Here is a 72,089-nt window from a genome sequence, read left to right as displayed (position 1 = left end):
AACTATGGGTTTTTTTGTAGTTTGCTGGCCATGTGTGTTCATGAGCATGAGCATGAGCATCAAGCTGTATTGTCATGATGTTTAGGGTGGCAGTTACAAAACTAAAAGTGAAAAGCTCTGCTAGCTTTCCCAAACATAAGCGGTTCATCCTCAGCTAATAGTATTTACTACTTTAGGAATTAACTAACATTAATAATCTCCACCAATTTCCTCCCAGCATGACTTTTCCTGTCGTGTTGTACTGGGGGAGATGGATCAAACAGTTCAGTACACCTGAAACTTCCATATTGAGTTTCTCCATGTAGCAGCAGAACTGAGCAGGAGCTCCAAATACAGAGCAGGCGTTTGTTTTCCTTTTGTGTTTATTTTAGAATGAATATTTGTTTCTGGTTAATGTTGACAGATCTACACAGCACATATTTTTCCAAAATGTGATCACCTCAAATCTCAAAATGTTTGGCTTGTTTGTCAAATTCTATATTTTCGAATTTTCAGCTGAATTTGTTGGTTGGTGAAGAGAAGTAAGACTGAAGCATGATGAAGCTGGGGTTAGCTGAACAAAATTAAGGAGTAGGGGAGGTGGTTATTTTGTCTCCTGTAAATGTCTGGCAGAAGCTACTTGATTTCATTCTTGTAGGTTACTAAGTCCAATACTTCAAGTGTTCTTCTGGATAACAGGTGAGACAGAAAAGCGTGGTCAGAGTTGAGAGAAGGACAGGAGAGAGGAACAGAGGCAAGAAGAATTGAAGCATTTTATTAAATGTAATTCAGTATCTACAACTATTAGAATACAGTATGTCTAAAGTCCTTCTCATGTCAGTGGACACGCCAAAAATCTTCTGCTGGCGCAAAATAAAAGTCAGCACCGCTGCTGGAGAAAATCCTAGAGGAAACTCTGCATTTAATACTACTTGACAATTTTATTGATAATTTCCTCTCTGCTCAAATCGCCAAAAGCTGTGGGCTCTTACCGCATCCGCCGACATGCTGTCTCCCTCCACCACTTGCTATCAATGACTATATATAAAGATGGACAACTCGTCTCCGCTTCTTCCCACTGTAAATATATGAAGCCAAAATATCCCAGGTACAACTGCTGCCATCATATGCCGGTGAAGTCATTTGGAGCCAGAGTCTGTGCAGTGGTAATTGGGAAGTGAAGCTGTAGTATCAAGTTCCTGCCCATACACCTGTCCAACCCAATTGTGGCAGCGGCATTGCCAAGACCACAACGACTGACACACAAAGCTCTCAATCATGATGTCACACACGTTGTATAGCATCAAATAACTAATGAGAACTACCTAAAATGATAGAAACCATCTTTGGGAAACACTTATATACAGTCTGTGCTCGGTATGCACACCATTTGCGACTTTTATAATTGATCAAACTGCATCAACTCGCAGAAATGGCGGTATTTTAGAGCCATCTCAATTGAGGCTTTCTGGGTCCAGCATTGCAGGTAGGGTAACAAATGCACTGCACAGCAACAACAACCACGTATGTGTTGAGCAAGTGGATCAGATGATTGATCACAGAGGCAACAACACCACCAGCTGAATTGCTGTCGCACTTTTTCATTTTAAAAGACAAGCGGCCAACTCTAACTTGACTGACCAATTTACTTTACTACTTGAAAAATCGAGCAACATTATAAAGGCAGGAGAGTTGCATCAGCTCACTAAGTAGCTAGTCAGTTTAACTTTGTTTTTCTGACTGTGCTAAACCCTTTCCTTTGCGGTTGTATTAACAAGTTATATTAAGGTGTTATGTTTGGGCCATATGTCTTAACACAGTCACCAGGGCTCAAGGGTAATGCCTTTTTACAACTTCCAGTTTCACTTCTATAAGGCTGCCAGTAGTATAGTGCATACCATAACGATATCGAAGCTAGATCTTATATGGACTTCTACTGAATCTATGCATGTCTTGGGGTGTGTCATGCCATGTTCGTTCATGATAATACGGGTATAAGTTGTGTTATGATGAAAAAACTCTCTTGATCATATTACAATGTTTACAGTATTGTGCCATATTTAGGAGTCATTGTAAAAAATGGAACAACTTCAGTCGTGTGGAAGTAGTTTGATAACATATATGAGAGAAAAACAGGAAAGGTGCTACAAACAACATACTGCCTGTAAGAAAAGCTGCATCAAGATGTGATTAGCAGTAACCTTCCTGTTTGGATTTTGAAATAATATTTTAATTAGCTTTTTGGCTACATAATTAAAATGTGAAATGCTTAATGGTAAATGATAGAAAGTTTGCACTGGCTTGTGCAAATCTAGTGACATCAATTAAAGTCCATTTATTTCAGACGGAAAAATCCCTCAGTGAAGTGTTTCATTAAGGCTTATGTATCAGATATTATTTTTAGCTGTGTTGCCCAGTTCTGCCATTTTGCTGTGTTGTGCTGGAAATGAGCCATGAACTTGACATGCACAGAGAAGTGTGGGCCTTGATGGGTTTTGCTCTTGTTGTCCTTCTATACAGAGGTGTCACCAAATACCTGCGATGTGGGAGCCTGTTCTTATTTCTACCCGTCACTTGCTTTTGTGTTCTTTTTACTCTCACAGTAGGCACCATTTGTGTGTGTGTGTGTGTGTGTGTGTGTGTGTGTGTGTGTGTGTGTGTGTGTGTGTGTGTGCTCACAGGCACAGAAACATTCTCCACACTTATCTGCTCATACTTAATGTTTTGGGGTATTATGAGTGTCCCAAACTCACATTATTCTCTGTTGATACCTCTGCTTTGCTTCTTGATCCTACATCTTCTGTAATATCTCTGTAATGCTGGTGCCCGGGAGCTAGATATAAGCCACTGCAGAGAAACACTGCATCTATGAGGGCTTATCATTCATAGCCTCGACATGGAAGAGTAACCCATCGCATGTCTGTGCTGTGATGAAACCACATGTGTAAAGTTAGTGTGCTATCAAATTATTCCATTAAGTGTCTGCCACTTCACCTGTCACTTATGATTTGTGGGGATTTTTACAGACACGCATGGGACTCACAGAGCACAATGGTCTCATACTGTACAGCACATTTCACACTGGTTTCATGTAGTTTAATAGGCATCTAACATCATAAATTTGCACATTTAGAGGTTTTTGTGGCTGCAGCCTTGCTTCCATGTACTGAAAGTGCACATCAAAACCTTTTATTGGGGTTTTTTAAAGCAATGAGAAAGCTTTGCTTTTATAACCTGAAAATTACCATGCAAATCCAACAGTTCATAACCAGAATGATGAGAAGATCTTTTTTGCATGTTTCTATGCAAGGTTTCAAGAGGTTAGGCTGCTAGAAAAACTGAGGGCAGAATTAAATTGTAAACTGTAGAAAAAATGTGTTTATTTAGAAAACTAATTTCAATCTTCAACAGAAATACGTACAGCCTGCTGCTTGTGCTCGGAGCCATATACTTACGTTTCTCTTGTCCATGATCGTCTCCCGAGGGATGTTTGGTTTGATGTGGGCCCTTGATGTGTGAAAGAGAACTACAGGCCATCAGCTAGTACATTGCAGTTGCCACCCACAAAACATCAGTTTGGGGCTGACAATAGGCTTGCTGGGAAAAAAACAACAAAAAAACAAACAAACAGAATTTTAGCATCAGTGCCTTAAGATCTGTAATGTCAGTTGCTGCCCTATATTGTATGTGCATTGGTTCTGTGAAAAAGACATCTGGCAATGCAGCTGACTTACAGTATAGAGGACAGAAAGAAAGTGGGAAATGCTGTGTCTGTTTTTAGTTGGGGTTTAGACTTAGCTGATCAGATTGACCAAGTCTGTTATGATGACAATAATCAAATTAAATTGGAATAAATCAGTGTCTTTGTGTTGAGGTAATCGGCATTAAATGCATCTTCAGAATTGAGATATTTTTACCAAATAATCACCAGAAATGTGAGGGATAGCCACATCATTACACATGTCCTCTTCTAATGTGTGACATTATGGTTTAGTCTGGTGGCGAGGTCATTATTCTGATTCATGAAGTTGAAATGAGAAATTATCTACATGATGCCTCCTTATTTTTCTACAATAATCTAAGGAAGGTTGCAGCTGGCTGAGGGTAGATCACCTGGGAGCTGAAAGTTTCTGGTGAGCTAAATCACCGTCCCTAATACCAGGCTGGACTACTTGCGGTTGTCTATATTGTATGTAATTTCCAGTTAAAGTCTGATTTCAAGAGCACAGCTGATATCTATGTGGTTTGTTTACATGAAGAAACAGAAGTGCATACTTACTGGATTCAGTGTGGACAGAGCTCCCATGTTGCATGATGCAATGCGATAGTCAGGCACTAGTTATCTGTTGGGACACAAAGTCATTATTTTCCTCTCAGTACTGGCTGCTGAGTCAGTGTGACACCTGGTAAAATTCTGTATACGGGTCTGGTCCAGTGTTTGGCTTAACATCAAAATGGTTCAAAACTTTTTAGACCGGCCCAATGCTATTGTCAATATGTCTAATACCCCAGTTGGTCCAAGCTGGCTTGCTGTCAAAACAGACCATATGGTGTATTTTAATCATGGCAGAAGAAAAATGTTTTCTTGATGTAGCATAAGAGTATGGGAGCTGTGAAGGACAGCAACAATGACATTTATTGCTGCTCTTTTTGACCGTGGCTGCCCTTTAATTGGTGTTGCATCATGCAGCTGCCAGTGCAGATGTTCTGTCTCCATTTGGGTCTGTTCAGGTTGACCGCATCCTGGATTGGCTCTATTTAGACTGAGTCTAAATAGATGTCTGAAGGTCCCTGTCTGGAGGACTCTCTTTTCTAAGGAAAAAAAAGAATATATCCACAGCAGGATTGAGTAGTCTGTAGCTTGAGAAGGTAGTTTAGTATATGGGTCTGTTTTGGATCAGGTCCAAAACTTAAAATCTATAACCTGTGTAGTCATTTCAGACTGGGGACACATCTGTCAAAACTACTTATGCAAATAAATCCTGGAAAATGGGGTTTTGGGACATGGAGGCAGGAAAGGTATTATCAGTTTTATAACATTCCTATTTAGGTCAAGTACTACATTAACAGATTTCTTATAGAGTTCCACCGTATATTACTGTGGCTCTCCCTCTCTTTGTATGCTCTGAGCCGTGGCATTATGTTTTCAGATTGTTTGTCCATCTGTCCCATTCTCATGAATGCGATATCTCAAGAACACCTTGAGGGAATTTCTTTGAATTTGGCACCAAGGTAAACTTGGAGTCAATGATAAACTGATTAGCATTTGGTGTCAAAGGTCAGGTTAAGCTCACTGACCTCAAGTCCGTCTCATTATTATGAATGTGATATCTCAGGAACGCTTTGAGGGAGATTCTTCAAGTGTGGCACAAACATCCACTTGGACTCAATGATGAACTGATTAGATTTTGGAAGTCAAAGATTGAGGTCACTGTGACCTTACAAAACATGTTTTTGGCCATAACTCAAGAATTAATTCAATAATTATGACAAAATTTCAAAGGTTAAAGGTCAACTTCACTGTGACATCATAAAAACTCTTTTCTGTTCATTTTAGAGTGGTGCAGGATTGAGTCCTAAAACCCAGAAATGAGCCGGCATTTTTGCACTCCTGGTTCCCTCGTCTCAAAGTCAATGGCTTTTTTGAATGGGTTTCTGGTTAGATGCCTGAAATAGGGTCTGTGGTTAACACAAGCTTATGAGACTTTCACGTTCTCTTCAACAACATGAACTGTGTTAGTAAATACCCTACTTTTATGTGGCAGTTGCTAACAAGTGGCTAAATGAAACGACACAACATCATCACGCTGAACATGGATTTACAGTCTAATTGTGGTGGCAACGTTGAAGTCATGTGACCGTGGTGTAGTTTTCTCATAGCCTACGTTAGCTTTTTACGTCTGGCAATTGCATTTATGCTTCAAAAATCACAAAATGTTTATTCCTGAAGATTATCTTACTGAACAAAACTTGTAAGGAGCAAACTTTTGTTTGTCACGAACCCTATTTTCTGCGATAATCCAAAAGCCAATAGAAAAATCCGATTGGCGTTTTGACGAGGCAACCAGAGCAGCACTGCATCGGCCTTCAAAACTCATCATCCCTGCAGCAGTCTATTCAGTGCTGTAATAAGGATCAGAAGGGGAGGCATTGGGTCGGACACTGAATTGGTGACACTAACCTTGTGTGTCCACCTTGAAGCTGTGGTGACTGCATAGGTCTTCTGTGTCTCTAGGTTAAAGATGTGTATGAGGCACCCATGTTTTAGGATTTGTAGCTTCTTTGCAGCAACATCGATATTTGAAGCATTGTCTACTGTCATGGCTGCATATGAGTCTGGACAGACATGGATGTAAACTGCACCTTAACTGGTTGGCAGAGGCATACAACAGCAAGATAGAAATTCTAGTTTTTCATTTCACTTTCTGCAGCTTGGTTTTTCTTTCTCTGTGATGTCTGGGACACAGACTGTAAACTCCTACACAGACTTGCCCACCTGTCATCACAACCAGGCTTTTGAAACATGTTTTTCCATAGCAGCTCCAATGTTTGACTTTCCAAGCAAGGATTAATTAATTTTGTCCCTTGAGACTGCTCCAGGCCTCCTCCCCACTCTCCTCCTGGCCACAGTGGAGCCTTCATGGGGCCTTTTGTTGTTCCGATGTTGGGTTTCTTTTTCCCACAGCAGCCTCGGGCACACACGTTAGAGACCTGTTTCCAGGGGAATGTGTGATAGTTTGTTGCAGTTGCCTCACAACATCCCTATCCCTGTCCTCACCTTGATGCATGGCACCCAATGGGCTTTTACCCTCCTTTTCAACTCACCAGGTGGTCTGCAGCACTGACATGTCTAACTCAGTGGAAATGACTCTTCAAGGCTTGCGAAGCCCTTAGAGATGAAGCCATTTTCTTTCATGAGAAATCCTCCTGTCAGTGTCACAGTCAGTCAGAGAGCAAAGGAGGTCGGAGGTTTGAAACACACGGAGCTGTCGCCTTCAAAGGAGAAAGTTGGAGAGTTCTTGAGGGTTCAACCAAAACTATACTGACCACCCAGACTTGAAAGGCAGGACCACATTGAGCTATGTAAAGATTACTTCCTCCCGTTTCAGCATTAAATTGTGAATTTCTTCAAGTACAAAATCACAGTGTTTATTTTGTTACATAGGTTTTCATCACCAATTTTGATCTTCACTGATGTTAGAGAATTAAAAGGAAAAAGAAATGTGAGGTGTTCTGTTCTTATTTTTAGATATTTGCTTTGCTGGTTATTGTCTGTCTTTTTCTTTCATCCTCTCTCTGTCTTCATCTATAAAAAAAAACCTACATAAGACGTACTTTACATAAGCAGTGTTTTGAAGTACTTGTATTTTACTTGGGTAATTTAATTTTTTGAGACCTGGAGAACAAACTTCTGCATTTATCCTTAACCTGGAGTTAATTTGGACAGTGGGTTTTACATTTGTAGCATACAATGAGCTTAAAAAAGCTGTTGAACTGTAATGTCTCATAGACAGAGTGGTTTCTGTTATTTAACCTACCTACCTTTACTCGGTACAAATGGGGTGAACAAACTAATATAAACAGCTCACAGTGTAACGCAATACAATTCAACAGCATCACAAACTATGCGTACACAGTTTAATCAACACTTCCAACCAGTTCCAACAAAAACTAAACATTATAACCTTCATGAGGGCAGGATTTACTGCAGCGCTGTTGTATTAGACTGCATTAGTTACAGCTGGGTGTACCGTATAAATTGGCAACTGAGTGTCACCCCCCCACTATCCATACTCAAATCATTCCTCATTCACTTCCCTGTTATCCAGGTGATAAGCATACATCGATCCTTCTCTCCCCTCCACATATTTATTCCTCCATCTCACCTCTCCTCTCCTTCAACTCTGCCACTTACTTCTGTCCATGCATCATTATTATTCAGAAACTGCCACGTTCACAAAACCATATAGTCACCCTATAAAGTAGAGGAAGTGCACTTATTGGAAAAAAGAGCAGCCCACAAGTATTCTGAAGAAATCCAAATAGTACAATTAACGTGATGGCCGCAGACTCGCTGCAAAGGCTCTCAAGTAAAGCCTAGGTGGGACCAGTCTTTCATTGTCTCTAACTGTATTGACCATCTGTCTGTGAATTGTGAATACTGCAGTCCCAGTGCACTGTTTGAGTACAAAGTAGCCTAGAGAATGTTGAACAGTTAGACCACCTGCAATACTGTATTGTTTTACAGGTTAAGCTGTTATCAAACAGGACTGCTCCAGCTGAAAGGAGAGAGCTATTTGTGTTGCTGGTAGCAGAGACTGTTAATGCACAATGATTCTGGTCGGAACCTCTGTTGACATTGAGTAGTTTTTACTTTTTCTCCCTATGGTGAATTCATTTTACTACAAAATGTAAAAGTAAATGAAGGACCGTGGCCTAGAAAGCTCTCCTAATTGGTATGTTTTTCTAAATGAACATATCGCTGAGCCCAGTGAGAGTCAAGACAGCTCTCTGCACCTTGGTGCTTTTAGCCAATTTCAGCTCATATTCTGGTTTGTTGGTCCACATATTATAAACACTGACATCTCTCACAAACCTCCGACCCCGCATGAGCATGCACACAAGCCAAATGTACACTTGACCTGCCCCAGCAAAAGAGTCGGTTGCTATATTGAATAATGTTGAACAAGCTGAAGACACACATATTTCCTTCTTTCACTGAGTATTGGAAGAAAGCTGTCGATGTGATGTTGCTGTTGCTGTGTCTGCTGGATTTAAAAGATGGAAGATGTTTACCAATGCTTTAACAATACACGCTTGATAAGCCAATATTATAAATTTGTCTTTGTGTCTCTTAGTGGCTGTTGTTATTGGTACATGCTTGTTTAAAAGATTGGCATGGTCCACACACCTGTTCTTCACATGATGTTTTCTCACCAGCCACAAAATCTTGTACCCTGCTAACACTTAATGCTCAGCACGGCCTCACTCAGTAGCCGGCTTGTATATGGGAGGATTTATGAGCTGAAATTAACATACACAAATTAGGATTTGTATATAAGAGGATATATGAGCGGAAATTAACGTATACAAATTAGGATTTCAGTGGTGGCAAATATAGAATGCACACATGCATGTAATTTCTCCTTCTCTGTCCCTTCCTACCTCTCTGTCTTCTTCTGTTACTTGTTTTTTGTCTCAGCCAGGCATGAGCTTGGAGGGGACCATGTGTTTGGTCGTGTGTGTATCTTTCTGTTCGAAACTAACCTCACAAACTACTGAACTAATCAGCCTAATATTTTGTGCTCGCACAAATGTCTGTGTGCACAAGGACCTCAGGTGGTTGCGATAATTCACAATTTTTGAAAAACCTGTTTTATTGACTGTTTAATTTCCTCCAGTAACTGCTGACTCCTCTCTCCTCTTAACCAGCTGGTAGGGGCAGCGAGTTTGGTCTTATTTTGAAGCTGAGCATCTGCAGTTTGTTTCCGTACCGAATATCTTATGATGCATAGAGTTAGGCACGATAGGAGATGAATAAATCACCTTTTTTTTTTTTTTTTGTTGAAAAATTTCTCTGCCATCTTGACTGGTAGGGAGCTGGGAGGAATAATTCCACCAACTGCAGCTCTTCATGGTCTCACTGCAACCGTCCTCTGCACTGTGTCATACCATTCAGGGAGTGCCTGCCAGATTTTGTAGACTTGCAGACTTTTTAAACTTGGTCATTTTCCCCTATTTGTACTTTTACTATAAATAAGAAAGCTGGCTATGTAGTGAAATTGTTTCTGTTTTGTCTGTTTTCATTGTGTTTTTTGTTGTTATTTCCAACTTTGTTGTGCTGTAGCCCACAAACCAAGTTAAAACCATTACAAGCCCCATTATGAGCAGCACTGATCAAAGATTTGTGGCTGTGTTTTAGTAATTAAAATGTGTTCCTCAAATTTACGTCAAAGGCGATCTATATTTCACATACAGTGAAACATCAATCTGCAATTTGCAACAAACTGTGGCTCCTTGCATGTTTTTTTATTAGGCTTTGAGGGCTCCTAAAACGTGCTGCGGTGCGTCTGTCTAGAGTCGCTGCGATAAGCTTGGTTGGCCGCCTGGCGGAGATCTGAGTGCACTTTTCTAGTTAACTTTGTGTTATCTTTTATACCCAGAGGAGTGTCTTTATCCATAGCTGTTATTCAGATGTTCCCCTAACACAGGCAAAAAAAATAACTGCTTGACTTTTAGAATATTCTTTCATACTGTTATCATACCTTTTTGGCCCATATAGGAAAGTGGTTTTGTTCTTGTATCATTGTGCGATAAGGGAAACAATCCATAATTGGCACCTTTTGTCCAATGGAGTTATTTTTACAGTGCGGCTTAATTAGTGCCATCTGCTGCGCAGGTGATTATAAAGAATACATCATAGTTGGATATTTAATTACAGTCCTATTATGTGGCAATATTGAATTAGTCATTATTCATGGTCTTTTCTCAGAAACTATCAAGAAGCTGGTTTTACAGTGAGCCCTCCTTTTGTCAAAGCTGCTTATGGAGGTGTAGTTTTAAAGCAACTTTGTGTTTAAGAAACATTGCACCTCAGTAGTGCGTGCAGGTGTTGAATGTGTGGGACAAATCCTGTTAATATTCTGTTAGTTGAATGTCTTTGATTGCCACCTCTGCAGTCTGCCAGCCGCATTTAAGTGAACCAGCTGGTCGCTTGCAAACAATCAATGAAAAGATGTGGCCGACAGAGTGCCACAAGGAACTAGCTAGCCACTTCATGAGGGAAGAAATCAGTGAACCTGGAAACTCTATCACCCTCTCTGTGAAAAGCCCATTATTCTTAGTACACAGCACAATAACTCCTTATTACCGTGCAGCATTCATATCTTCAAGTGCTCTCACAATAATAGTTTTGCAAATGTTGCCAATATTGTTTTCCATCTGCCATGGCTTGAAGTGTAATTTGGGGTGGATACACCACCAGACATTGCGTTTGCAGTATGCATGAATATTGGTATCATATTTAGCATGCTGTGCACATTTTCTGTACTGGTGAAAGAGTGTGTGGGCCCGATTCCTAGCCCTGTCTGCTCTCTTTGTAATTATCAATTAGACTTTATTTCCCAGGAGAACAATAACTCACTCCCACAGTGTGTGGTGGAAGACCCTGATCCAGCTGCTGTGAATGAACAAAGCATTATCTCAGTGCTATTGCTGCAGTGTGACACTCGCATTGAGAGGGAGCAATGGACTGCTCAAGTATTATATATCATGTTATATGCATGTAAAGTTTGCACACAGTATAATCCACACATAATAAGGTATTTAAACAGTTTTTTGTTACACCTGAACAACGTTTCCTGGAAAAACGTTGTACCCTGTACATTGTGTGAAGTCAAACTCAGTGCAGACCCATGATTGAAATGCTTGTACAACTACAATCAGACAGCTAAGGTTAATTAGATGACATATGATATATGGTGTGCCCTGACCTCTCTGTAGTTCCTCATCTTTTCTGCCATTATTCATACTTTTCACAGACCTGAGGCCCATTAAGATGACTGAGGCCCCCGCTCTGCTTTGAAGGGGTCCCTAAGGCACCCTGAACGAAGCTCAAACTCATCACTTTCTTTGGAGTGAAAAAAGTCTCGATACATTATCTCTGTCAACTACCAACAATGGGATTTGCTGTTTCAGAGTGTAGTGGACAGATACTTTTGAAAAATGATTCGGCTAACACAATAAAACAAACCTTCAGATCCACAGGGGTACCAGTCTGATTGATATACTCAAAGTTAGTAAATATGTCATTGTCTTTGTTGAAGGCTTTTGCCCTGCATCTGGTGATTCATAATGTTTTTGCAAAAATGCGAGTGTTTGCAGTATTTTCTCTTTTATCCTCTTAACTGTTTCTGGAGCCTTTTAACATTCCAGACTAGGATGAGGAATAACGAAAAAACACAAACAGTGGTGACGCTGCTTTAAAGTAATACTAATGCCAACATTTATTTGTTAAACAAGAACACCACAGTCACTTCCAAGATTTCTACTTGTCTCAAAACATGAATGGGGGGCTGGCAAAACTATAAACATCTTGATATTACCTCTGTGTACCAGCATAGAAGAATAATGAATGTAGTAGCTACAGTGATGTCAGCCTTTGGTTTGTGGACTCCCATTTTGAAACCTCGAGTTTGCCATTCTGGCCGCTGCCATCTTGGATTTTTGAAGCCAAAAGTGATCATTCTGGATGATAGGGTGGAGCTCTCTGCATAGCACCGTGGGCGGCACTGTGGTGCTGTGGTCAACATTGTCGCCTCGCAGCAAGAGTGAGGGTGGGGGGTTTGAACCCTTAGGTGGGGGAGCCCCTCTGTGCAGAGTTTGCGTGTTCTCCCTGTGTCAGCGTGGGTTTTCACCGGGTACTCCAGCTTCCTCCCACAGTCCAAAGACATGCAGGTTAATTGGTGGCTCTAAATTGTTCGTAGGTGTGAATGTGAGTGTGAATGGTTGTCTGTCTCTATATGTCAGCCCTGTGATAGTCTGGCGACCTGTCATGTGTGTACCCCGCCTCTCGCCCTATGTCAGCTGGGATAGGCTCCAGCCCCCCCAACAGGATAAGCGGTTATAGAAAACGAATCAATGACTCCTTGTACAGCTATAGAGACCAAAACTGTATGTTGTACCAGGCTGTAAAGATGTTTATTGCTGCTGTTAGGCCGGGTATTTTAACTTGGGTGTCTATGGGGATTGACTCGCTTTTGGTGCCAGCCTTAAGTGGCATTTAGAGGAACTGTGGTTTTTGGCACTTCCATATTGGCTTAATTTTTTTATTGGCTTACCAACCACCACATAAGCTGCTAATGTTTACCATTTTTAAAAACATCAAACGTTATTCTTTAATTTTTAGTCATATGTTTATTTGTGCTAGAGAAGTACTTGACAGTCAGCTATCCCTGTGGTCCTGAAGGTGCTGATTATGTGATTTAGTGTGTCTTTGAAGACCATGTCATACCTGCAGTCCCTCTGCACAGGTGTTCAGGTGCTGTGGATCCAACAAAAAATAACAAGTCACTTTGACTTGTAGGTAACTGTTGTCACCACTGTTACCACTGTTAACTCTCAGTGGCTCAGTCCTCTGTTCTCTCAGCTGGCAAACACTGCTGCTCAGTGAAAGCGGCAGCCGCCTCAGCTGCTGCCTCATTTTGTTGCATTTCTTCTGTGGTGGCTCATGTAAGCTCACTCTGACTTGACAATGTAATTCTCCAGTGACACGCTGAAAAGTCATTTTGGTTGATTAAAAAACGTTTCTCAACACCAATAGCCAGAGTTGTCAGTGGTTCCCTTTGGGTGGTGAAAAGGAAATGAGACGTATTTCAGCTGAATTGTCTCTTGATGTCAGAATATGTAATGGATGGCAGAGGTACAGTAAACCTGAGAACAGCAGTGCTTAAAAACACTGGGATGTGTTTTGAATGTGCTGACTTTCCAACTACTATCTGGAAATGAGGTTGAAAGCTGGAAAAGTGTCCCTTTAACATAGAAATACACTGTCTTTATAGGCACTTTGCAAAACACGAAGATAGGACCACTCTAACTCTGCAGTGATTAATCCTCAGTTGTGAATGAAGTCGTCCTGTTTCTGCTGTGTATTACTCTTTGATCCATGTCCGTTAGGTGCAACTCAACAGCTGCACTGAAGTGAATACATTTAAATAGAAAATCAAAGTTTGTCGACAGGAACCGGGCAGAGAGAGAGAGAGGGCAGGACACCTCACCTTCATCAGGGGCCTAATACCTGCAGATTTCTGCAGAGCCACTGTCTCTTTGATGATCAGGGAACATACTGAGCCTCTGTACAACCTACTTGTGGTAACCTGCGTGTTTGATGGATATCCTAGGGTACCATTTGTTCAATGAAGTTGCCTTCCAGGACTTGCACAAAAAAGCGTGCTTGTCACAAAGAGGTCAAAGAGAGGAAACCTTTCAGTCATGATAAAATGATCTAAAGCTAAACCAAGCGAGAGGCAAAGGTGCAGAGTCATTGAAATGAATTTCAGGCGCCATACAGACACCAAGCAGAGAGATGGATTTAATATGAGCCAGATGAGACTTATGGCAGCTGGAAGGATCAGGAGTGTTACCATATGTAAACTTCTCTCAGCTAATGTTTACAATTACAGTGGTAGCAAATTGGAGATTGGTGGCCGGTTTGCATATCAAACGATGCTGAGGAGGAACTCTGGCTTTGGTGCACTGGGATGTGTTTACTCAGCAAACAACAGTTTAATTGGGAAAATAATTTTCCAGCTGCTGTGGATTTGCAGGCAGTGTGTATGTGTGTGTGTGTAAATGTGTGTGTGTACATATACAGTATTCAATACCAGGCTCCTAAATAATTAAAACCAGCCAAGGGGAAATTAATGGACCTAGCTTGTTACTGGGCTCCATCATGATAAGACCACCAACCACACAGCCTCTTTAACAGACCTGTCAGGATTCACTGCATGTGACAGTTGCCATTCTGTGCCCTGATGCCTAATTGATCCTCATGGAGATTGCCTGCAGAGAGAGCTTCTTACAAAGTGCAGGAACTGGAGAAGTATTGACAAAATGTTGGGGAGACTCAGATGGAAGTACACATGCTATTGAGCAGGAAAGGCTTCCTTTGGGGCAATCTTGATTCTCGATCAATGTTATGGTATCAGATGGGATGAGTGGGATGCAGGCTGAAGCTTCCCAACTGCCTCATTTCACAAGATGGTGAAGGTCTGACATCTCGGCCCCATATTTAGATAGACACTGAGTAGTAAACTGTGTAGGTAAAAGCACTAATGGGTATAGGCTATTGAACAGTGCTTTTCAGTTACATACTTTACTGTCCTTGATGCTTATCTAGTTGAGTGTGTGTGTGTTTGTGTGTGTGAGAGACAGAAAGGGGGAGTTACTATGAAAGAAATTGGAAAAGAAATTGAGTACAAGAGTGCCTGAAAAGGGCAGAAAAAGTTACAGTATCTAACAGTATCTTCAGATTCAATATAGAGAGGCCCTCAAAGGGTCTGTCCCATTTTGTTTTTCAATACTTGCCCATACCACTCACACTGACTTGGATAGAAACGACGACATATACTTTCCTAAATCCGCTGTCCAGCGTAAAAGACTCACAGGTGCCTCCTCCCTACTTCCTCTTCCCTCCTCTTCTTTTCTCCCCTTGAGTGTCCCTGTGGTGGAGGAGTCATTAGGAAGTGAGCAGATGCACTTTGTCAAGGGGGCCACACAGTCCTGTGGCCTTCAGGCTGAGTCTGGCTGAGCCGGACCTGCACAGTGTTGTTCTGACAGGAAAGCAAGCGTAGAACAAAGCATGAAACGAGGTGAAAGGGAGGCAGACAGGGATAGAAAAGTGGAGGAAGAGAAATGGACATCAGTGGTAGGGGACATTGGTAATGAGAAAAAAAAATGCAAAGGACATAGAGGGATAGATTTGTGCGGTCCAAACTATTACTCTTGCGTGGTGCTTTTGTGATTTGCCTCATCTATAATTTCAGGAGAGCAGCCTGAGTTTGCATCCATTTAAAAAAGTAGTTACAGATAACCTTTGCCTCTGTTCAAAAGTAATTATCCTACTCGTGTTATCTTACATATTGTAATCCATTAGAGAAATTAAATTAAAACAAATGTGCCTCACTTTGCTGTTAAATTTTCAAAGATTAATTACATCCATGTTTTTGGGTAGACCTCTTGTATTTGTTAATTATATCACAGCAACATTTTGTCACACAGTGTAACAGATTACTGTTGTTACTTTACTACTTATGTTTATATTCTGTTTGTTCATTCGCAATTACTATCTACCACAGTGTGATATTACTTTGTCATATTTTATTTATGTTTATGTATCCCTGTTTTCTGCTTTATGCCTTAGATTCTCATTCTGCCTTTACTTGTTTGATTTTGTTTTTATACATATTTAATTAGCTTTGTTAAAGGAAGCCTGAGACCTAAGATTCGCAATGGCAAAAACTGCTTCTGCAATTGTTGTGCATTTGATAAATAAATAACTTGAACTTGATATTCACGTTAAATCGAAGCTGTAACATTTACTCTTTGTGAACTTTAAACTCAGGCTCGCTTTGTCTATAGATTGCAATGGAGGTGCTTGATATTTCCCTATTCTCGACGCCTAGAGAGCAAATTTTAAATATCAATACTTTTGGAGAAACCATAAATGCATTATAGAAACTGCATGAGGCAGTGCAGGAACACAGTTTGCAGCCTCAAAGGAAAGTTTTGACAGCACATACAGTAGAATGACTAGCTGCCTCTGTATCAGTGCCAGTTGTCAGAGCAATCAAGTACCCAGCTGGACTATCATTTGGTGCCACAGAGGTGGTTTCAAAAGTAATAGGATTTCTTGCCCTCCAGAAACAGACTAGTCCTTCTGTGTGTGTTTGACCAAGAGGAATGGAGAGGCAAAAGGACAGGAAGTCCAGGACAATGTGACGGTTTTTCCTGATTGAAAACAAACTCATTGTTTCCCCCCCAGTAGAAACACAGTTTTACTTCCCAAATCATTTTTAGGCCTTTTTTCTTTTCCGTTTCAACCTGACTTTGTCCTGCTGACATTCTTTGTTATATTGATAAGAAGGTTACAAAGGCAACATCAAGGGTAAAACAGGTGCTACTGAGGCTATCTATTTTATTTGCGCATGAGCACACAGCTTCCACTTCTTATAACTTAGGTATCCATTATAAAACAAGTATGCCCCCCCACACACACACAAAACCAAGTGCTCTTGTCTAACACAACAAATAAATTGCATGTTTATGCTTTAGGGAAATGCAATTTATTAACACCGTATTGCATAATTAAAGTCAGCCTAACTGACATCTATTGAAAAATTACAGCTCAATAGAAGGCTTGCTCTGCCACAAAGCATCAGTTGGGCATATAATAGAAACAAATATCACAGCGGGTGATGTAGTGGTGAATGTGACCTGCATGCTGAGAGTAAAATTGTGCCTTTTTAAGCACAGTGTTTGCCACCAGGGCTGCATCCTATAGGTACAAACCCTTGTGCAGTGTAGAACCATTTTCTGCAAAGTTTTATCTTAAGGTACCACATTAGAGATAATGGGGAAGAGTAACAAAGAGGCTTGAGTTATATGGTGGTATACAGTCATATACAGTATCTCAGAGCTGAATGAACTGCACTGCTATTTGTTTTCATAAATACACAAATTCCTTGTTGCAAAATTGTCTTGATAGACACAGTTGACTTTCTAACTTTTCCTGTAGCAGTGCTATAAGATGGGATTTAAAACCATTATACAAGAATGATATGACAGCAATGTTTCCCCAGAAAATTCTTTGGCAGACGTGGCAAGCTCTGCATGCATCCCCACCTGATTGTGTCTGCTTCAGCTTTTTGTCTTTTCTTAATGTAGGAAAAAATATTTTCTATTTTCTGACATTACATTTTGCTGCTAGAGTTAGTAACTAATCTATATGCGTCTCTCTTCAAACAATTAATGTAGTTACCAGTTCAGTCACTAGATGATGGCGTAAATAGTCACATCACTCTTTAATGCTTGAGTTTTGCAGGATTTCATTGTAATGAAATGAAAGGTGTCGTCATTTCCACAGCAGAAATGCTCTTTATCTTTAAAAAGCTGGTGCGCATCCAGTAAAAAATGCAGTGGGAGTCTCTGGATGATGTTGTTCATGAAGTTTTACAGTGAAGACTTTGTGAAGTCAGTACAGGTCAGCATTGCCTCCAGAAAGGTTCATGGATTGGTCATGTGTGTCACTGGATGTTTGAACAGGGGTGATTGACTGCTGGTGAAATGTAGCGGTATGTGTAAGGATCACATCAGTGTCCCCAGGGTGGTCAAACTCACTCTCTGTGAAGCAGCTCATTGATCCTGAACTTAGATCTAAAACTCAGAGTCAAACTGCTTCTGCTGTGCATCGACGGGAGCTAGTCGAGGTGGGCAGACACATGAGGACGTCCATTTGGAGGTATGCTGGGAGGTAAACCTGTGACATGCTGGGGTGGACTTTATTTAGCTGGCCATGGAGCTTCTTGGGATTCTAAGATAGAGGGAAGCTGTATATAGAGAAAAGGGGGCAAGCAGAGCAGCCCAAAGGTGTTTTGTCTCTTGCTTCATGGAGTGGAAACGTGTCCATCAAAAGCAGAAATGCTCTAAATAAGACTTTCAGCTTATTGGGGAGCCTCTACTTAGCTCACTTACATTTTACAGATCTCAGTTACTATGGAAGGCTCAGTCTGTTCTCAAAGTCTGTTCCCACTTGTTGAACTGTGAATTTCAGTAGCTCAGAGCTCTAGAACCAAACGATTTATGTATTCTCAGTGTTTCCCCCACGATTGTACAGGCCTGTCAGACCACCAGGCCGAAAAGAACTTTTTTATTAATGCCAAAAATAACGCCAAATATACATTCCAGTGTTTCGCCTATCTTCAATCAGCATCACCACACCATGTGAACTGCAGCAGGATGCTCAACTGGTGCACACCCTGGCCCATCCGCCAGGGCAATGCAGTCAAACCAGGGGAAACACTGGTGGTTTTGTATCTGGTGGCAGCTTTAACAATGCTCAGTAACAGTCTGACATGCACTTTGTCTCAGTCAACCTTATTTAGGTGGATGGAAATGTGTTTTATTAATAGGGCTGCAACTAGTGATTATTTTCATTATCAGTTATATCCTCTATTAATTAATTGGTTGTTTGGTCTATAAAATGTCAGATGCAAAGATATTTGGTTTACAGTCATAGAGGAAAGAAACCAGAAAATATTCACATTTAAGAAGCTGGAATCAGGATTTTGACTGTTTTTCTCCTAAAAAATTACTCAGACTGATTAATCATTTATCATTTATCAAATTAGCTGACAACTAATCGATCAATCATCGCAGCTCTAATTGTAAATGTTGAGTGTTTTTAATTAGCAGCATGTACAGTGTCGAAACAAATTGTGAATTATTTTAATAATTAGTTAAAAGGGAATTAATCAGCAGCAATTTCATGATTGATTATTTGAATAAGAAAAAATGCTGCTAACTGGTTCCAGTTTCTTAGATTTCAGCACTGACTGCTCATAAATCATTTTAGATTTAATATCCCTGGGTTTCAGACTTTTATAAGACAAAACAGGCAATTTTAAGGCACCAATGGGTCATCATGGGTATTTTCAGTATTATTTGACATTTTATAAATGATTAAGTCATGAATTTAAAAAATGATGGTAATATAATAATGGTAATAATTGCACTGTTTACCACCAGGTGCGATAAAATTTACCTCGACCTCGTATTACTTTGAACTGGATAAGTGACAAGAGATTAATGAACAGATAGATGGTGCAATAGTCTCACACCTAATTATAGACTTGTCATTATCTGCTGCGGCATGGTGGTGAACTGACAACAGTGCTGACCGTTGCTCTCTTCGGAGAGTTCTTCTCCATTTTCTGCTTGGATGCACAGCAGGTATAACGGGAGGCTTCAGGAGGTGAAGGGTGAAAGAGGAAAAGACACACAAACCATGGCTTTTTTTCCCCTCTCGATTCAAATTTCAATTAATCTATTTCATTTCTAGTATGTTCTGGTCTCACGTTGTACATTCATCCAGGTGTAAGTCCAGGTGACAGGCTCTCATCCTTGACGTCTCTTGAGATCAGGATGTCTGGGTAAAAATGATTTATAGTCACTTGGCCCTTCTATCACCACCATGACACATGAAATGCTGCAGAATCTTAAATGTGATTATCGTCCATCGAGGTTCCCCATGGCCACACCAATCCTGAATGGTCTCCATGGTGCTGCGATCGCACCAGCTCCTAGTAACTCACTCATGCCTCAGCAGGTTCATGCTCCATTAGGGAAGCCCGACCTGCAGGCATCACAAGCACCTTTGTGCCCGTGTCTTATTTTTCTGAGTGCACTCTACCACTGTCTTGGATTCACAGCCCACCTGTCCTTTGAAAAGCAATAATGAGTAAGTGGATTGTGAAATTTGATGACTGTTGCTCATGTAATCCCACATGTCCTACACTGAAATGAGTCTTCCCCTCCATACACCCTATTTCCACAGCTGGAGAGTCAATTTACATTCATTACAGTCAGTGGAATCTCCAGCCTGATATGTTTCATCGCAGTCATTTTAAAACAGGAGGCAGCAGGAGAAAGAGAATAGGCATTGTATTAGGAAATTCACTGGCTCTTATGTATGTTGCATGCTGATAAGCAATCCTCTTTTAGGCAAGATATTGGCATAAGCTAAATGAAGTTAAAAACCATATATTTCATGGGACTTGTCAAGTGTAGCTTGTGAGCTAATTTGCAAAGCATTTACCTATAATGCATCACACAGTACAGTATGTGTATGATAACAACAGCAACAACATTGTTACACAAGTCTGTAACACCTTACTACTTACAAGGCATTATGGCTCCATGTATAGCCTTGGGATGTCATGGAGACCGATACTTCGGTACCAAGTGGATACCAAAATTATGAAAACATGACTGTAGCCTACTCGTTTTCTTCAGAACTATAGGTACTGGGGACACATTTTTCCGGACATAACAAGGCAGCATATACACATATAAGTGCAGTTTAATGCCGAAGGAAAAAGAAGAATGGCTCCCAGCATGGAAGAACGACAACATGTGGAAGTCAGGGCAAGTGCAGCTGCAGTGATAGACTTGTCGAATAGAAAAGTGTTTTTCCTAAGGCAAGCGCATTTTGTAGTTTTTTTTTTTTTTTACAATGAGTGTATTTACAATATTATTCAAACCCAAGCAGCGTGACAAGCCCTGAGCATCTCCTCTGTGCTGCATGCTGAGTGCGGCATGTTTGGTGTTTAATTCTGGTTGCCGAGAGTTGGAAAATGCTTAATTTGGGATAAAACGCTAAACCCCACAAAGAACAACTGTCACACCTTACATGTCACTCATTCTTTAGAACTTAGTTTTTTGTGTTTTTGTATTTTACCCTTGAATTATACTGGGAAATTATACCAAAGAAAGATCAAGGTCTTGACTATTAACCTTGTAATGGGCCAACCTCCAAGGGATTTAATTTTTCCTTGAATAGCATACATAATGAATGTTAGAGGCAATATCTGATGGAGTCAATGTCTTACCGAGTTGACAAAAAGTTAGAAATTAATTTCACAGCAGTAGTAGTGAGCAGCCATTTTATTGTTTAAAGTTGCTAAGAGTCCTTATAAAGCTTATCAAAATACTATTTTTTTAACCATAATATGTATTTAGTTTGGATTAGGGAGGGCTACGGAGTTCACCTGTTATGGTTGAGACACACCCGATAGCAATATTATTTAATGAATATATAAAAAAGTAGAAATCTTACCAATACCGGAGCAGCATTTTTGCCTTTTTGGAAACTTATGAAGTAAGACAGGAGTCCTTGGGATATAGGTGGAAATTGGTTGGTTGATTGATTGATTGATTGGTTGGTTGGTTGGTTGGTTGGTTGACTGAGAAGTGCTGAACACCAACAACATGGGAGAAAAATATGTTACTATTCTGTAGGCTATATATAAATGTGCTATATATTTGTTTCCTCACCAACAGAATCTAATGAACCCACATAGAGTGGTGGGTCTGTAATAGAATTGTTCTGTTTTTAGAACAGGAGTGTATGTTTAAGTACATGGGATTTAATTGTGGACTTTGGTATCGTGACATGCCTAGCATAGCCAGTTGTTGTGTCTTTAGTTAGCTATAATTCAAGTGAAATAAAACATATTATAAATTATATAAAGACAAGCTTCAGACAGAGAAGTTCTTTACCTTCCTGTCTTGTTCGGTGGGAAGTTTGGAAATTTTCTTGAGTGGGTTGAGACCAGATTCAATCAAGAGGAAAACATTCAAGAAGAAAAGCACATTTGTCTCAATAATAAGTCTCTCTCTGTTTTCCAAATACCAGGCCCAGGAATACAAAAGCTATCCACTTCATCAAAACCTTTTGTACTTTGTATTCTAGAGCCCATTTCCAAGACCTCTTGAGGGTCACAGGTAATGAAATCTAGTAGGAGAATTATTTTATGCTCCACAGCATGATATGTTGTAGTTTTTGTAAGGACTGAAAGGAAACAATGGGATATAAATATAACTGAAGTTCCCTAAAAGGAGGTGAGGGGAACAACAATAGCTGGCCCTGTTCATGGCTCTTAAGAGGTTTTGGTAAAATACAGAGCAGAAATAAGGGGAATACTGTGTACTTGACATAAATATGTCCACAGGGGAGGGCAAGGCCTCCCATAACATACAAAGCACTTACTGATCCGACAGGCACAAGTGCAGAAACTGGGTCTGCAAAGTGCTTCTAGTCCCACAGGTTCATGCAGTGTGCTGACCCCTCTTCATCAAGCCCGGGTTACATTCACAACCTATTGATCATCCAGTTCCTTGATATATTTGGTCTTGAAATTTTCATTTGTTCAAGAAAAAAAAAGAGGAAGAAAACAGGTTTTGCGTGTTACCAACAATAAAACCACACACAGGTAAATAAACAAGCAGACAGTACGATGCATGCTGGGGCCTTTTAAGTGCATTGTGTATCCCTGAAGTGGTGTTCCCCTTCTTCAAATGGAAAGAAGAAGAAAAAATCAGACAGAGATGGCAGCGCTAGAAGGATGACTTGAAAATTTCCACATTAAAGTATTTATGAATGTAAAAACAGAAATTATATTAGATAGGAGTAACAAAAATCAACTTTGTAAAAAATGAAATTTACTTAACAATTTAAATATATAGCTCATCACTTGGTAGAGATCATAGAATATTACTTTGGATCTAATATGTTTATAGGAAGTTTCGCTACAGCGGAATATAAGATGTTTGTGATGACAAAACTATGGCTGCCCCCTAATAGTCAACCAAACATTAGTCCACCAGAAAGGTCATTAGTCGGCAAGATTTCATTGGTTGCTTAGAAACTCTTGTAGGAGCTGCGCCTTGTCAAAATAAACCAAAACCTACATGACTGGACCATGTGAGAATTTAATTTGAAAGGACAGTCACAGGAAGTGGCCACGCTCAGCAGTCAGACAGGAGTCATGTTAATTTCCAGGGCTGGTACCTGCGGTTATTCCACAGGCTAGTTAATATCGTGTCGGGCAGGAAATCCAAAGTGTGGGATCATTTTGAGAAGATATTATTCTTTCTCACACCTTCAACTCAAACAATTGTGTTGCCCCGCCCAAATGTGTAATCTAATAACTAAATTAATGTCATAAATATGCAGGCGACTAGTTGACCAATGGCCCTAAATGGTGACTATTGCCAACTAGGGAAATTCGTAGTCGGGGGCAGCCTAGACACAACACTTGTCCTCGCCTGAAAAAAAGACCGCAAAGTCTGTATTTCCCAGAAACAGTGACAGCCAATTGGTTGCACATACATTTACCCAAAAGAACAAAGTATGAGATTGTTCTTTTGCTGTTTTTGATCTCAGCATTGAATTAAAATACAGAAATTGCTTCTAAAATTTGGCAGTCTGGCAATAGGATGCCACCAAAGCATTTGAAAGTATGGCTATACTACATGCCACTCTATTCATACAGTGGTGAATGAAGTACTGTCTTTGTATCGGCATCACTTTAAGGATACTGGTATTGATTATGGTAATTTTTCTTTTTAACAATACCCAGCCCTGATAGTGGCTTTATTTTTGCTTACTGGCTTTTTGTTGAATTACCATGAACCTAAATGCACCAGTGTGGAAACAGAGGAAGCTCTACATTAGTGTCAATTAAAGCTGAGCAGCACAGAGCAATTTTGTTAAAGTGTTTTGTTTTTACACACTTTGTGAATGCTATTTTAGCCACTTTGATTTGATATCAATAGTTTCAGCAGGAAAAATAATTTCTGTGTTTTTCATTTTAGCTATATACACATGTGGCAGTAGTGTGAATGATTGCCCGCCAAGACAGAGCCATCAGTATGCACTGCAATGTGCAGAGCAAAAACTGTGGACGCAAGCCACATCTTTTATAGATGTGAGGCACTGGCTGCCAAATTGTCCCAGTGGTCCACTATTCCAGTTGTGTAAAGCTCTTCACCTAATATCACTGAACATTTCTTAACATGGGACAATGGATCTCCCAGGAGCACAGTAAAATTGTAAGCGTAGGTGTTCTCTCCGAAGCTAATTTAATTTCAGGTGCCGTACATTCACTTGTGGGGATTCTGCAACTCCGGCAAAAGGATGTTGGTGTCCTCAGGGGAAAAAGCTTTTGTGGTGGATCAACTCAGTACTGTTTCCCAAATCACAGAATTGTGGCAGTATGGTGCTTTGAAAGGGAAGGACGGTGCCTGATTTGATTGGTCATGACCGATACACGCCTCTGAAAAAGAAGTGGATAATATATTCTTTTTAATCCCACTGTGTTTCAAACTGTTCCACATCCTATGGCCATTAAAGTGCCAATAGTGTATTAATTTACCCTCTGCACCCACATCATGCATAAAAATATCCTGATTGAGGGATGTCTCATACATACTGTGGAGCTCCTCTGTCACTACCCTCATTTGAGGCGAGTCAGAGGTTTTTTTTCTGGTACCTTTTATCCCTGGCTGTATTGTTGTGCAATATATTGTCATATGCCAAACGTATCAAAAATATTTTACATCAGTGTTGCAACCTTGTGCTCAGTTGAGTTGAGGGCAAAGAGATGACTTTCTGTTGCTGCATGGAGACATAGTGCATAAATGGAGAATGTGCATGTTGGCAAGCACGTGTGAATTGTCTATGACAGTTTAACACTTGCAACTCCAGGGATGCTTCTCTGTATTGTAACTGCTTCTCTGGTTTTATACTGTACTGGTGCTTATTAGTGAGCCATCCTTAATGCTTGGTCGATGAGGCAGCAGGACAACAACACTGTCATGCACTCTGATTCTACTTTGTAGTGGGAACGCCTCATATTTGCGCTAGGCTACAAACACCAGCAGTGCAAATATGAGGCCCTAGGTGTGAATTCTGCGTAGAGCACTGCTGAGCGTCGAGAGTTAAAAAAAAAAAAGCTCAACTATGGGTAAAATCGTCACACTTGTCACTGTCTCTTAAACGCAGTGGAGGAGGGACAAATACCACAAAGACAAACGGTCACATCTTACATGTACAAGTGCTGAACAACAACAACATTGGAGGAGAAAGCTGTTTATGTACTGTAGGGCTGGGCGGTATACCGGTTTGTACCGAAAACCGGTATTTATTTTCGTTATGATATGAATTTTTCATATACCGCCATACCGGTGAATAGCCCAAACAACATCCGGAATGTGCGCGGTGGGAAAGTGTTTCAGCGGGGACCCATTTCACCACTGCACACCACAGGCACACTTGAGCAGGTGAGAGTGAAAGCATAGAAAAGTTTAGAGGCGAGAATGGCTACCGGAGAGAGTCCTGAAAGCAAAGCAACTGTACACAATGACCCAGAAGAACTCATACCAAAAAGAGCAGTGTTTCCCCTATATGCAACTAGCAGCGGTGCACCGCCGTTTACAATTCTCCTCTGCCCTCTGTATCGCACACGGCGGAGTTTCGCCCCGATGCGTACACACCCACACACAGACAAAGTGCACACACACAGGTGAGCACACTAGAGCACGGCTCGGACCACATTTTCCTGACCGAAGACGACCCGTCCCGAGTCCGAGACAGTTACAGCCGGGCTCCACCGGGCACGTCAGCGGCGCGACACGTCTGCAGCGCGAGTCCCGTAGCAGCTCGCCCCCCTGTTATTCAATTACAGCGGCTCCACCGGCAACAGGAGCGGCGCGACAACCCCNTGCAGCCTACATGCAGCCTCTTGGCTCAGCAAACGGTAAACAACCCCGCTGGCTTCTCTACGTGACGCTTCCGTACGCAGTCAGTGGAGCCCAAATGAATGGAGCGGAGCATGTGTTGTGTTCAGGCGTTGTCAGGTAAATAACAAATTCCGGCACTTGAATAGGCCATAGCACAACACAGCAACATGCCAAGTTGGCCAAACCTGAGCAAAATACAGTGAAATACCGTGAAACCGATATGATTTTTTCTTAAAACCGTGATATGAAAATTTTGTCATACCGCCCAGCCCTAATGTACTGTATATATATATTATGTTTCAACTCATTAATGCTTATGATAAGTCAGCAAGTTAATGTGATTGACTAACCGGCTGTTTCATTAGAGTGATATGACATAATGTGACTAAAGGTAACGTGTATAAAACTTGAATACATTACCTCGTCCGTGAACATGATTTCTGCCTCAGTCACATCAGATTTTCAGCAGCAATAAATGACCCCACATTACCTCATGACATCTGAAAAAGTCTGTCTCTTGATATTGTTTCAATTGAGAAATGGCAGAAATTTACTACTGTGGGTGTAAAACCACTTGTACACACAACACTGACCACAGTTAAAAAAATTCAATGGTGGGGGAAGGTCAAGGTCACTGTGACCTTGCAGCTGTCTCATTCTCATGAATGCAATATCTCAAGAAGGCCTTGAGGGAGTTTCTTCAAATTTGGTACAAACGTCCACTTGGACTCAACAATGAACTGATTAGAATTGGTGGTACACTATTAGTCAAAGTCAGTCTAAAGTAAAACCTTTATTCTCTGTGCACAGCTGCTCCCCAATGTTTATTTGTTTCATTTTTTTTAAAATGTAGTGTCCTTGTCTGTTCTTACCCTTGATGTAGTGTACGTTTGCTTCTTGTTTGATATTTTTGTTGTTTGAAAGAATATTATACAAGAAGTCAAGGAATAGGTTTTGTTCTTTGGTTGAAATGCCAGAAATAATGGAATAATCAATGTAATTATCAACAGATTCATTGTTTTTCAAAATAGTTCTTAGTATTAGCGCTAGATTCTAGATGACATTCATCTGCGAGAGAATAAGGGTGCAAGTCTGACACTGCTCAGCTCAACAAAAGCCAAATTTTTCCATTTTCAAATGAAAATTCTTGTTCTTTTGTTTGCTCTACACACTTTAATTGAATTGAATTGTAGAGTTTTCCCAATTTAAATCTATAAATAAATAAATGTAGTTATCTAGTAACCTAGACCAACTGCAGTCGCCTAGACTTGGGTTAGATTTGTGGTCTCCAACCTGGTCACAGAAAGCAAGAAATAATTTCATCAGGTTACTGGAAAGCTATAGGTGAAAGCACACCATACAGTATGCCGGAGAGTGAGTGACATATGAGGGAATGGGATGCAGGTGAGGAAGTGGATGAGGACGCTCAGGTACAGTGAATGGTGGGAAAGAAGGAACAGCAGAGCAGGGGCGAGTGGCTGGATCTTCAATGACAATATTAATATTAATTAATATGTTATAGACATAACATAAGAAACTGCAGAAAAGTTGTGACACCGTGATTTTTCTTTTTTCTTTTTTTTTTTTTGATACTTTAGAAGGCTCCAAAGTTAAAAGTTAAAAGGTATAAAGGTATAAAGTCATACAAATAATGGCTTTAAGCATTTTACATTCACCCAGAGACACACTCGTACACAAAAGCTGATGTGTGAAACCCTACTGCACATTTACAGCTAGCCTTCACAGACAAATGGCACACACACACACAAGCACACTGTCCCTCTAGCCATACTCTCCATCACTCAGAGTTATGGTAGCTACACTGTGCCTTCCGGAGCAGCCGCAGACTCATCCCCATAGACCTGTCGTACATGGTTCAGTGCCTCATTTTCAATTGTTCTTTAGACCTCATAAATCACCCTTGAATGTGTGTGTGTCTTTGTGCGTGTGTGTGTGTGTGTTTGTCAGCATGTTGTGATCTCTGCCAGCTGTTCACACATTAGCAGCGTAGAGTTGGAATACTTGACCCTCAAGCGTGCACCTGCCATGTTGCTCTTCATTTACACCTTTCAGCCAACTGTTGAAGGCTGAGTTATGTGAACCTTTTAAGAGGCTTGTTTTTTCTTGCGCACGTCTTTCCTTCATGGTGATTTCTTCTATCTCTTTGCTCTCTCATCTCCATTCATAAATTTCCAGGCTCATAAATTTTCAGCCCCTGCCATCTCTGCTTTCCCGCACTTTTGACACTCCTCATTTTCATGTCACTGTGTCTCACAAATCAGCCCTCGTCCTGCGTGATATTAACCAGCTGGCTGTTCTATCCTGATCTTTATGCTTCTTTCTGATTCTGCCATTCTGCTCTCATGTCAGGTGTTATGATATGTTGTGCTATACTGGTATCTGTAATTTCAATTATCTCTAGTTCTTAGATGATAAGCAGATCATGGGCAGGGATCCTGGAGAATATCATGTATGGGCACATTCTCCAAGTTGCACCATCTGTCAGTGCAAGAATATAAATCCAGCTCCTGGCCTAGATGCATCCTAGCTCAAAGATTTGGCTGGTGGTTTGTTCCATTATTTCTGGTCCTTGCTCCCTTTATATTTTCCATTTAATCTCTTCTTAAATATAACATATTCCACAGGCAGTAATTGTTCGACTTATTAAGCATAGGTGCTGCAAATTCTGCAGCAGTGTAGTAAATTTTAACTTTGTATCTAAACAGACAGGCCGCCGGTGATTCTCAACATATATCACATTTTCAAGCTAGTTCTTCTGCCATTTTCTTTGCTCAAAATCTCTCAGGTCTTCAGACTTATTGGGTGAATTCTGCATGAAACTGCTGTGTTTTTTCTTATTTCCAACTTTTAGTTGTAAAACGAAAGATAAAATAAAAACAAAACATCTCCTCTGGCCTCTGTTGACACTGTCACCCTAATTGAAGTCTAAACTCTGTCTCCGCTGGCCTCTAATAGCCCTGTAGACTTTAAAACAATCTAAGTACAGCCACTGTGTCTAGTATTTTCTCTAATGTAAGTCTATATCAAACCTCTAACTGCTTTATTTTTTCAAGCAATATTTAGTTGTTCTCTGTAAACTTTGATAACTTAAGCTAACCATGCTTTGACTATGAGCTCTCGGTGATGACTGGCCTATCCTATTGCTCGAGCAAGTGACTGATTAAGGTAAAATCTCAGGGACCTTCCCCCACAGAAAATGGGTATCAAGAGGGCAGTATCAGACGTAATAACGGAGTGGCCTGTAAGTGGCCGTTTAGTCTGAATATCAGCAGATGTTTCCGCCATGATCAACCTCTCTAGAATGTTGCGATGTTGTGATTGGTTAATATGAACAGTTAATACGCATTCAACCAATCCCTGTGATTTCTGTACAACCTTAAAAATTTGTCCAGTCCCTCAACTGGACACTTTCTTGACACTTTTTTCACCAGTCATCCTAGTTTCCAGAGAGTTGGCACCAGTCATAGCAGACTTCTGCATAACATCACAAAAATCACCTCCTTGTTTCTGGTTGTGAAGATGCAGAAACGTGCGACACAAATGTCTCACATGTTAAAGATCTTGCAAAGAACTTCCCTAATGATCTGCACAAAAGCGAGGGCTAACTGTTTTGCCTTGTGCAACATTGTGGTGGAACATAAACTGAAGTCTTTTATTGACGAACACTTTTCTGCTGCAAAACACACCCAGAGAATCGCTAAAACACGTCGACAAATGACAGGACAGATCACCATGAAGGACAGTGTTGCATCCACGTATATCACAAGTGCCAAAAATAATCAAGGTAAGTTAGTTTGAATATGCAGGTTTATTCTCACTGGAACAAGTTACCTTCCAGTTTTAATTAAATATAAAAAGTTGCAACTATTCTTTACAATCCTCACTTGCTCCTGCTATTTCATTTTAAAACACCTAAAATATACACCTAAAAATACTGCAACATGTATCAAAATCATTTAGAAAAGCTTTAGTGAAATATGGCATTTAAAGCCACAACCAGCCACAACAAGGGACGAGGGACTGAATAAGGTCACAAAACAAGGGGAGGAAAGGGAAAGCTATGATCTTTCACTTTCCCCACCAGGCTCTGCGAGTCAGGGAACAAACCAGCAACCCTCTAGTCATCAGCCCTTTTCTCATTCAGGTCACCACTGCGTCAGGATTGTTGGAAAGTAAAGAGGCCTAAACTAGTGATAAAATCTTTTCAAATATTCACTCTGAGTCTTCTCCAAAGATTATTGTCTTTTTCTCATTTTATTGATGTATATTATACAAGAGATTTATTTGGGAAAAGCACTTTATCATTTGAGAGCTGGCACATTTGGGATCTGTCTAATTGCATGTTCACTGTTAACTTTGAAACAGGAGCAAGAATTGCTGAAGCATCTCTTAGGATGAACATAAATATTTGAAGAGTTTCCTGGAAGAAGTCTGACATCACTGTGGTGTGACTAGGCAACTTGCATGTGGTATTTCCAATAAATAAAAGTATTGTCTTTCATTGTAATGCAAATGTACGGAGGGAATAAACTGCTGAATTCACTATTTTAACTGCAGTCACATTCTGACTGTGGGACTTTTCCTCTCACATAGTATCAAATAGAGCAAAAATATGGCAAAGCGTCTCACACACACTCACACAAAAACACAAATACAAACCTGTCCAGTCTGTAAAATTGCAATTGAGGACCTCTATGATCATTATAAAATAAAGCAAAAGGGATAACTTAACTGGTTCTAATTGGCATCAGAGGTTGTTTTTCTTTAGATTCATTTTCACTCCTGTAACTGAAAATGTTTTTTCATATTCTTTCAGCTTAACCGCATCTTAATGTGATGTGAAATCAAGACCAGGTCAAACGTATTATTTGATAGTCATTACATTTTCACACAATCAGAGCTGCACTGACACTTCGAAAAGGCTCGACTCTCTAAACGTGCTTGTTAAATAGAGAAACACAGACAAAGGATAAAAAAACATAATAAAACACAGGGACTGCAGAGTAGATATTTTTAAATAGAGGAGGCCACAAACCTTATATAAATGTGTCAAAACTATATGTGTATATTGGCTATTCAGCAACTAATACCCTTCTAAATCCCTCCAGCTACACTGTCATGTAAAAATCACATCATTTCAGGTCTCAGTGTGTTAGTGGGTCTTCCATCTGTGAATTATTTTAATCTGATTACAACATTTAGAACTCTATTATCATTTGAGCTAAACAAATTTATGCTTTTTTAGACACCAGGAGGCAAAATGTGTCATCTTCAAACTTGGCTTGAAAAAGATGAGTAGAGAGGGTGGCAGGCTGCAGAGGTACACAGACTATACAAGGATAATCCCTCGCCTGTCTTTATATGGAAATGCTTCGCATTTGCTGCTGGACTGCACAATTCCTGTCAGAGGAAAAAGAAAAGCCGTGAAAATGATGCATGGTCAGGTGACTCGATTGCAGCTGGTCCTGTCTATCTTCAGGTTGGAGAGGGATAATAACAAGCGAGATTGCTGCCAGCAGGCACCGTTCCTCAGAGGGAATCTGTTCACTTTGTGGCAGCAACGACACTCACTAAGAATGTATGTTGTCTTCCTGCTGTGGCATGATGAGAAATAATGCAAATGCTTTTGGCAACTGTGTCCCGGGATGCTGCGTTTCAATAAGCTTAATAACTCTAGTCGCTAAGGATTCTCCCACCTATGGAGAGTGTGTAGGTTTCCATGTGGAGCAGAGAAGGGCATGGTGGGGCAATATCACGCTGGTTGTATTGAACAAATCTGCAGGGAAGGTCACAGACGGGGCAAGCTTAGGGAGCAGCATACTGTGGTGCTTCCCTAAGACCCTGATTTCCCAAGTCTTTGGCAACAAATCGCTCTAAGCAGGGCTGCTTTTTGCAGGTTGAGACTGAGAGCTAGGTGATTGATAGTCAGGTTGAAATCACATTTTTTAAGCGGTCAAAGTTGGCCATCAATCATTGTCTGTCCTGCAGGGAGCGCACTGGCTATACTGAAGACAGTCTTTCACTCACTCCCTCTTTCAGACACACTTTCCTCTTCATACTTAGTCTGTCCTGTGGTATAATGTCAACTCTTAAAAGGATACTTTGCTGAATTTTAAAGTATCTTTGTATCATAATAATACTGTAGTATGTGTAATGGAATAATCCCAAAAATTAAACCAGGGCCCAGATCTCCCTGCTCATCTCTCAGCTCAAATCTGCTGGAAGATGCATTTTGCATCAGCGGTGGGATTTTCACTGTCTCTGGAGTTGTTGCTCAAACTACAGATTGTTCTTACGCGTTTATGTGTGCCTGCCACCATGTACACAAAGAGTACAGAAGCAGATTGAGAGATTGTCTCTCTCTTAAATTCAGACCAACTCAGAACAAACTGTAAAACTGGGCAGTGCTGATCAAATATAAACCAAGAATCTGTTACTGTATTGACAATTTCTCACCTACAGTGTCTTCAGAATCATATTTTAGTGCACTGTTTGGCTGTTATATGAGAATTTGTGCACAGGAAGTGGGCACTGAACTGTTTCTTGTATTGTAAAAACAGATGCTGGAAAAACGGTAAAACTAAGCAGCGCTTTTCAAATATTTCTAGCTTACTAGCTTACTGTTTAACTGTCATTTGAAATAGTTTGATACCAGCTGGACACCATATTGTTTCCTGTGTCAAAACAGCCAAGGTTGCATTACGTCATCCACCAGCAGTACCGTTCATTGGTCCAGTGTGGCGCAGTACCTTCTGTTATTTGTAGGTTTGAGCAAAAAAGAAGCCACAGCCTTTTTTTCTGTTTTCTCTGGTCATGTAGCACCAATTACAAGTGTATTTTCTGCATAGACAGTCTGGTTTTATGAAAAGGCCATCTTTCCAGCGGTGAAATGCATCGTTAAATCTCTCAAATGTTTGACCATATCATACACACACTCACTTCTTATGATGTATTAGTAGAACATACTGCTTGATGTGGAGAGAACAAATAAAACTCTTGAAGCTCTAGAAAAACAGCTCTGATCTTGAGCATGTTATTTCAAACTTGAACCACACGCTGAAAATGCTGCATTTCCATTGGCAGAAAACACTGATGAACACAGGAAATAGAAAAATGATTTAGGGCCCCATACGTATATGTGAGGATCTCAAGATTTTTATTATGGCACTATACTTCCCTATTGATTAAATAACATTTATTTGAGCTACAGTATAACGTGCACTAAATCCTTGAGTGAAATTACTCAGAGCAATGTGTCCAACAAATAAAATCAATGCTCGGAGGGAGGGAGAACTGCTGGAGTTAATACTACAGTTTTTATTCTAATTTAAATTAGAAATACTGGAAACACATTGTGTTTATTAAACTCATTTGAAGCTGTAAACAACATTCACCTTTTTTTGAAACATGACTTTGATTTCATTTTTACGCAACAGACAAGATACCTAGTTGTGGTTCAAAGATACCAAGACATATTTCCATTCCAAATTGCTTTGCACTGGAAGCAACAGCCATCTGTGTAAAGGGAATAAAAATGTCTGCCCTGCATTGGAATCAATCTCCTTCAAAGGCAGGGGAGGATATTTCAGGAGCCCCCTGGCTGTCTGTTACAGCCCATAAACAGACCAACGTATAGTGTGTGTGACCATGCATTTTTGTGCTCCTGCAAGAGCGTATTTACAATATTTAACAAGGCTTTTAAATAATTAAAACAGGTAAATGGGAAACTTATGGCTCCTGCAGTTTACTGGATTCTATCTTGACAAGACAACAAACCCTGACAGCCTTCATTCTACTGTTTTTATTGTTTGCGTTCACGATAGGACTTGCAGAAATCCTGACATTTATTCAGAGAATGGGGTTGTGCACGTCAGCCCTGGTCTTGTCCAAATCAGAAGTGGCCTTCTGCATTTTTGATGAAAGCAGGCTTCTTATCAAACCTCTTCTCTTTCTCCACAACAACCACCGGCCGTCTCTCTTTGAGATGAGCAGATCTGAGTTGTGCTCTTCTACACCTGAAAATGCCAACTACATCCTGGTTGCCCTTCATCCAGTGGGATATTCTCTTCGCACTGCTCGAGCTGGGTTTCTTTCGGGACCTCTGGCTATCCGTTTATGGCCCCTATCAGCCTCACACACGTGCAAGTGCAATATTGACTTGCCCTGAGCCCTGATAACATCTCAATTTAATCCACAACCTCCTAGTCTGAGAGAGAGGTTTAGTAAATGAGGGAGAGAAAAAGTAGACGCTGACACATCTGCCCCATCTCACTGTTCTCCCTTTTATCTTTTAATCTTCCTATACTACATCAGTAGTCTCTAAACACGGTTGGTAATGGTGAATTCAGAATCAGGTGAGAGGAACCTAGAGCCAAGAAAAGCTATGGCTACGGTACAGAAGCAGATGTGTAAACTTGGATGGGGGACAAGTTTAGAGAGTGGTGAGGGTGACTTTGAGGTAAAGACATGTTGGAAAACCATTTGGGAGCTCAGAATCAGAATCAGAATCAGAATCAGAAATACTTTATTGATCCCCGAGGGGAAATTATTTATGTTANAGCTCGTCCATCTTATTTGCCAGTGACCTCACGTTGCCCATGACGAGAGAGGGGAGACACGGCTCAGGAAATGAAGGCATCATATTGATCATTTTATTTCAATTATTATTTTGTGATTGGACTGGAGATTATAATACAAAATACACAAATAATAACCTCTCTCTTGGTTGTCATTTGCTGCCAACGTTTGCCCTTTTCAGCTGTAACAGCAGCCACTCTGAATGGCAAAACACTTGCATAGTTTTAATGTCAACTTTCAGAAGTTGTCATATGCATTGCAGTAATCTTGAGAGTTTTGAAATGTTTAGGATTGTTTTGCTCCAAGGGCGTGCAGTCTCTGGCCTTGCCTGCACCTACATGTTATTAGGAGAAAATACTGTGATTTGCATCTAATTTCCATAGTGTTGATGTTAGGTGAGAAAATGCATGTCTAAAATGTCAAAGTCTCAGGAGCTAAGAAAAGCAGCCTTATACTTTAGCTCCTCGTGTAAGTGAAAAAACTCAACTTATGACGGTTTAATGTGACAGCTGTGACATTCCCACAGTGACACACCGTCAACACTCTTTGAACATGGTGTATGTGGTTTGATTTTTGTAATCTTGGAGATATAGTGCCAGTTCGTCCACATGATGCTGAATTTGGGTCACGCATCATAATACAGCATGTTAAAGGAAACCATCGGTGAGATGAATGTTGTCTTTGGAGTCTCTGTAATGTGGTTTTGGTTTGTTTGATGTAGTGGTTTTGATCTGTTGACTATTCCATCGACTGATGGGTTCGTTCTCTCTGGTGACGCTGGCATTCCTGCAGTGGCTGGAATCAAACTGAAACCATTTTCACCAACTTTGTAAGCACAGATATTTGGGTTAATTAAGGCCAGCAGTTATTCCCTCTGATGGATGAAATTAGCCAGTGTAAATATGGAAGTCTCGAAACACTAGTTTTAAATTGATTATCACAGTTTTGTAGTAATTAAACCCAGCCGACATCAATATAAATCAACAAACTTGTCACGTTAAACAGCTGAGAGTGGGACCCAAAAGCGAGACTCAGAGACCGGAACCAGTTAAAGGTGCTTTAATTGAATGTTGTGGCTGGATGGCGAGGCAGTGCAGTGAGGCAGGGCGAAGGCAGGGTGGAGAGACGAGGTGGTGGGGCACAACGGAGAGGCACGGTGAAGGACGGGGGCGGATCCAGCAGGCGCAGGCAGAATGCAGGTGAGCGAGGAGGATTCCTGATCACAGGAGAAACAAGGTAAGTCACAACGAAACAGCAACAGGAAACACTGGCAACAAGATCACTGAAGGAGTCGAGAGTCAAAACACAGTATACCGCGTGGGAAACTGGACGATCTGACGACGAGTGGCTGGAGAGACCGGGCTTTAACTGAGACTGATGAGAATGAGGAACAGGTACGTAGCTTGCACACCTGCTGGCTCGCTGGACCCGCCCCTAGGAGAGAGGGAGACACAGACACGGGGGAGGGGAGACACACTGGGAACACAGACTCATGACAAAACTTGCAATCCATAATTTTTTGCAGTAGATAATTTAATAAAAAATACTCTCTTTATGTAGGAAAATAGATATGCTCATGTCAAAGGTTGTAACCATCATGCACACATACTTCCATTTGTCCTTTATTTTGGCATAAATTCACTCACTAGATGGCAGAGTTAAAAATTGGAGGAGGTTGTAATATTGTACCTTTTAACGGTGGTAGTGTTGTAGACAGCGTTGGTCTGTGAGGCCAACTTGCGACCTGTGGATAGCGATTTCTTTCACTCTTGTACAGATTCATTCTGTTACGCCATTTTGAAAATGTCTTGGTCGAGTCTTACAGTCGTGTCTCCATTGAACTATGCTGCACTGCCCCCATGATTTCAGCAGGTACTGCTCCGTTTGGTCCATATTCCTGATGTTACGCTGCTATGCTAAACCTGGCTCGTAAAACGTCATCAACCAAGGCTAGCAAGCCCGTAACGTAGTGCCTCTCCTTACTTGTTGCGGTAGACGTGAGACAAGCGCCTGGACCTTCCTGGGTGAGTGTGACCTTTCCTATCTGGAGGGTGTGTGTGGTTGACTCATCGCCAGGCCACCACTCTTGTCCCTTGCGACCAGCTCGCTTGGACCGGAGGACTCTGCTGGACTTTTTCAGTCTCTTTAGTCTTCAGAATGTATTGCGTCTGGCGTCTCCCTCATGGCGTGCCCGTTCAGCTCAATGGCCTCTCCAGCTCTCCTTCCAGGTGTGGCCAATTGCGACTAATGTGTCTTTATCACCAACCCCCAAGTGTGACGTCAGTGCTGATCCTGCCTCCTACCACCTGCCTAAACCACACCCACAAGACATTCATTACACTACCAATAAAGCAATCATAACAGTAGGCTTTCAGAAAACGTGCTCAAATATGGGTAACATGAATGCAGAGTACGGACAAAAGGCTCTGTACGTGTCAGTATACATATGTGGCATCGAGCATAAATCAGCCATTAGCTGAAAACTGCACAGCTTAGTAAATGCTATTTTGGTGATTTGCAGGTGAAAATATGTCTCATGTCTTATAACGGCTGGATGTTTTTAATGAAGTGAAGTGTTTTAGATTATAACCATTATTGCAATTGAAATATGTTGGCTACATTTTTAGCATGAACGCTTCTTCAAGATACCCTGGACTCGTTTCTTGACAGCAGTTGTGAAAAAGTAAAGCAGTGTTATTGTGCTGGTTTAACAGTGAGATGCCACCGCAGTAATGGCGGCGTGTTTGCTTTCGCCTTCAACTCAAATTTGTCTGTTAGAAACCAATGCTATTTGTTGTCAGTGAAAAGTATCACCCTGAATCAAGGCCATGGCACGCTAAACTGACAGCACCAGCTCCTTTGTGAAAACAGATGCTATAATGAGCATTGATGATTGCCACATTTATAAGTCTGATGTATGCAGATTATGGTTAGGCTGTTTTGTGATATTTGTTCTGACCTTGTGCCTCGACTCCATTTGAATATAAATCCAAACAACTGGCATTATGCAATACAAGGATGAAAAACTCTGCTGCTGTTGGCAGCCCTGCAAAACAGGGAAAGCTGAGGACCTCTTTCCCATGCAGTCGTCTATGGAAGTTTTATGAATAATGCATTAAGCATGAGGATTGGGAGGTGGAGAGAGGATGCCAGTTTGAGCTTTAAACATAGAATATTTGACATCTGAGTGAACATGGACTGACTGTAGATCTCTGCTTTGACAAACACATCCTTCACTTGACTGTGCTTGTCGGCCTGGCAGGGAGCCAGCCATCTTAATTTCAACTTGCCAGTGTGGTGTGAAAATTTGTATTGTGTGTATATTTATCTACATAGTATAAATTGGTGCTTAGTTGGCACAATGACGACAATTTAAGTGTACTGCCAATATAAGTGAGGAGTAACCTTGATAAATGTGTTTTATTTATGGTGTCTTTGACAAGGGTGAGCTGCAGACACTGTGCTGAGAGTCACCAGCAGGAAGAGTCGAGTTGCTGGCTCTGGAAAGAAATAATTTGTCTCAGTATTTATAGACTGATTTATGTCAAAGTTACAGCTCTGCTTGACAACAGGCATCTTTAGTCTGCCATTCACACATTACGAAAGACTGAAAAAAAGATTATGTCGATACTTCTTCCTGTGCTTACATCTAACACCTGCAGAGCTCCACTGGATACGTGTGCACCCTCATGAGCAGAGTTTCCAATCGTATTTCAGCGAGCCGTACTGTACATCTCGACCGCTGTGCAGTTTTGACCATAGGCGCTGGAAGCCCTGCAGCTTCTCAGATTAGGAATTCGTCTCACTTGCCTGATAATTACATGCTGATTTTAACGGTCGTTTTTGAAGAGCCAGCCATTCTTAATGAAGCCTAAGCCAATGCCTTAAAGCTTTCAATTGGAGTTCAATCCCTCCTCACTTAAAACATTTGCTTCCTCAATTAAAATTCAGATCACTGATACTGTATGCTAAACTTTTAAATGTAGCTAACAAGTAGATTTTACGAGTGAACATATGTCGAGTGGGCTCCATCAGTGTGTCAGGAGAGAGTGCCATGACATTGTAAGATCCATTTCTAATCATATTGTTTTAATTACAGTTCATATATGGCTCTGATTTGTATAGAAGAACGGTTTAAACGATAACTATTACAACTTCTATAAAGCAGTATAGAACAGTAGGGCTCCAACTATCAGTGATTCTCACAATCAGGTATTCTGCTGATTATTTTGACAGTAATTAAATGATTAATAAGCATTGGGAGGTGGAGAATTAAATTTATGACAGAGAAACAAAGTAGGTTAGGTCTCTTTAAAAAAAATACACCATTTCTACTCCCTGTGTTAAAGTATTGCATGTGACCACTGTTTAAAAAACTCACTAACACACATTCACAGTATCATCTTCTCTGTTAATGCATTAAATTAGCAGTCAAAACATCTGGGGGGGGGCACCCTTTGGTGTAGCGGTATAAGATGACAAAAAAAGAAGTCCAAACAGATGTTTGTGTTGTCCAATGTTCATGTTCTGTGTGTTTACATTTGCGAAGATGAACAAAAATATCCTGCCACAGGCACTTGTCAAAACTCAAAACACCAGTGATGTAGCTAGAGCTGGAGACACTTTTGAGTTTTGAAAGAATCTGGATAATGAGTTGTGAAACCAAGAAAGTTGTGTGGCCTGTGTGTGTCAGCTCAGCAAATGTCATGCTCATGGGAGGACCAGTGTCGCAGAACACACTGATAAAATGGAGATGTGAAGGTAAAAATAAACTCCATTCACTGTACTGCAGCCAGCCTGTAGTCGTATTCTGTTAGGGTCTTTATGTTTAGACTAATGCTCATGGATGTTGATGTCGACTGATAGTGATGCATTGCATGCTGCTTGCATCTAATGAAAATACTTTTTGGTTTTATTGCAGTTTCTAAAAATACTCTACAAAGTGTTTTATAGCCAGTAAGAACTTAACAGCTAAATGCAGCAACAGTAAAAACAGCTGGGGAACGGAGACCTGTGAAAACCATCTCAGAACAGTTAAAGAAAAGGAACAATAAAACAATTGTGTTTAATAATAACACTTCAGAGGTGGCAATATAAAGCGTGTGCAAAAATAATAAAATAGTATACAACTAAATGAGTACACAAGTAAAATAAACAGTCAATAAAGAGGTTTATAAGTCTATAGAAGTAGGCTTGTCAATGTGAAAACCAGCGCCCTGTAAGAGAAGGTTGCACACTGGCAAACACATTCTAGTTTCTGCAGTTCTGTTATTTATTCCATTCAACTTTAATTAACCTGATGTTTGTTTCATGAGCTCCCGTCACATACCGGCTGGTCATCAGCCCCAAACAGGAAGTCAGAGCATCCAGTGAGCTTTATAATAGAGAGTACTCAGACTGTACCATGTTGAGTAGAGTTGGACCCGGTTCTACAAGGGCGTAAAAGCATGCATTGCATCCTGAGTTTAATATTTCACACTCTCAAGTTGAACATTGAATAATAAATAATGTAATAAATAAATCATAGTAATGTTTAAAAAAGATGTAATGAAATTGACGCTATTCGCCAAAAACTAATTAAATAACATATGTGTATTAGTTGTTTGTGCATCACTACACCGTGGCAGGCGTCATGCTGGACTGGAGCTTGAAAATACAGGTCAGTTGAAATTTAAATAATAAATAATATTATAAAGAAATCGTAATAATGTAATAAAATATTGTAATGAAATTGACACTATCCGCCAAAAAGTAATTAAATGACATATGAGTATTACTTGTTTGTGCGTGACTGTCATAATAGCATCGTGGCAGGCGTCATGCTGAAGTAGATCTTGAGGGTATCGGTGCCTTTTTGACTCAAAAAGCAATCTGTTGCTGAAATGGAATGACATGTTGTATTCACTTAGCACTGTGAACAACTTTTTCAACGTTAGTGGGATTTCATAGCCTCTCAAAATGAACATGAAAAACACTTAGTATTGTTCCCTCAGAGCATAATGTTTTGTTGCTAAATGATAAAAAACGAGCTGTAGTATCACCAGTTAAATCACCTGTTTTACGTACTGGTGGTGCCGTCTATGTGCTGGGTTTTTCCTTGGTTGTGGTTAGATATTAGATGAGCTCGCTGACAGCAACATTATTGTTAGTACCTTGGTGCAATATTTCATATATGCATATGAATATTACTTGTTTAAAAATTAGGTTTTGAATAACATATCAATAATGTGTGATATTATGACACTTGTTTCATAGCACCCAGAGGATAATGGCACTCAGCATACCGATACAACACCACTTTATCCTGTTAAAACAATATTCATAACTTGGATTAATTTTTGTGAAAAACACTTTTGATTCTTTTGATCGGTGGACCTTTATGGACTAAAAGAATATAGATAACTTAGTGGGGAATCGAGGAATGGACACATAATCTGACTCTATGACAGCTTCAGAAGAAGGGAGTCACCATTTGAATGACTGAATGACTTAGAGTCTTCTCTGGCGCTCATGATTTCAGTAAAATAAAATTAACTGAGCTAACAATGTGTAGCATCTCCATATTGATAATAGTTTAAATATTTATATTTATACGTGCGATCTTAACAGCTTACTAGTGTTAGCTCAAGTGGGTAGTCAACAGTCTGGTTTTATACATCCAAAGAACTTCTATTAACAATAACTCCTTGGCAACCAGACCAGGCGTTTAGTGGAGACATGCGTTTATTTGTCAAAATGTGTAGCTACATCAGGCTAGTAAAAGGGACTGGGCTTTTAATTGAAGTTTTCCAGTATGCTAAAAACAGCTGTCAAGAATGCGAACTAGTTTAAGTATAACAGCCAGACGGAAAGCTTGTATAATGTGATGTAATAACACAGTTGTGGTCATAGCAAATTAAACTGTGATCTCAGATGGATATGGCAAAATGTGTTATGTATGTGAATTCGTCCTTAAGCAATGTTTGATATCTGTCAAGCTGAATGGACTCTAAACAGTTTAACAGATTTCACTCTGGTCCAAAGACTGAAACAGAACTCTTCCCGTGAGAGAAAGGGCACTGGATACATCCTGGAATGTAACTGTAACGCATATGATGCTTTTGAGGAGCCATTGCAAATAAAGCAAACTGTTGCTGAAAAGGAACGACACGCTGTATTTCCTTAATACTGGGACCACACGTGGAATGTCTAACACTGTAGCTTCTTGCACCACCACTAATTTCAGATGCACCCAAAAGGCCAGTTCAGACCAAAGATTTGCGACAAGACAAAACTGTTTTAGAGCGTTGTTCTGCTGATGGTGTCACCTGCAACTCTGTGAAATTGCCAGCAGCTGGTTAATAAATAAATATAAAAAGCACAAACAAAATATAAAGCACATCATCTGTTTTAACAGCCAATCATCCCTGCTGAGCCCTCTGTTTCTGTCCTCACGGTGTGCAGGTGTCAGACGGTGGGTCGCTGCTGCTGCTCGCTGTGAGTGCTTATGCCCCCTCACACACACACATGCTCATTGACTGATTAATTGGCACTGGCTATTCATATTATTGTGGCGTATCTATTATGAACACAGTCCATCTGATGCTGGTTTTGTGTGTTTTTCACTGTTTCATCACGACTACAAATGCAGCTGTAGCCAGTATCTCACTATCAGGGAATAGTCCTGTTAAAGTGCCCTAAACAGCGTATATTATTAATATCTCTGGACAATTCTAATAATGAGTAAGACTGCTTTTATTGTCTTACACAGAAATGTTTTTCATAGCTTTACTTTGAGGATCCTCCTGTCAAAAATCAAAGGTTAGAAGCTGGAGTTGAGAGTTGGTTCACTTCAGGTGCAGACCTGCTGAAAGCTGGCTGAAAGGTTCATTTATTTATGTATTCATTTGTTGTTTTAGTTTTCACTTTCATATATATATATATATATATATATATATATAGATATATTTTTCACAACCTCAGCAACCTCACTTGTTTATCTGGCATAAACTACAGATAAAACATACACCAAGAGAAATTCACTTCATCCATGTGTCCTCCCTCCGCCGCTCGTCTAATCTTTTACAAGGCCCTTGAAAAAGACTTAAAAGATGATTCAACAGCTTTATAGTTGTTTTACAGCTGTGGGGCTCTGACCGCGAGTGCTGTTATTTTCATTTGATTTAAGTGAAAAATGCTGGTACATGAACATATGGGCTTGGATCAAAACAAGCTGCTGCTTTGCAGGTGATCAGTGAAATCTTGAAATAATTTATGAATTTTATAATAGCCAGATTTGAAGGATGAATTCTTTTGAGTTTTGTAAACCAATGTGAAGTCTTTATTTAGACCAACTATTGGCTTTGAAGCAGAGGAATTGGAAATTTGCTCCAGCTCTATTTATTTTTGTTTTGAATCAATGATTATGCTAAAGATGTAAATGATAACTCTGGGTGTCGCTCCATGACCCTAGTCAGACCAAGCATTGGTCTGAATGTCTTTATTGATGGGAAAATTTAGTGTAAATAGAGAAGAAGGTCTTTGATCAAAAATTAAAGGCAAAGCAATTTGACTGGATAGCAGGACATATATGTGGGATTGACTCATACTGTACATTGTCCATGTTCATCACAATGAAAGTACATGTCCCCCAGCGCAACATTGTGGCTCATTGATGTGCTTTTAATAGTTATTGGACATCAATGGTGGTGAGTTGCACAGAGGAATACGCTGCAGTATATCAGGCTAAGAGCACACAAGCATTAATGGGATCAATATATTGTTGGTTTGGTCTTTTCATGTGCTTTTTTTTCCTACAATAAGAAAAATGTAGACTGTCGACAGCCTTATCCTTTCCATATGCCAGTGTAATAAATTGAGACTATGTGACATTTTGAGTGTGAAATTAGCTGCGATTACATTAGATGGATGGATAAATAGATGGATGGATAGATTATCTGCTTTGTGATTTTTACTTGAAACTCTTTAGAAGTTCTTGGGCTCAATTCCCTGTGAACAGAACCCCCCCCTAGACACTTAGATAGACAGTTGAATTGTAAATGTTGCTTCAAACGGGGCCGTCTGGGGGAAATGATTTAGAACAGCAGAAGAATTGCTGCAACGTACAGGGCCTGTACTGTGTACTGAAGTGCCAGTGGTTGTTATAACAATAACTTGGTTTCTTAGAGAACCCTGTGTTGTACACTGAGTGGTTTCAATTCATCTCACTGCTGTGGGTTAACATTAACAGCCCCCTAAAACTCAGCGTTTTAAGTATTGTGAAGCACTAGGGCTTGTCATCCATGTATTCCAGTAGTTATGATTGTTATGGAGCTACTTGTTCTCCACTTGGACCTGAGGTTCCTTTAAAATGATTTGATGCCTTCGGGCAGCTATTCCCTCCCCCATCCGCTTTCATCTACTCGTCTCTTCCGCTAGGTTGGCAAGTAATGATAATAGACCAGCTCCAAAACCCACCACTGCTCACAGCATCTATTGTACAGGCTCAATAGTCATGCAGATATCATCTACATGCATTTGCAAACACACACGCTATCGTTGCCTCCAGGTATGAAAAAGCCGAGTCAATTACAGCAGGATTCGTACGTTGGAACATCAAGGAGGAAACCCTGGCTGGAGAGATTTCACATTAAAGCTGCTTTGTACCTTTTCAGCAGTAGATAAATGTCAACAGGCCTCCTGTGTAAATGTTATATGACTGTTGTTGCCCATGTTATCGTTCATGTTTTCTTCGCTGAAGGATCTCAGCTCACTTAACCAATACTCTTGTCAACACAGAGTGGAGTTAATCCTGAAACAACCTTATTGAAGCAGTTGTTTGTTTAAGGCCAGGAAACATGTACAAACTGCCAGTGATCATCTGTAAAATTGATTTTTATGTGGGAGAAATGTCCATAGCAAAAATAAAAATTGAAATGAACTTAGACATATCTTCGAGAGCAGGGTTCCCCTACCCTCCCAAGTGCTTCATCAATTATGAAGGTAGCTGGTGCAGTTTGAGGTACAGCATGCACTGAGGCAGCAAGAGCAAAAGGAGACAGCTTTCCCACCGCCCCACAACCCACTGCTCCCGTTATCTGAAGCCATGAAGGTTAACAACACCAAAACAATAGCACGAGCCATTATTATTCAATAAATGCGGTCTACTGTGACACCGATGTTGGCTGTGGTGTTTGTTTAACACTGTTAAAGGATATCATTGAGAATCAATTAGATGTGGTGTTAAGAGCAGCGAGCGAGAGAGCAGATGTCTGTTCGATTTTGTTCTCCCACATCGTTGTCTAGGTGCATTAGTAGTCAGCATGATTTGGATGTTTTATTAATTCAAGGACATGACCCAGGGATGTCAAAGTTATTAAGCCTCTACATTAAGATACATTTAACTTAACTTACAGCCAGTGGACCCGTTGATCTCCGTTGGTCAGATTATACCACACAGGGCAATGATTTTCTGTTTATTGGTTGTGATAAGGTACATTTAAGTTTTAAGACTTAAAGTTTAGCTTCATGAAAATCACGTTTGTCAGCTTAGACCTACAATATCTGATTTTTTCAATTTTACTTACCTGTTCCTTAACACCTACACAACGTTTCTCTTTCCGGACTGGACGACACTGTGCAAAGAGACAAATTTTGTTTTGTCTAGATACTGTGACAAGCTCAATAAGAGCTGCGAGCACACAAGTCTAAGTAAAGAGTTGTCCACACTAAGATAGCTATAACAAAAACGATGTGAACATCCACACTGATGAAAGATTCTGTAAACAGTGGCGGCAAGCATGTGCTGCGCTCTCCAGCTGTGTCAGCAGCTCAAGAAAATGGATATTGATGACCTCTTACTGTTGTATGTTGCACAGAGGAACATTGGATGTCCTTCTCCTTGAGAACATCTTTATAAAGACTATTTGTTTTATCAAACGAGGTGCATTTTTCACAACCTCAGTGATGAAACTCTCTGCAGTGTCATCTTCCATGTTGAACGTGATGCTCAACTGGACACACACTACACTGAGCTGTGCCTTAAAGCAGCTGCACTACTCTTACAACAGCAGTCATCATTCTCAACCCAAATGTATTTTCTCCAAGATGCAATGTCATGTTTCCACGTGGATGTTGTTTATACTGACCGCCATGTCATCGATAAAGTAAACAAGCTCCTTCTGTCTGTTGTCGCACGGCACACTCTACTCACATTCCCAGGACTGTGAGTAGAGACAGACACAGGCAGAGCAAAGTCTTGAGCAGATGTAGTAACGTTGCTCATGAGGCAGTGTCTGGAAAATTATTTGAATGATTTTTTTCTGTATTTACTGGCCCACTAAATGTTGGCGCCTGCATCATTTTGGCATGTTTTAGTTTTACACTTACAGTACAGTGAATGAATAAAGAATGAACAGATTATTATTGAATCATACAGTATTATTTGATAACAGCAAATAGAGTTAAACTACATAAAATACATTTACAGATTTCATAAAAAACTAAAAACTTGTATCATCGTATTTTTAAGATTCTGGCAGTTTTATGGTACATCATGGGTTTTTTTTATCAATATTTTGAATGACTGGGCCTTTAGGTTTATAGCGCCTTATTCTACTGTCAGGACTAATTAAAATACCTATAAAAAATTTTAATGCCATCATATATGTACTGAAAGCTTTGATTACTATAGGGTTTACTTGGCCCCACAAAATCATACAATAATGAAGGAATCAGCCTGCATCAAACAGCTGGAGGATGTAAACAATTTTTATTTTGCAAACTCCATTGTAGTAAAAACAGAACTTAATGAATATGCCAAAAATATACACAGTGCTTCTTTTTCAAAACAAAACATTTCAAGATTATTGTGAAACAGTATCCAAAACCTTCAGCAGAAACACAAAGATATTAAAATGTTTTATATTTTGTGAAGTCCTTACAGTACAAGAAGCCACAATAAACGTAAATACTCAAAGTATTTAAGAATGCAAAGAAATATTTCTCAAATATTCTATTGTGTAGGAAGAAGCAAGCTAAACATTAATTCACATTAGGTGACATATCTTGAATCCAGTGTTTGAGTCATTGCTCTGAGCCCGTCTTGCTCGACTGTCTGTAGCAGGACCATGTCCTTGCATAGGTGGCTTGTTAGCATTCATAATGTTGCTCTGCTGCTTGGTTTTCCTGTCACACGCAGCGCCTCGAGCAAATGCTGCTTCAAGCGATGTCTGACCCTTTGGTTTCACCGTTCCACTGGAGCTACTGACGGCCTCGAATCGGACAACCGTAATCACGTATTTCAGTACATGTTTTCTGCTGAGGTGATGATGAATAAGTTGCTAGCATAACCATCACCAGCAACGGCAGTGGCCCCGAGTAACTGACGTTATGTCTGTTTTTTTTAAGCCAAAAAACCCTTCCAAACACCAGACACAGCTCCTCTCTTGTACAAGTTTTTCTGGCGCATCTGCAGTCTCTCTTTCTTCTTCCTCCACCTCTCTTGTCTGTTCTTCTAAATGCACTGTAGCTGTTAGCTGTTAACAGACTGTTATGGTAACTGGCTGTCTGTGTTCTATGGTGTTTTCCCTGTTCAAGAGAGCTAGTGTGGGCTATTAATTATTATGATCTTAAGTTATAACCATAAGTAAGAAGGGTATGCAGTTGATAGGGATCCTCTCTTCCATTTCATAGTGCTCTCATTTACTTACTTACTCACAGCAGCAACTTTTTCAATCACGAGATGGTATGATGGTATGAAGGATTCATATCACGTGGGAAATCAATATTGATTCATACCGCCCAGTACCATTAAGGTCCATTATTCACTCTCTTTTAGCTCTGTTTTTGATCTCCACTTACTCCTTAGGAGAATATTTTTAGCTGCGTAATGCTTCACCACTGTATTTCAGTGAGTTAACCAAAGCGGCGAAGTTGCAAGGCGGAAAGTCAAAACAGTGAGCTAAAAGAAGCAACATTTCCTCACAGAGCTGAGAGAACTACAGAGTCCAGTGATAATTGTCCGTGTGATTGTCATGTGATTTATGTTAATGTAAAAAATATTGATTGATTTGACTCTATATTCAACACTTAACTTGTCTGAAATGACACTAGCGTTCAGATTGAATGAAGAAAATCTATCGTAAAAAGTTGGACTACACCAAAAACCACAAGACAAACACATAATGTAGTGCTATTTCTTTTTTTTTGGAGTTGCAGAGTTTTCTTGCCATAGAGAGTCCCTACATCAACCCCCACCCGCTGTGCAAGCACTGCAGCACTTCCTCTGTTAGGTGGTATAGTCTGTCGCCTGTGTGAACCTCCTGATCAAAGCTTCAGCAGAATAAGGCTCAACACAGCGGGGCCAGATCCTCTCTCCACAGCTATAACAAGACTGAGAATTTGAGGAAATAACATTGCAGTCATGCTTATCCTCCAATAAGTAAACAGATTGTTATATAACATGAAAATAGATTTATGAACAAACACATGCTGTGCTGCATGCATATGCTTGAACGCTCAGTATCTGTGGTGTCAGTAGTGTTAAATGCACTGCTATAGGGTAAATTATTTGAACTACGCGTGGTTAAACCTCAAAGTGCATTTGTTAGAAGGTTGTTTTTTTTATCAGCGCATGTACAGATGTGCATTTTTTAACATGTTACGTGACATGAGTCACTTCACTTAAGTGTGTGTGAAAGCTTATTGGCTAATAGTGGTGAGTCGCTTGAACTCAGTCTCTTGACTTGCCTGATTCCATTGTAAATCTTTGATGATAGATCCTTTGTTAGAGCGTAATTATGTCTTGGGCATGTTGGGCCTGTTTAGGGAGTCCCACAGCTTTATATTGAATTCACTTTGAGGCAGCAGATTAAATTTAACACAAATAAAGACAACAGGAAGGGAAAACTCATTAAGAAAAGGCTCTAAATAGGCCTGATAAATGAGAACTATGCTGTATATCGCAGGCATACGTCTGTTGTGGTTGAGTCTGACAGCTTCATAAATCAATGTGACTAATTAAATCAAAGTTATAAGAGCTATGTCATTAAATTGAAATGAGACAAGCCCTTTGAGAAGCTGCCCTTATTTGAACTGCATGAGAGCCGAGGCTACGCCTGTCTAGTTGTTAAGATGTTTTGGAAAGCAACAATAATTGCACCGAGCGTGTTTTTTCATTTGCATCACCTCTTCATATTATCTCAAAATACTCACGAAGCATAAGATATCAGATATTTCTCTTCACAGTTTTGACCATGAGAAAAATATAATCCACACCACCATTCTGCAAGTCATAAAGTGATTGGGCTGTCTCAGTCTTGTCTTTTCAGAAAGCTTTTAACCCCGGTGATTAGCCTCTGTCAGCTCCCTCAAGTCTTTCTGTGACACCTCTTTGGGCTTTTTATCTCCCATTTGTTGCTTTTCATTCTGGATGCTGGGAGAAAAATCATCATTAGCTCCCCGCCTTATCTACTCTTTATTTTACCCCTGTGATGAGCCTTGTCGCTGGGATTTGGCTGATAATGATTGGTGCAGCAGTGTAAGCTTAATGGCTTCTCTTTATCTTCAAAGGCTTTGATTCCTCATTGTTGTTGCTTAGCAGACAATTAAGGGGTAAAGGCCTTATTGGTGATGGATTTCTGTGAGTGTTTTTTTAAGTATACTGCTGAGCTGTAGCCCTGATTTTAAAATACAGAGTGGCAGAACAAAGTATGACTTAAGGAACCTGCTTTATTTATGGTGCTGAATTGTTTTGCATGTTTTGTTTAATTTTAGATATTCATGGAAACTTACTTTTGGTATTACATTTACATTAATTATTACAGGGAACGTGAAGCTGGTTAAACACTTGGACAGTCTCCAACTGAACTGAGACCCTTCACATTACTGTCTCCTAGAAACAGCAAATATGTTTTCTGTTAACATAATAAGGACATTTTGCTAATTAACACAGCTGGCAAGTTGCAAAAATGTTGATACTGGATGTATCAGTAAATATTTACTGACAACGTATTTCAGTAGCTTTCTGCCAAAATAGACAATCTTGTAATGCAGTATCTAGTCTTAGTGACTACAGCGCTACTTTTTTATTAACATTTAACCAGACTTAACCAAAGTGCATTTGTTGCCTAAACCTAAATCGAGACTTCTTCTTGTTAAGTTTTTTAGCAAAATATAACAGAAATTCAGATCTTCGCCTTACCTGAACAAAAGTGCTTCTTACCAAATCCTAAGACAGTAGTTTGGATGCAAACAAAAGGTTCTGGTGTCGAGGTCCTACACTTTGTACACCAAGCATCCTCCTTGCGAGACCTATGTACATGAATGTAGTGTTTTGTCACCTGAAAGAAAAGCTGTCCCTGAACATCCAGGCAATCCAGGCAGCAATTGCATTGCCACAACAACATAAATTAGAAAGCAGTTAAGTAACATGCACTGTTTAAAAGCAATGCACCATAATATGTATGTAACCCACATAGTTGGGAAGGCAGTGATCACCTGACCAATGTGATGACAGGAATAAAGAAGGAAGTGGTATGAAGACTGAAAGTCCATGTTATTCAACGTAAAGAGGCAGGTTGGAGTGGTGGATGGGTCAAACAACTCAGGACTTTCCCCCCTGGAAACCTGTGTTCGGAACTGTGCGACTGAGTGTTTCTTTTCCTAAACCTAACCCATGTAACTTTACTTGCCTAAATCTCAAGATATCCAAACATGATTCTATTCCTGAATCTAACTGAAGTGACTATGCTAAGTATGTAACTTCACTTTACACATGTATTCTTGGGGTGCTAATTTGTTAGAAGAAGATATATATTTTTTCACTTTGTTGTCATATACTCTGTTGCCGTATCTGAAATACACAGGACCTATACATGCATTAAATGGAGAGATGTCAGAGCAGGGGGGCTGCCCATGGATGAGCGACTTGAGCAGTCGGGGGTTCGGAGCCTTGGTCAGGGGCACCTCAATGGGGCCCAGGAAGCGAACTAGCACTTCTCCAGCTTCTAGTCCTGGTTCGTACGGCAACCCTTCGGTTTCCAACTCAAGTCCCTATGGACTGAGCTGCTGCCACCTCCAAAACCTCCTGCGCCCAACTTCGGGCTCAACCCCACGACCCTGAGATTAAGAGTCTTGTATGAGGATATGTTGCATACAACTGTAATTTCTAGGAGACATGGTTGTACTGGCAAGCAAATCATAGAAATAAATAAACCTTTATATATGTTTAGAAATACACCTCAATAATACAAGCCAGCGAGTCTTTGTCACTGAGAACAACTTGACAAAAATGCATAGAAGCTTTCCTTAAATCTTCGACATCAGCCAGCTTTATCAGAACAGTTTATCACATGCTTGCACCTTAGATCTGCTCTCCTGCTGTTTGTAAGGAACCAGTGTATTACAGTATTCAAGTAACAAGAAAATCAGTTCTGGAAAGTTCAGACATATTTCACCTAAAATAGACCTGATGGGGCCATCGAAAATTGGTTGTTGGATCCGAGCAAAGTAAAAAAGGAAAAACATTTAGTTTCAGGCGATGCAAACAAGGATGATTGATTACATCATAATTACAATTATGTACCCATTCATTCCACATTAAATTTCAGTCTCTTTGCTGTGCAAGCGAAATGAGTCAAAGTGCCATCAATTCCTCCACACGTGGTCTCAAGTCAGGCACACAGACACAGCCACAAACAAAGCTACTTTCAGTTGAAAGTAAGAGAATCTCATGTGGTATGTTTCAAATAGCCATTTAACAAGGACGGCTTTTGCACTGAATAAATTGGCGGGTAGCAGCATGTCGGCATTTTAGTGTTTATTTGATTTACTTGTGACTTTTAATGAATGACCAGAGTATTAAAAATAGCTTGTGTGGAACAAAGTTGCTTAACTAATTATAGCTCTAATTAGGAAGTGTAGGCAGCTTAATTGGCACTCTATATGCTTGGCTGGAGCTTGTCATGTCCTGACAGATGCTAATGGACTTTGATATCCTTGATTTGTGGATACCACAGCACTTGCTTATATAAAGTGTGCCAGTACTGTACTATCTAACAAATTACAGTTTCTCAGATCACAGTGCAGCATTTTCTGAAGAACTTTCGATTTTACCAATGCCAAATAAAGCAACAGTAGAGACATGCTTCAAGCCTCTCTACCCGCTGTGGATGTTCTCAGTAATTTCAGAGGGAAAATAAATACCATTCACAATATATAAGCCACTGGGCCTCATTCAAGTACCACTTGTATGAAGAGATTTGTTCTTCAGTGGCATATATGAGAGATTTAAGAGGTTTTTGGCATTTATCTTTTTACTGTATTTATATTTAGGTACGAACGAAATTCACGAGTGCTCCAAACCTCTCATAGGAGACATAGTCTGTCTCTCTCCACAGGACAAAAACCACTTCAGAATTATAATCTGAAGGACTTTTGAGTTTTAATATAGAATCAAAATTAATTTATTAAATATTTTATCGTCGTATTTCATCACAGCAACTTATTTAGTTGCAGGAAAGTTCTTTCAATTGGACAGCTGCCTCTGGTTATTTTTGCTGGTCTCCATCCAGTATCGTCCTCTGTTGCGCTTGACAGTGTAACATCACTCGTTTAACTTGTTGTGTTATGTCTGCTGATTTCTGACAGCAGAGTGAAGCTCCACAGTGTGATATTCTTCTTTCTACTCCATGGTAACATTCTTGTGAATTAAACTTGCCTGCAAACAGAGCAGAACAGGTAGCCATATGTGGCAGTTTTAAAGGTGTTGATTAGTGCTGCACGATTTGATAAAAACGTGAGATTGCGATTTGAGTGGACAATATCGCGATTGCGATTACAATATAATACATAATTGATATCATTATTATACAGTTTGTTATGGAGTCCGTTATTTCCCCGTGACACTTACAAATGTTTGCGTAACTGTGCTTGGATGTTGTTTTATGAGGCTCTGGCCGCCTTCAGTTGTCCCTTTGTCTTTAACGTTACACGGCTCGGCTTTCTCTCGCATGCATCCTTTGTACTTTTGTCTGTGCTGTCTCAAGTGCTGATATAGATTGGTTGTGTTGCCGTGGGACGTGGCGACTTTAACTTTTAAACTTTTACACAGCACGTCTTTCTGTTCAATGTCGCCGTACCTGAATCCAAAGTATCGCCATGTAATAGGCATTGGGGTTTTTTCGCCACCAACTCAGCCTGTTCATGGTCGTGCTCATGCTCTTCTTCAGCGTGTGTGTTGGTCACTGCTGCACGCCAGCTGGTCACCTGACCACACGTGCTGCACACACCAGTATAGCTTGTGGGCGTAATGTCAACAAACTCCACACGCTTCAGGAGAAGTAGTCACGTTCACAGGCACACACGTTAACATTTATTTACATTAAATTGCAAATCGCAGCCTTTTATGCGGTTATATAATCGCACAGCCTGACAACGCGATTGCGATTAGATTAATCGTGCAGCACTAGTGTTGATTATACTAATGATTAAGTGTGACAAAATCGCACTTCCTCATCAATAGGGGCATTCATTAGGCTGAAACGGGACATGTTTCTGTAGTTAAAAGAGTTTGATGAATCCAACTTGGAACAATCATATGAGGAAACATAACACAAAAAAGTAAGACAAGTTTAAAATGCAGAAATGTTCTTGCGTGAGGCTTACAGAACTGTTCGTCCTGCCTTTGAACTGCCTTTGAGTGCTTCATCTTTCAGAGCTGTAAAAGAAGGGTTTACCTTTTTTGTCTTGCTGCTGTAGAGCTGTAGATGAGTCTGTCCAATGCCTTTGACTATAGCAGGTGTATCAAACTCATTTTAGTTCATTGGCTAATTACAGCCCAATTTGATCTCAAGTGGGCCGGACCAGTAAAACCATTGCATTGTAACCTGTAAATAAAAAAAGCCTTCAAATGTATCCTTCTCTTTTAGTATAAAGAAGTAACATGACAGGTAGCCCCCATCCTTAAAACATTCGCAGTTAATAAACAATCCATTTTCAAAACAAATGATGAACAGCCTCAGACAAAAAGAAAAATATGAGCAGTTTCCACAGTGTGTCTGTTTTTTTTTTTAGCAAACTCACCCTCAAAGTGTGGCTTTGATGCTGATGCTATTTTGTTAGCAATAAGGTAGCTAGCTTTCACAGCTGCAACGCTGATCTCTCAGCTTAACCTAAAACCAGATGAATTTATCTTCTCTGTCCTTGCTAGTTGTTGTATTTTTCGCCATAATGAGTTGACAGTGGTGCTAAATATAATATTTCTTCAGCTCTGAAAGGTGCTATGAGCACACTGAGCACACTGGCTTCCCATTTACCTCTGAGAAGAAATAGGAATGGCTCATTTGGACAAAAAGGTACGACAGTTGAAAAAGTGGAATTAATGACTTCTCTGCAATTTTTACACTTAGCAAAGTCATTGAGTGGGCTGGATTGGACTCTGTGTCTGGCCGATTCTGGCCCATGGGACATATGTTTGACACTCCTGTGGTGTGTCTCAAATCACAAATATTTCTGTTAGTACACTTCTATGTAGTATACTATCTGCACTATGTACTCATTGGCGTAGTGCGCTAATTTCGACAGGGTAGTGTTGTCTCAATTCAAACACGGCCGTTGTGCACTCACCGGAAATGATGACCGCAAATTAGCTAACTACTAACTAGTTAGCCAGAATACACTGACGAAAAGTTTCTTGAAATTAAAGAACGGAGGAGGAGAGAGAGAGAGGCACAACAGGTAGAGGACGACAGAGGAGGAATGGCTGCTGCAAGGCTTTAGCTCTGGAGATTGGTGGTGTAACGTTACTTGTGAATGCTGTACCCCAGTGCCCACAGAAGAGGAATACCTCTGTTGCAAGGAATGGGACCGGTTGCAGCCTTAGCTAAATGGTAAACAACAAACATGGCACCACACCGGTAAGGTAAGACAACACGTTTACATGTCGTTTTCTATATGTTCTCTGACATTTATCCTAACGATATGAGGCGGTCTTTGTGGAGAAAAAGCTTGTTTAGTGGACTAACTTTGCACTTGAAAGGATGCCCGTTCAATTACGTTTTAACAGGTCTGACGCTACGGCTGTATCTAGGCTAACGGCTAACATGCTAACTATTATTTCTATGTCACTAGTAACTTGAAACAAATTTAGGACGATAGGAGACGGGTTGAAATAAACCAAAATTTCCCTTTAACCCAATAAACATACTGATGGCTTATACCCGACAACAGTATAGTGGTGCTTAGTGTCAAAAAACACATGTATTTGTACAATGCAGCGACGTTCACGGTCGCACAGTCCTCGGATGCTATTTCCAGTTTGAAAAGTGGTCCCTCCCCTTCCACTACGTAGCCAAGATGGCGACCATTGAGAGTGAGAAGTGTCCATAGTTCCACACTCAACTTCTTGACCGTTTTGAGTGCACCATCCGGCACCATTTTTCCATACTTCTCAGTGTGAACGCACTTATGATCTCAAAATAGTAAGTGTAAGTACAGAAGTACGCGATTTGAGACACAGCACGGGTCTATAGCAAGATATCATGACACTAACTTGCTTACTGGGTATGATTCCTAGTAGTATTGATGATCCCTGATCTTTTGTCTAGTTACACTCATAATTTTCCTTCAACCGGCATATACAAGGTATGTCATAAACCTTACTGTAAAATGCTAAATTTACTCCTGTCTTTAACTCTAGCAGGGCCATCAGGCTAAAATTTCCACTGCTGATCAAGAAGTAGCTAAATATATTAGACGATTCCTAATTTATTTAGCAAATTGATTCTTCCTATAAACATTTAGCTTTTTAGACAATATGTGAGTCATCCTCTTTGATACACTTTAATAAATACAGGTTTATACACTTTTACATCTCCAGGACTTATTTTTAGAGTAAACACCCACACATTTAAGATTTGTAAAGGATAGTATTTAATAATACAATACTAATAGAGTAGGATGTGGGAGAGAGAAAGAGCTGACCTCAATCAGCCTTTGTCTTTTGCTGCACTGCACCTCACTACAGTTCTCCTGTTTGGGTTGTGATAGAGGTCTGGTAAGCCACAGCTAAGCTCCTTCATGGAACGAGGACCTCTTTCTCTGCTTGGCTGGGAAAAACCCTGTGGCCATCCTTCATTAAAAAAGCCGGTCAACAAATTGACAATGGGGTTTGCAGCTTGGACAATAAGCCCTACTGAGGGTATCGGCCCCACTGTGGCTCAGCCATGGAAAAAGATTTTGTTCTGAAATCCAGATTGACTCTGTCTCCCTTTATACTGCTGTGTAGCAAAGTATATGCAGGTGTCAGGTGAAGAAGGTGGTCGTCAATACTTTCCATCTGTGCATACAAAAAATAAGGCATAAAATTATCAAAAAAATCAATTATTAAGTCACTTTTTGATGGTGCAGTTGAATGAGAAGCTTGTTCTGCTCTATGCATCAGAGGCTACATCAGATCCCAGCTGTCTGATGTGTTTGGGTCGCCCCATGTGCTTGTACATGTGTGTGCACATGTGTGTTTTTAAGCCTGTTGTCCTATAGATACACAGATGAGATGTGCAGTCATTGTAAGATGAAATGTAATAAGACAGTAATGCTGCTACAAAAGACATAAACCGACACTTTTCAGTTTTGTGGGAATCGAATGACCTTAGTCAAATGTATGCATTAGATATTCACTCTTTAAAATTGATGCTTATGACAGGTGCTGAGACTAATGGTAGGGAAATCAATTATCCCTGCAGAAATAATCAATGCCAGTTTTGATTCATTATTTAGGCTGCTATATTGTAAAACATTTGACAGTTGCATGTTTGAAAGAAGCCCCTCTGTGTGGAGTTTGCATGTTCTCCCTGTTTCAGCGTGGGTTTTCTCCAGGTACTCCGGCTTCCTCCCACAGTCCAAAGACATGCAGGTTAATTGATGACTCTGAACTGGCTGTAGGTGTGAATGTGAGCATGACTGGTTGTCTGTCTCTATCTGTCAGCCCTGCAATAGTCTGGCAACCTGTCCAGAGTGTACCCCGCCTCTCACCCGATGTCTGGGATAGGCTCCAGCTCCCCCGCGACCCCTAACAGGATAAGCAGTTACGGAAAATTAATGAATGAATGAACGTTTTAAAGTGTAAAGTACTGTTGCTTTTTTCCATTTTGCATCCTTGTTTGTATGTTGTCTGAGTGTCGGTCATGCATGTAAGGAAATTAAAGAGATCACCATGGACTCCTTATCAGTTATTAGTTTATATATTTTGTAAGCTTCACATTTTTTTCCAGTTTAAATTTATTTATCAATCATTAAATTATCAGCCAATTAAAATAACTTAGTCGCAGGCCTACACTAGCTTCATAGTCCCTGTCTTTGAAAATGCAGCAGCATTGTGTGTGTGTGTGTGTGTGTGTGTGTGTGCGTGTGTGTGTGTGTGTGTGTGTGTAATAATTTCCTTCCAGCTGCATAATATAGCATATTGTTAATTTTCACATCTGTCTTTTGAAGATAAAAAAGCCTTTACATTTTACTTGTGACAAATGCAGTCTTTTCACTACATCACAGCTGACTAATTTGCTATTTATATTATAATTAAGTGCATAATAGTATAAATATACTTTCACAGTTCAATCTAGAATAGAGTACAAAAATAGCACCACTGATGGTTGTGTTTGTAACATTTTTTACTATATAACCTTATAAAAGTGATTTGTGACAGTCATAAATTATGAGACATTAAAACAGAAAATTGAATCAATGAAGTAAATCCAACATACTAATATATATCTATATAATCTGTATAATTTATATATATATAAATTAAAATTTTCGGACCTGATCCCTCTGGAGAGCTTTGTTAAAATTCTTAAAACTAAGGAACTCAAAAGCATTGAGCTTTGTCACTGTTTTTAAATCAGATGTTACACTTCTTTTAATCGATCCCTGATAATTTTATTTCTATTTATTGTACGATTGTTGTTTATTTGTATTACTGTTTGTACTATAAAATTCTGCTGCCTCTTGGCCAGGTCGCTTTTGAAAAAGAGATTCTATATCTCAATAAGCTTTACCTGGTTAAATAAAGGTTAAAATAAAAAAAATAAAAATAAAAAAATCATTATACATGTGGACATACTACTACATAGAGATCAACACTTGTCGCCTTTTGAGAAGACAGGACTATGATGACACTTTCTGACTACATGAGTGGGTATTGTTTCTTCTTGGTTTAAGGCTTTAGGCAAAATTGCTCTCGGTAAGTAATGTTGATGCCATTATCAGGAGTTTTCATGCACTAAAACCACCCTCTGAACGGCAAGAGGTTGTTTCAGCTGTCTAGCAGTCAGTACTCCATAAAGGTATGGATCTCATATTTGCTGGAGATGTCCTCAGCCGATCCCAAGGCTCAGTATTGGGGCAGTATCAGCTAAAATAATACAGATGAAAATCCACTGTTTGCTGTATTCTGGTGTGTTTTGTCCACCTCAGATTGCCAGTGTTGCAGCGCTGCTCTCCTTTACCACAGCTACAGTGCAACAATTCCCTGTATATGCTTTTGGCGGTTGAACTGACAAACGTAGCCAGCAGCTGGTCATATCAGTTGTCACTAATTGAGGTTAATTCCTTAAGTAACTTGAAGGCAGTCCAACATTAAGATGTTGTCAGATGTCTGTACTGTGTAATATGATACATATTGCATCAACATATGGTAAAAGTAAGTAAAGTATCAGACTCAGTGACCCGGATCGGGATCAGGGGCAAAATCCTTTATCAGGACATCCCTAATATTTTACTTACAATTAGGAGAAATATATACATATACATATACATATAATATATATATGTGGTTGTGCTGCTGCCGTGGTCCTGCCAGATGCCTCCTGCTGCTGCTGCCATCATTAGTCATTAGTCATACTTCTACTGTTATTATACACATATGACTATTGTNGTTTTTTTTTCCCCGTTAAAGGGTTCTTTTGGGGAGTTTTTCCTTATCCGCTGAGAGGGTCATAAGGACAGAGGGATGTTGTATGCTGTAGAGCCCTGTGAGGCAAATTGTGATTTGTGATATTTGGCTTTATAAATAAAATTGATTGATTGATTGATATAACACATAATAAAGCTCTCAAGAAAAATCAATTTGCTTAAATGACAGTAATAATTATAATAGGAAACAAATATTGCATCGCTGTACACTGCTCTGTCAGATGCCTCACAGTGACTGTTCATAAGCCTTAGTTCGATTGTAATAAAAGCGGTGTATCTTTTTATTATTTGATAACATTAGTAAAGAAAAAGCCTGTGCTCGGTGAAATGACTGATGGTTAAAATTATATTCTCAACTGCAGTCAGGCCATCCAAAGATGATATAAACCAGAATGAGATTAACATACTTGCAGATGGATTTTAAAACTTAAAGGGGCCTGGAGGGAATCATAAATAGCCATGGACTGAATGGGCTTGGTGATTTTCTGCTTTATCGTGAGGTGGCAGTTTAACAAACTTCTCAGTGCTCCACTGTAATTCAAAGTACCATAAGGTCAGAGCATAAAGTAAGACACTCAACAAGGTCTTACCGAAAAGCAAGAAAAGAAATCAAATCAACTCCAATAGACACACACAATACTTGACAGACCACATCCACTAAATATTTTGGTTGGTTGGTTGGACTTTAAAAGTCCAGTCAAAGTTATGGTCAACCTACGAATTTGGGAAAGTGGGATTTTAGATCAAAATGAAGGTGAATAATCTGACCAAGAGAGTTACCTTAAGTTTTACAGTCCCCAAATAAATACAAAAAATAAGTGATTTTTATATTTGGTACCTGTTATGTTATATATGATATGTATGCGGTATCTCAGTGTCTCTTGGAGCTTTAGCGGGGGGCGCACACACTACAACCTCGGGACTCACTTTGACTGGAAGGTTGGCTACATGCTGCTACTCAAGGGCTCTCCTCTGGGCCTGCACCCTCCTCATGCGATGCTTGTTTTTCTTTTTCCTGCTGGGCATTTTGGTGTGTGTGGTGATGGAAATGGTGATGGTAATTTCCTCAAATTTGGTGCAAACGTTCACTTGAACTGATGACATTTTGGTGGTCGAGGGTCAAGGTCAGTGTGGCCTTGTCTTATTCTCATGACTGCAATATTTCAGGATCGCCTGGAGGGAATTTCTTCAAATTTGGCGCAAACAACCTCTTGGACTCAGCAATGAACTGATTAGATTTGTTGGTCAAAGGTCATTATGGCATCACAAAACGTTTTTGGTGCCATAAGTGAGCCCTAAGTGCTATATCGTAGGCAACTGGACTTGCTTGAGTTTCTTGAAGACGTTTATCCAAGAGGCTTCTTCAGTTCCAACAGACTGTTACAGAGTCGCAGGCTTTAACCCCGTGTGGGTGTTCAAGTCCAACTGCCTATGATGTAGCATTAGGATTATCATGACCTGGATGACTTAGAATCTTCACCAACATATAAAACGATGAAGTGATGAAATTTTATGTCCACAAGGTCAGCCTCACTGTGACATCATAATGCTCTGCAAAACACTTTTCTGGCCATTACTCATCGCCATAACTCAGGAACAGAAGGGGAGGCATTTGTTCAGATACTTAACTGGTGACACAAATCTTGGGTGTCACCTTGGATCTGTGCTGGTTGTATAGATCTTCTGTGCTACAGGCTTGAAGAGGTTAATGATGCATCCATGTTCTAGAATTTGTAGCTTCTTTGTGGCAACATCCATGTTTTAAGCATCGTCATCTGTCATGGATTTATATGAGTCTGGACGGACATGAATGTAAACTGCAACTGGTTTGGATTATTTCGGCTTATTTTTAGAAGGCGATTATGAACATGCAAAATGCAGACAAAAAATCTGTATTCAAGAGGCCAAAAGGGTGGTGGGAAGCCAGTGTGGGTTCTTGTCCCTGCTGCGGCAATTGAAGCTCCTACAGGTGTGATTAGGCACCAGCACAGACAGGGGTGCACATTAACATCACACACCTACCCTCCTGTTGAAGGTCATTGCTGGCAGCTGAAACGAAAAGCATAGTGACACATTATTTTGACTGATTTATTCTGCCATCTGTTACAGACCTTATTTGATTCCTCGTCTGCATGTGTCCCTGCTTTCTGAGGGTTTAGTCGGGTATTGGTACTCAGCTGTGTGCTGCGCTGCCACAATAATCAGTTTGTGACTTTCTGTTATCATTCAGTTGGAGCGTGATAATACATTTGGTACATTCATGCAGTGGAATGGTTAATTCTTGTAACTGTGTCTGAGGCAGGTGTCTGTAAAACTGAATTCAACTGGATGATCTGCCCTCTGCTTCTTCTGGGCTAATTAAAAAGGAGCCCGTATGGACTTGGCTTTCATTATTTGGTTTGACAGCTCTGGATTAAAACACATTTCAAAAGTTTCGACCCCCTGCCTCTCAGTAGGGGCATGGCAATTTACCAGCACGCCCGGACCGCTTTATCTCTAATAATGTTCACAGTACACAGAACTGTCATTGTTCAAAACACTCACTGACTCCATCAGTGTAATTATCTCCACTCAGTACAGACTGAAATGCTTTCCTGCATGTTATCAAGTACATTAAAAGAAAAATTATTGGCTGTGGTGGAAATGATCAGCTCTGCAGGTGAACCAGAGAGCAAGAGGATGCTTACGGTCACAGTTTTCTTCCGCACTGTGTGTGTGTGGAAGTGATGTGGTCTGTGTTCTACATTAATGTGATGATTGCGATGATGGTGAAGATGACAGTGACCTAGATTATTCAGCACACACTCACACATGCCCCTTCTCTGAGTTTGTTTGTGTGAGTGTGTGAGTGTGTGTGTGTCCTTTTTTTTCCCTAACCCCCTCCTTGCCTCACTGTCTTCCCTCTGCACTAAGCTATGCTGTGTTGAGCTGTATTGTACTGTTGGAGCATCCTGAGTGCTTGTGTCAAGGAGGCTTGCACGCATTGCTTCAATCCTCTGAGCCATGCAAATAATTGTGTTCCTGACTGATGTCCCATGCATTTTTCATACAGGAGCTTGACTGTGTGAGCAATGAGTAAAAAGTTCTTTCCCCTCCCACCGCCAGCTCCCACCTTCTCACCGCCGTACCGTATGTTTCACCTCCCCACACCCTCTACCTTCACCTCGCGCTCATCCCTCCACCATTTCCAGCCTCTATCATTGAAATCAATGGAATTGATTCTCCTGGGGTTAATGGATTTTGCTGCCAAGGTGAGGAGGATGCACTTTAATCATGGCAGATCTTAAATATTTTATCAGGGAGAGCCAAAGGTTCAGAGCTGGAGCTGGCAATGTAGAGGAAGGAATGATAGGGGAGAGAGGTTCGCTGTGCATCTCAGCACTCTGCGCTAACAATGGGCCAAATGTTGCTCACTTCAGAAAACAGCAGCAAAATGGTATCAAGGAGAGTATGGCAGGGTGGGCTTTTGTGTTTGTAGACAAGCTGAGTAATGTAATTGAGATTTATTACCAGGTAGGAAAAAAGTATTAATGTCAGTGTATACAGCGGCGTACACAATTTCAGTGCACTGAGCTTCTGAGAAAAATTGGGCCTAATTTCCATCAAACAGTTTTAGGATGGATAAATTAGAACACCTGACCCAAGATTTTTAACGATGAAAACAAACATTTCTCATAACTTTTATTTTAACTAAATGTTTCCCTGTTCTGTGATACCTACGGAACATTTATGTTAATTGCAAGTTATGTTTTATGTTGTATTTCAGTCAAGTACAGTGAATGGTTTGACACACAGTAAAGCCATGAGGGCAAGAGGCTGAAAATTGTGCCCCCTTTTCTGTTCATTCAATTGAGAATTGATTTCAAATCAAATCGGACACCAAAGATTCTTAATCAAATCAAATTGAATTGTGAGGTTCCCAAAGATTCCCAACCTTAGTACGAGGGATGGTTCCTTTATCCGTACTTTTACACATTTTGGTTTAATTCATTATCATCCTGCAGCCTCTCATCTGCGCTCTGTGCCGGGGCTGAACTGCTCCACATACGCACACCTACACGACACGGTAGTTGGTGAACAGCTGAACAGCTGCGGTGGAAACAAAGTCAATATAACTCAAAAATAACTCCAATTGAACGCCAGCTACACTCGTAACTGTAAGTGCAATTAAACCTTAAGGAGTAAGAAATCAAGACTTTATCAATACATGTGTTCAGCAAGCATGAACATGTAAACATGTAGACAGCGTGCTCCATCCACAGTCTCTCATCCACCGCCACTGACATTATGTTTTACACAAGGACAGCAGGAGGAAAGACTTAAAGTGACTGACAAAAATTAAACTTCACTCAGTATTGTCATGGCACGAATATTTTTATTTATATAGTGACTTTGCTGCTCTTTCAACAACAGTTTGTTTTATTTAAAATATTTAATAATCCTGTTCTGAACTTATTCTTTTTTAAATTAATATATTTTCTAAAAAGCATTTATTTAGAAATGAAAAGAACCGAGAAGAGTATCGATAAAGAACCAAATTGATAAGGCGTATCGATAAAAACCTAGCGATACCCATCCCTACTTAGTACTGATGCAGTTTAATGACAGAATGACAAGTTTTCAGACATCTCAATGAGGCTCCTCACTGAAATCCAAGCCAGCAGCAGCAGCAGCAGCAGCAGCAGCAGTGTCTTGGGATAATGGGACTTGAAACATTTACAACATATTTTATTCAAAGTCTGTTTCAGTTCTGTAGTTTACAAAATGACACTTTGTCTCCCATCTTTGTCATATTAAGCTTCTGTTTTTGTATTACACTAAAAAAATTGTATTTTATTTTGAAGTCACACATGTACGGTTACAAAGTGGAGTGTTAAGATAAACTTGATTCAAGTCCCTTATTTCTATTTTCCCCAACTTTCCACATTTATTCAGAGCATTATTTTGAATATCCAATTTCCTTTTCACTGCCGTAACACGTGGTGTCACCAGCCCTCATCTTTGCTGTAATTAAAAATTGAATCATACTAACCTCATTTATCAAAGTTAACAGTCGATCACTGCAGCTTTCTGACTTCTCAGGACCAGTTTTTGTTCTGAGTTTCGGCTTAAAAGTGCCTTTCATGGCTCCTTTGAGTAACGCCACACTAAAGTCAATGCCAGTCCATGACGGTTACAGATGAGCTATGGCAGTACGTTATAAACGCACTTCATCCAGCTTGTTGAGCCGTAATGTTAGATAAATGCCATCTAATGAGGTCATGCAAGTACATTAGTGCTCACTGTGTTCTGAGCTCCTTGTTTTCTTTTTTCTTTAATTTTAAACAGTAACCTACAATATATCAGTGATGCAGAAACTATCTAACTGAATTATTTAATATGTTCTCTGGTCCATCTGCCCACGCTGGCTGTAAAATCACAGGTAGCATTATACACTGAAAGTTCCCTATTATTAGTATGATGTTCACTTGTAAATGAAATGCGGTATAAATCCTTCAAACCATATGTTGAATTATGTTTCTATGCTTGATCCTGATTTGCTGCAGTCTGTTTCTCACTATATTACAACTGTCCATCCATTTTTGTAACCACTTATCCTCTTGAGGGTCCCGGGGGGGATGGGGTGGGGCGGGGTGGCAGGGTACACCCTGGACAGGTTGCCAGGGCTGACACAATTTCGAGACAATTAGCCAATTTAGAGTCACCAATTAACCCCTATCCCCAACCTGCATGTCTTTGGAATGTGGGAGGAAGCCGGAGTACCCGGAGAAAACCCATGCTGACACGGGGAGAACATGCAAACTCCACACAGAAGGGCTCCGCCTGGGATTGAACCAGGAACCCTCTTGCCGTGAAGCAACAGTGCTAACCACTACACCACCTTGCCACCCCCATACTACAACTAATAGAACACTGATTAGAAAATTGATAAGTCTATGAGCTTTATCACAGATTATATTCAAGCAAAATTCATTTCACTTTGATTTGCAAAAAAACAAAGCAATTTCCATTTATCCCCAATTATGGGACAGTGTCAGTTTACGTAAATGCAGTTCTTGAGTTCAACCTTTGAATCCCCTTAAGTTTCAAGTTTAAGAGCTGCAGAATGTGCAGCTGTCATGTAATACTTTGTCAATATTCTTCACAGCTGGAAATAGGGGACACGGATCGATAATTTTTATGTTTGCTGTGAACAAGCACAGAGCCTGAAGAAGAACGTCTGGGTTATTAGAGCAAGTTGATAGCCACCTTCGTGGTACCCGTCATCTCTAACTGAGGCTTTAGGGTTTGTTGAGCTAGCTCAGGCAAAGAGAGCCTGGCTCTGCTGGACTTGCTCCATGGTACAGCTCTCCGGACTCTCCTCCGATAGCAATAAGCCACCAAGTCTGACGAGCCATCATTTATGTTATACAGACAAAGTACACCTCGCCAATTATAGAGACCATGGCATGCCTACTGTAAATAAACACAACAACATGCCCAACAAGATCAGTGATAATGCAACTTTTCATTAATGCAGTAAAGCATTCTGTATTATGAATCAGGACGTGAGGCTGATTTGGACTCACTTTTAGCCCTGGAATTAAACATTGTAATGTAGTGTAGGTTGACTTGGGTGCAGCCATCTTTTGCATGCACTTCCTCCATTATTTTGTCTGTTTTCATTTTCTTTTTCCTGGCAGCAGTCCAGCACTTATGTATGCAGTACACTGTGCAAGCTGCACTTTGCCAAAAGTTCAAATGTGTTGAACTTTGAGCCTGGACTGCACTGACATTTGCAAGCATTGCCCATGGCTTTATGCTACTGCTTGTACCGCAATTAAAGTCCGACAAGGAATTAATAAGATGTGTTTCTGAATTTCCAGAACTGTAAAACAAGAAAGCATCACATGGAGGCCAGACTAAAGAGAGAACAGCTTCCTTCCACGGCCTGCTGTTTCTGCATGTTAGCTCAGTGGTGTAAACCACAAACTAAAATGTATGTTTGTGTACAAACATCTTAAAACTAAGATGGATCCCAAAAATATTAATGAATTCCTCAAATGTACTCAGTTGTGCATACTGTGTGCATGAGTTAAGATAAAAGCTGTGCATACACACTGTTCATGAATCAGACACACTGTCAGGCTCATCACTAGGTAGTAGAGTTCAATCTTCAGAGTCACATGAAAACTTGTGCCTTCTTTCATATTGTCATAATTTCTTACATGACTGTAGATATCTTTGTGTGGACACAAGTAAATATACTGGTAATAACTGTCTTGTGGGATTTCTGAATACTTCTGTCAGTTGTGTTTTAATATATAGATGCAAGCTGACTGTCTTTTTAGTATTTCGGTAAAGAACTTTTATAAGAGCTCAAAAAAGGTACTGCACATTAAAATTAAAACTGAATATTTTCTGTCAGATAAGATAAAACAAAAGCATTTTACCACATTTGATTATTACAATGTTACAGTGTTACAGGATAATTTGTGAGTGCATGATGCCATTTACGTTTCTCCGTTATGATTTCCAGTTTTTACTTGCTGAGTCCACTCGTGCTATTCTGATGTGTTTATGTGGACTGATGTTTATTATTGTAGTTCTCCTGTAGTAATTAACCTAAATTGCCAGAACACATGTAGACATTGTATAGTTCTTCTAACCACAGATACTTTACATTTGTACTTTATTATGCAGCAGATACACTACAACTTCACATTTCAACAATGCTTTGGTTTACTTGGGGTTTGTTTCAGGAAACACAGTGTCAGGTCACAAAAAACAGCTATGTTTAGGGGCTAAAAAGCTGCTGGAAGACGCAGCCATGACTCGCTAAAAAACAACAGTTGTTTTTTGACCTCAGACCGTGGTCTGCAGTAGTCTACAGCTTGGCAGGCAACTCGCCGCGGTGCCACGCTGTCCACCATCCCCTCCACTTCCTGCTGACCAAGTCGGCTCATATGTAACCGGTGGACTCTAGTGATGTCTGCATTGTGTAGATATAAAGAGGCCCAGACCGTGGATATTTTTGGAGGCGATCGCTGTTTATTCCTCTCCTGACAACAAGTGGCAAAACAAAATCCTCCATCATACACAACCATACAAACTCCAGCCCTTACACAAATTATGCAACACAAGATTATCTTAGTATAAAATAAACTTATAAACATATCTCAAAAGCACTGAAACACGGAAATAACCACAAGAGCAATGTCGCTTACCTCTCCCACAGAGCATAACAGCAAAAAGGGAGAGGCAAGGTGGGAGACACCCCTTTATAGGTGGGGTACCCCCACATGTGAATGTAAGGTTACAAAAACTGGATATCAGATGTTCCATATATTGACTACGGAGGCCTAAGCATGTCAGGTAATAACAACTGAACCAAATTTTGTGGAAACCCAACACACACATATTACTTAAGTATATTTGACCCTGTTACACGTATACTGTGTAACTTTAGAAATGTTGGTATGATTTGTATGAAATATACAAATGCATGCCAACATTTTCTTCTGGCAACTGGGCTGGTAATAATAGCTTTTAAAAAGCTCTTAGAGATTTATTGTGAAATGATTTGTATCCTGACCTGTGTGACACTTTAATACAGGCACATCTATGACTAAAATATGCTTCTTTTAATTTAATGAAATAAAATGAGCCCTGTCATGTTCTACTTGAGTTAATTAGTCCACATAGCCCATCAAAAGGAGAAGGGTCATGTAGGTTTTTCAGTCTTTAAGAAAGAGGAGAAATTGGCTTTTGTAATGTCAATTCTCAATAGTTGTTTTTGACAGTACATGTAACATAAAGTGTTGAAGAGTAGCTATTATGATGTCAACTCAAACTGGACCATGGAGTATCCTTCCATGTTCTCTCCAAATCTGGAGAGCTTGATTCCATCTCATGTAGTCCGCAACAGCTCTCTTTCTTCTTCAGTCAAAAGTCATTCATCAGTGATGTGATTTCAGAACACAGCAACAGTGTTGTACATGTTGGCCTTTTTGAATTATGCATTTTTTTGTATTTGCAAAATGTACATAAAACAAAAAGACCTTTTCATCCAGCCCTACTTTTAAGACTACAGGGGATGAGCATAATATACCTAAAATATTCATGACTGGAACATCACTTTAAAAAAAACTGAACACAAATTTTGAAGCGTGCACGGAGAACCAGGACCACAGGAGTCATTGCATATCATTATGTCTGAATATGACGCATCATTATGAGAGTAGTTTCATGTCTTAACTTAATTGACAGTGGTTAAGTAGTGTAGCCATAATCACTGCAGTCCCTACTCCGCAGAGGGTTTGAAGAATGAGACATCTGCACCCTGAGACAACACTGCACACAGCAACATCAGAGACACAAACATTAAATTAAAAATCATCTTATACACAAAGGGAATGTCACATCAGGGCATGTCCATAATACATTTGTTAACTGGTTGAATCTAATTTGAGGTTTAATAAAAGATGGCTGTCATCAAGAATTAAGATGCATATAATGTCACAATGAAGGACGAGATGTAAAAGAAATAATTTCAGTTGTGTTAGATGTGGCGGTGCTCGTATATTACAGGTGCATCTTAAAAACAAATTTTGCATGAAGAGATGTAAATACGTATTTTTCTTTCCTTTTTTTCTTTTGCTTGCAGAGCATTTATGTACATTGTTAATGCTCTAAAGGTTTATTAGGGGTTCATTTTATTCTTATTTAATGAGACAACATGCGCACTACTATTTTCTTTTGAGCCAACTAATTGCCTCATTCCCAGAGTAGCAGTGTCTTTGTCCACTACCGAAATTCATCCGAGACCCTCCACTTATGCAGCATAGATTTATATGATTTATTACATTTTCTGCTCTATAGAACTAATGACGTCTTCTCCTTGAGGAAGAACAAGCTACTGTGTTGGTACATGGGTTAAATTCAGGAAAAAGTAAGGCACACCCAACATGGACTTATACCCCGAGTGCCTCATTTACAAAGCTCCAGCATCAGAAGCTCTGTGTTCCCCTCAAACTTAATTAAGAGTAATGCGACACCACATAGATGCCATTTAAAATGTGTGAAGATGTATATTGTGTTGAACATATTGTCCCACGAGGAGTAAGCTGAGCCATCACTGAGGAAACACATCAGTGAACGCTAGTAATAACCAAGGTTTGACTAGCACACCTTGTCTGTGCTTAGTGGTGTTGGGGGTGATATAAAGAGATGGTGATTAACTACTATGTCTGTGCCTGTGGTAAATGGCATGAATGGTTTAATGGCCATTAAAGCAATTTATAGTAATATGCAAATCATAGGGAGTCAACGAAACTCATTTCCTGCTCAGCCTCTGGAATTTTATGTAAAGAAAATTCCCTCTTACATTTTATCCTCCACAGATTCATAAAGGCTGCCTTTGGAGGAGCCTTTTTTCAATTAGAAAGCTGAGCCAGATGGAAGGGAAACTTTACTTTGGCTGCGTTTTTGAGTGCCCATGCAAGGCAGCCGGGCACCTTTGTAAAAAACAGTCATTTACATGTTTATACCTCAGTTCTAAAGTTTCTTTGACACCTAAGTGTGAGGAGTAATGGCTGCGTACTCGCCTGGATGTGAAACATCACAGATGTCCAACAGAGTCACAGCAGCCCAGACCTCTTCTAATCTTCTCATCCCTCCTTACTGCTGGAAATGATGGAGAGTCATACAAGCTGTAAGGGGTGGTTTTTGTAATAAAAGGCCGGAGATGGCCACTTGTCATTGGCTAAGACTAGAGCAATATGCAGGGTAACTTGTTAGAAGGCTCAGCAATGCTGGTTTTATGATTCTGAGTCTTATCCTGCCTTTGATAAAACACCCTCTCACCCCCAACTCGCCAAATCCGGCAGCTTAGTCAGTGGCCCTACACTTAAAACAACAGCCCTTTGACACAGAGATCTTGTATAAGGCTGTTACGAAGTCCCTTCTTTATGCCTCCTTTGTATTTTTACACTGAACCAAGCTACAGTACAGCAGCATCATTCCACTTCAGTGTGTGATTATACACTGTATCGCAGCTTTGCAGAATCAAAAGAGCCTTGATGGACGTGATATGCAACACAACAGCATTGGCCTCCAGTGTGACATAAAAGGTACACGTTTGCAGCTCTTTCCAAACAACAACAATGGCATTAACATGTCAATAACAATCATATATGGTCCCTGTTATTTGGCGGCCTATCTCGTCCTCTGCTTGGAGAGTAAGGAGTTCACGCATCTCAGTGTTTTCCCAAGTTGCAGACATTTACAGCTGCTGTTGTCATTTTTTTGAGTTAACCACTAACTGCTAACAGCTGCTTTTTAAATCTTCAACTGTGATCGCACACATGTCACAACCATCCTTCCCATAGTCCAGTCCTGCCAATGTCATATTTCTACAAACATGGTGCTGTTACTTCCTTCCATGGCGGATTAAACACAAGACCACTCCGTCCCCCCACTCCTCCATCGTACCTTACATGCAGCACGATGAGGCTGCATAACAACGTGATATTCCTGTCTTGAACAGCTGCTACCAATGCCGAGATGTCACCAGAAGCACATCCTAAGGTTTAGAAAAAAGCATCATGGTTTGGCGCTACATTCATACAGGAAGTGAACACTGGGCTCCTGGGTGTAAGTCCGGAGTTTGTTGGAGCCATCCACCACCCCTCCCACTCACCTAACAGGGGCTTTCCAGCTCCTTATATTACACTATTATTAGTAGTGTATCAACCTGACACTGTCCAGAAGCATATCATACTGCTGCGACAGGTGCCGTGTGGCTGTGTTATGAACTGACGCCGCCTCTGCGCGTATCAGACTGCCGCAACAGGTGGCTTTTGATGTCAAGTGTCTGACGCCAAAGTGACTGACAAAGCGGCAGTATTTTATGCCCTCAGAATGTGAACGGGCTTGAAATATGCCAGTTACTGCATTATATGGTTGAGTTTTTGGTTTCAGTTGGGACACAAACACCGGTCTCCTGGGTGACAGTCGTGTCCCCCCCTTCCGCCATACGAAGACATTCTAACACTTTCTGCTACATTATTGCAGCGGACAGGATTACATCAGAGTTAACTGAAAGTCCAATGCCTCTCATACAGACACTGTAGGGTGCCCTTAGTAAAAGAAGCCGGGGGCCACTGACTCGGCAGCTATATTTGACACCCTAGGAGTGAGAACAGGTTGCAGTGATCATACAGTAAATAGGATATGTTGATGTTTACAAGATATATATGGAAAACTGGTCATTCATCTCCCCTTATACATATCATATCAGTATATAGCCGATCTATCATATCTGTATCAACTTACTTAGCTCAGCAGTTGAGGATGAACTTGAGTTTTTGTCCGGCTGGACACTGCAGCATTTACCCTCTGCTGGACGCTTCTACATCTGATTAACAGTAATGGCAGACAGTAGGGACAATTAAATGTATCTTCTGCATTACCAGTATCAGATTATCACTGTCATTACAGCATGTAGGTCATCAGTACATCATTTATCTCCATTTTTGTCTTATTGACTAACTTTTAAGTCACGCTTGATGCACTTACCAGCACAGCAGAGAATCATCAGCAACCTTGATAAGTTTACATCCCACAGTATCCTGATTTCTCTCTTAATGGTGGAGTAAACCGTGAGAAATAAAGGTGTCACGAAGCATTACTAACCACACACCATATGTATTTATACAAAAATGACCCCACTGATAAAGCAGAATCACACAATTGATAACCCAAAGAAGTGCTTTGCTCACTAAATCAAAACTGATTCACCACTTTACCTTGACATTTTTTATTCTTTGTATTATTTTATCCATGAATAACCATCTTGCGCACATTACCTTTGTAAATGAGTTCAAACTATTTTTTTGTGTGGAAATGATGCAATGACCGACAGTTAAGTAAAACCATTGAGAAGGCAAAAAGTTGTATTTTAGTAAGAACTGAATGATGACTGTTACATTTTCAGCATTTTTTTAATTGCCATGGAGTAAGTATTTCAAAACCGATCTTTTATTTTGCATCTATTTGTCATTCGATCTTTTTCAATTTACTAGAACTTTAATTACTCACTGAATTTGTTTTTACAACCCATTCTATAGGTAATAGACACCTGTAAATGATTTTATCAATTACAATTTAATCATAGCCTTACTGTAGCAAATGTTTTGAAATTGTGTTATTTAATTTAATGGGTATATCTGTTCCTGCATTACTGCGCCTAGTTTGATTTCTTTTTCTGATCTTGTTAATTTTAGACAAATCCCACAAGGCTGTCATATAGTCACTGATAGTATAATTAGACGCCGCACGCCTTGTGAAAATCAGATGCTAATTACACGCAGATCAGGAGCACAAATTGAATGAAAGGCACAGCGCAAATACATATCTGGCCAGCATTAGCAAAGGGCCCTTAAGGTTAATTATGGCATCTCACAGTGTGTGAGTAAAATGTTGTGCTCTTCCTTTTCATCACCAGGCTGTTAAGAAAAATAGGCGAGGGGAGTGTATTGATAAATGTAAAAAAAAAAGGGAAAAAAAGGACCAAATTAATAAGTGTTTGTTGTATAGACACACTGATTATGTGTGCAACAGCTTCTTTTTCCTGCACCTTACTTCCTCACCCCACCCCTTCTTCAAATACTGCCCCTTTTCCCTTCACACATCGTCTGCAGCCCCCCTCATTTTAGGAAGCGACA

This window comes from Epinephelus moara, chromosome 5, assembly GCF_006386435.1.
Source record: "Epinephelus moara isolate mb chromosome 5, YSFRI_EMoa_1.0, whole genome shotgun sequence".
Taxonomy (NCBI): domain Eukaryota; kingdom Metazoa; phylum Chordata; class Actinopteri; order Perciformes; family Serranidae; genus Epinephelus; species Epinephelus moara.
The sequence above is the reverse complement of the archived record's forward strand: the minus strand, read 5'-3'. Positions refer to the sequence as shown.